General features: G+C 52.3%; 1 protein-coding gene and 1 long non-coding RNA gene across 4 annotated transcripts; one reads left to right on the top strand and one right to left on the bottom strand.

Moving 5' to 3' along the window:
- Positions 1-12,897: 12,897 nt before the first annotated feature.
- Positions 12,898-62,296, bottom strand: SLC9A1 (solute carrier family 9 member A1). 2 transcript variants are annotated; one of them, XM_037828042.1, is made up of 12 exons: positions 61,115-62,296; positions 26,207-26,667; positions 22,891-23,141; positions 21,650-21,867; positions 20,324-20,526; positions 18,691-18,780; positions 18,163-18,233; positions 17,904-18,077; positions 17,598-17,712; positions 17,248-17,349; positions 15,204-15,279; positions 12,898-14,704 (listed from the first exon to the last, which is right to left on the bottom strand). In XM_037828042.1, the coding sequence occupies exons 1-12, from the start codon at positions 61,464-61,466 to the stop codon at positions 14,367-14,369; spliced, it is 2,451 nt and encodes an 816-aa protein (XP_037683970.1). In that variant the 5' UTR covers positions 61,467-62,296; the 3' UTR covers positions 12,898-14,366. The 2 variants fall into 2 exon arrangements, with proteins under 2 accessions (XP_037683970.1, XP_037683971.1); XM_037828043.1 differs by having other exon boundaries at positions 15,204-15,276.
- On the top strand, positions 33,690-43,268 carry LOC119527712. 2 transcript variants are annotated; one of them, XR_005215454.1, is made up of 3 exons: positions 33,690-33,885; positions 36,481-36,636; positions 37,760-43,268. It is a non-coding gene; the product is annotated as an uncharacterized LOC119527712 (long non-coding RNA). The 2 variants fall into 2 exon arrangements; XR_005215453.1 differs by having other exon boundaries at positions 36,443-36,636.
- Positions 62,297-70,177: the final 7,881 nt, after the last annotated feature.

Genomic DNA, 70,177 nt, shown 5'->3' with positions numbered 1-70,177 from the left:
CATGGAGAGCAAGGGGAACAATGGGACGAGATGATAATCATAAAAGTAGCTGACACTTATCAAGAACTTTCCATGGGCCAGCTGCTGTTCTAAACACTTAGCATATTTCACCTTCATAAGAATACTTTCGGGTAAGTTTTGTTATTCCCATTTTATAGATGAGGAAACTGAGGCACAGGGAGTTTTACATAGCTTGTCCAAAGACACACAACTAATATTTGGAGGCCAGGATTCAGACCCAGACCTTCTGGCAGGCCTCTTGAGAGATCTTGGCCTTGTGCTCAGTGCAATGGGAGGCTGGAGAAAGGTTTTAAGCAGGGAGTGGCTGCTCTGATTTACCTTTTAATTCTCATAAAATCTCCGGGTGGTGGGGACGAGCCAGACACACTGGCAGGGCCTGTTCTCCAGACTCTATCCCTTGTTTCTAGACATCACCGCCCTGCAAACCTGGAGTCCCGGGTGACTGCTTGGGACCAGGATGGCTCAACCAGGGATGCTGGTTGGGGTGGGAGAGCACAGATCCCCAGCACCCTGTGGGCAAAAAAGCCCCAATAGCACCAAGTCACTGTGAGAATAGTTACATGGGTGGATAGAAAGATGAGTGGGATTGTGGGTGATATTTTTAAAATTTTGTATATCTGTGTTTTTTATATTTTCTCCAGTTGACCATGTACCATTTGTTATTTAAAAACCAATTTTATTACTTATAAAGAGAAAGAAGAAGGGCCACAGCTCAGCCCTCTGGCAGAGTTGACTTCTGCTGGCATAAGCTTTCACTGCAACAGTCAAAACAATAGCCAACATTTGGCCTCTCAACTACATACCTTATGCTGGGCTGCTTTCTGGAAATTGTTCCCAATTCTCCTGTGGGTGAAAGGCCCATCCTCCCTCCCTCTCTCCCTTCTTGTCTCCTTCCACAGTGCCAAGGGCCTCCATTCCTTGTGGAACACAATCCCTGGGGGTGGGGCAATGGGGGGACCAAGGGAGGGGATGTAACAGGGAGGTCAGGACAAAAGTGCCCAGCAGTTGTTTGAATCTTTAGAAGCCCAAACAAAAGCTCATTCCGCTTGCAAGAACCGTCAGTCTGGTCCAGCTCTGTGCTTCTTGGCTCCTGGGTGGTTCTTGTGGGTAGAGGGCTGGCTCTGTGAGGGCTGTAGACACCTAAGCATTGTGGCTAAGAAACTTTGTTCTGGGATCACACCGACCTGGGTTCAAATCCCAGCTCTGCCACTTACCAGCTGTGAGACCTCTGACAAGTACCTAACCTTTGTGAGCCTCGGTTTCCCCATCTATAAAAGGAAGATCTTGTCAATGGTCGGGGTCAGATGGCATAAAGCTCTTAGCATGATGCCCGGGCCACGGTATGCACTTCCTAAATGTTTGTTGTTATTGTTATTGTTCCACAAGTCTTTATTGAGCAGCTACTTTGTGCCTGGCACTGTGCCAAGAGCAGACTCCCCTGGAGATGCCAGAGTCCAGCTGTTGTACCTCCAGCCCCCAACACCTGCAGATGTAAGAGTTCAACAGAAGCTGGAAACCGGAGCTAGAAGTACCCTGAGGACATAAACCTTGAGAGTGTACAGAAAATGCAGGTAGGCCTTTGCATGTCCACAGGCCACAGGGTGGAATTTGAGCCCACCTTGTCTCAATCTCACTGGGGTGTGTTGGGCGTACCCATGGTGACAGCTGGCTTATAATCGTCAGGGTGGCATGCACCCCTTCTTCTTGGCTGGCAGAGGCTTGCTTTGTCAAGGTGTTGGAGGCAAAATGCCCAGACCCAGGGAGGGGGGTGGTGAATCGTGCCTGGGCTGGACTAAGTATGGTTTTCCATTCCCTTTTGCCAGTGAAGAACATGTTCAGAGTAACTCAGGGAATGAGCAGGAACTGCTAATCTCTCCATCTGTGTGGTTTAGGAGTGGTTGTTTTCTGGCAAATAAGGGATATCAGGGTCTACCTCACAAGTTGTTGGGAGAATTAAATTCATTGTTAGACATTAAAGTGCTTAAAACAGTACCAACATTCAGCAAATACGAAATCCCTGTAGCTGCTTTTTTCTTGAGTTTGTACCACTTTCTGCATGTGAGTTTCAGCTACTTTGGACATTGTCCCTGTACCTTAAATCACCATTCACAAGCAGTTAAAGGAATAACTACCCCACCCCCACCTCTGCACCCCATCTAGCTGCATGACTAAGTTCTGACCAATAGAATGTAAGTAGACATGGTATGTGCAATTTCCATGAATTTTCGTTAAAGGGAGGTATTGTGCCTTTCTCTCCCCCTTTTCTCTTTCCTGTGTGATGGCTGGATCTGGAGCAGCTATTTTGGGTCATGAGGCAAAGCTGAATGTGAATTGATTTTGAAGCAATAAGATAGAGTCTATGTTCCTAACGATTGTGGTATCACCATACAAGCCCTGGACTGCATTCCCAGACTTTTTCATGAGAGAGAAATATACTTCTCTCTTATTTCATCCCATTATGTTGAGTATCTGTCACTCGCAGCTGAAATGAATCCAAATGAATACAGGAGAAGAATCTGGATTTAGACGCAGTCTTGCCTCACCCTGGGGCACTCCATCAATGTTTGGCAGACTCCCTGAACCAGAATCGTGGGGTGGGGGACTTGTTTAAAATGCATAATCCAGGGCCCCACCCCAGCTCTGCTGAATTAGACTCTCCAGAGTTGAGGCCTAGGCAGTTGGATTTTAAGCAAGCTCACCACCCAGGAGGTTCTGAAGCCCACTCATGTTTGAACACTGCACTTTATTCTATTTTTCTTGTCACTCCTAAGAAAATCAGGAGTCCATTCTGATCCCTTGGGCAGGACTAAAAAGGACTAAAAGCAGGTGGAACCCAGGGACCTAACATAACTTTGGGAGGTAGAGTGAGCCTGTGGGCTGGGTCAAGACTGCAGGGCCTCAGGCAATTCATCTACCCCCCAGGCAGGTGCTGTGCAGCAAGAGGAGGCAGTTCTGTCTCTGGGGTTCCTGGGTGGTGTAGAGAGCCAGTGGCTTCCACATCCCAACCCCTCTACACAGCAAATGCTCCAAATCTTTCTGGAATCGTCTGAGGTCCTCCAATGTCTGTGGCAAATTGAGATGCCCTTATGGAGCCCAGGACAAGCCCCAGCAGGCAGATCTCAGCTCAGGAGCCAGAATTTTAGTGCAAAGCTGTGTCAGCTTCTGCAGTCCAGTCCTCTCCTTTTGAGAGAGACCTCATGCCATTGGTAGCTGGGGGGCCCTGGGGAGGTGGGAAGCCTGCCACGGGGCACCCAGGGACCACGTGACGAGAGTTGAGTGCTGCCCGAGGTTTGCCCAGTAGCATCTATCTTCAAGAGGGGAGGGCACACGTGGGAGGGGGCTGAGCTCAGGCCCACCTGAAGCCCAGGTGAGCTGCTGAGCAGGTAGCTCATCCCCCAAAGTCCCGTCTTGGGGTGTCCAGCTCCCTCTACGCAACCTCAGAGCCAGGTCCCTTGGACCAATTGACAGCAGATTAAAAACTCACATGTATGTCAAACAAAGAGCTTGGGTGATCACCAGCAGAAACCACGGTGAAGACTGGAACTCATGGCTAAAAGTATCAGCAGGTACCCGGGTCCCCTGTCCTTTTAGCATCCTGTGGAGAGGCAAGCTGGAGCCAAGGTGAGGCTGGATACACCATGGGGCAGAGAGGCCCTGCGCCCTCCATGCTCGCAATTTTCATAACCCTGCAGGAGAATGACCTTGGGAGCGGGATGGAATCTGGGGAATGAACATGTGTGCAGATGCTAAGCAGTCTGAACTGAAGTGTCAGCTGTTTAGGACAGTGCTGGCCTGGAAGCCTTGAGTACTTTCTCTCCCACCCTACCCCCACCCAATGGGAACTTGAATTCAGGCAGCAGCCCCTCCTTGGGGGAGGGGCAACCACTGGTCCCAGCTTGCTAGTTGCCAGGCAATGCAGGATGAGCCTCCGAGGTCAATTCTCAGGAGATTTTGAGCTCTCTCTGCAGCCTGCTAACAGATGGCTCTGCAAGCAGCCAACCCCAGCCCAGAATCAATTGCAGTGACACTGCTGCCCGTCTCTGGTGGTGACAGTGGAGGGAAACCCTTCCGGGGTCTTCCGCAGTTTGTTTTGTTGCCCGCTTTGCCTGGAAGGAGGGGTGGCCTGACATCTGGTTCTGTGGCAGTTTATGGACAGAGGGATGGTCATGCCAGGGGTCAGGGCCTGAGAAGGAGGGAGATTAGAAGCCCAGTGACAGGGAGGTGGGTGGGTGCTATGTGGCTGGAGTCAGGGGAATGAAACTTGTGTTTTGATGCTAAGCAGTCTGAACTGAATTGTCAGTTGTTAGGACAGTGCTGGCCTGGACGCCTAGGACCTATATGGGTCCTAGACTGTGCAAAAATGCTCATTCCAAGTGACTGTTCACCAAAGGGCACCTCTTGAAAGGAGGCTCTTAATAAGATGCTCACCTGAGGGTATCACCATTTTTCCTTCCTCTTGTGTTAGGACCTGAACAAAATTTGAGCTTTACCTTTGAAACTGCTAACTGCAATGAGACTTAAATTTTAGAACAAAAGGTATGGACCATTCATAGGGATTTTCTTGTCCTGTTATCCTGATCTAGGATATTGCTAAGCAACAGTTGGCTATTATTCCCTGGAGACAGAATTGCTCATAACTAAGCTGTGTCTCTTGCCTCGTTCGAGGCAGCTTCAGAGGTAACATCCCAGCATGACTTTATCTTTTTTGAGGCATGTTCGTCCCAATTGTCTATCAATACATGCCCATGGTAAACAAGTTGGAAATGCAGAAAAGAGAAGAAACCAAGTGTTCTGGTTTGCTAATCTGCCTTTTCGCAAAACACCACAAATGGATTGGCTTTTATAAAGGGGGTTTATTTGTTTCCAAAGTTACAGTCTTAAGGCAATAAAGTGTCCAAGGTAACACATCAGCAATCGGGTACCTTCACAGGAGGATGGCCAATGGTGTCCGGAAAACCTCTGTTAGCTGGGAAGGCACGTGGCTGGCGTCTGCTCCAAATTCTGGGTTCAAAATGGCTTTCTCCCAGGACGTTCCTCTCTAGGCTGCAGTTCCTCAAAAATGTCACTCTTAGTTGCACTTGGGGTATTTGTCCTCTCTTAGCTTCTCCAGAGCAAGAGTCTGCTTTCAACGGCCGTCTTCAAACTGTCTCTCATCTGCAGCTCCTGTGCTTTCTTCAAAGTGTCCCTCTTGGCTGTAGCTCCTCTTCAAAATGTCACTCACAGCTGCACTGAGTTCCCGCTGCCCGTCAGCTCATTTATATGACTCCACTGATCAAGGCCCACCCTGAATAGGTGGGGCCACACCTCCATGGAAATATCTCATCAGAGTTATCACCTACAGTTGGGTGGGGCGCTTGTCCACGCAAACAACCTAATCCAAATGTTCCAACTTAATCCCCACTAATATGTCTGCCCCGCAAGATTGCATCAAAGAATATGGCTTTTTCTGGGGGACATAATACATTCAAACCAGCACAGAGTGGCAAGCAGTATTTTGACCCATATGGATGTGGTGGAGATTGAACACCTGACTGTGGGCACCAAGTGACCCAGGTCACCCAAACAGTATGATATCTGATCATGACAGTTTGACACTGTCATGACACTGGGCAAGCATGGCAGCATTCTATCATTAAGTAGTATATATGAGGTCGAGTCTGAACAGGTCCAGAGGGCACAAGGAAATGCATGAGTGGGAGGCTCAAATTCCCGTGGAACCCCCTCTTATTGCTTTGCTGCTTCTCCTTGAACACACAGAGGAAAACGCCCAGGTGTGATTTTCCTATGGTCTGCCTGGTGCATTGGCACCAGTCACAGATGGACAGCTACTGCATCACAGCCCCACCCGGGGTGTCCCCGAAAGACAGTGAGGAAGGGATGTGCTTTCAGGGGCAGAACAGGCTGTATTCATTGTCCACTTTGCCTGGAAGGAGAGATGCTCTGATGTACAGCTCTACACTGACTCATGAGCCATGGCTAACAGAGTGTCCGGCTAGTCAGGGACTTATAAAGGATGATGACAAGGATGTGTGAGGGAGGGATGTATGACTGAGCTCCTTGAAATGGGCATATGTTGTAAGGAGAGTTTTAACTCACACCCATGTCCTGAGAGGGCATCCATTGTGAAGGAGTTTCTCAATAATCAGGTGGACAAAATCCATCCTGTAGATATCAATTTCTTTCCCCAGCTACCCTGGTTCTGACTCCATGGGCCCACATACACAGTGGCCGTGGTGGCAGGGAAAGGGGCTATGCATGGCGTAGTTTGCAGATATGTCTGCATCCTACTCTTTGGGAGCTGTGAATATGTTACATGATACATGGCAAAGGGTGAATTAAGGTAGCAGCAGGTGTAAGGAATTAAGTTTGCTAAACAGCAGAATTTAAATAGGGAGAGTAGCCTGGGTTATCCAGCTGGGTCCAATATAATCCTAAGGGTCTTTAAATGTGGAAAGGGGAAGCAGAAGAATGTGTCATTGTAATGTGAGAAGGATTTGACCAGCCATTGTTGGCTTTGAAGATGGAACGGGGCCACGGGCTGAGGAATGCAGGAAGCCTCTAGAAGCTTGAAGAAGCAAGAAAACAAATTCTCCCCTCAAGCCTCCAGAAAGGAACACAGCCCTGCTGACAGCTAGATTTTAGCTCAGTGATATCCGTTTTGGATTCCTGACCTCTAAAATGGTAAGATAATAAATGTGTTATAAATTTGTATTGTTTTAAGCCACTAGGTTTGTAGTGATTTGTTATAGCAGCCATAGAAAAATAATCCACAGGGGCTCAAGAATTTTCCCTCATCAGATCCGATCTGGAAACTGCCACTGCTGAGTGCCTGGTGCCAGCAGCAAAGACCATGCTGAGTTCCCTTTATGGCACCGTTCCCTAGGGGACTGGTTCTCAAAGGGTGGGCCAGGGACCCCTGGGAATCCCCAACACCCTTACAGGGGGTCTGTGAGATTAAAACTATTTTCATATTAATACTAAGACATTATGTGCCTTTTTCACTGTCATTCTCTCATGAGTGGAAAGTGGAGTCTTTCCAGAGGTTTCATGACAGGCATAAAACAGACTTAATATTGATGTGGGTTAAAATCTAGCTGTCTTCTCTTAAGTCAGACTTCAAAGAGAGTTGCAAAAATATAAAATAATGCCACTCTTCTCACAATTTTTGCTTTGAAAAATTTATTTTGATTGAAAATGTTATATTTATATTAACATGTAATGGGTTTATTATTTTTTAATAAATATTTTAAAACTTCATTTTAATTTTGAACCCAGTAAAATATTGATCGATAGACCCTACATAAGCAAAAACCCTTTGAAGTGCTCAATGATTTTTTTTCTCTTTTTAATTTTTATTGGGATTGTTCAGATACCATACAATTATCCAAAGATCCAAAGTGTACAATCAGTTGCCCCTGGTACCCTCATACAGCTGTGCATCCATCACCGCACTTAATTTTTGTTCAATTTTTAGAATCTTTTCATTACTCCAGACAAGAAATAAAGTGAAAGATGAAAAAAGAAAAAAAAAAAAAAGGAAAAGAAAAAGAAAAGGAAACTCGAATCCTCCCAACCAACCCCCCTCAACTGTTGACTCATAGTGTTGGTAAAGTACATTTGTTACTGTTTATGAAAGAATGTTGAAATGCTGCTAACTGTAGTATATAGTTTGCAATAGGTATATATTTCTTCCCTATATGCCCCTCTATTATTAACTTCTAGTTGTATTGTCATACATTTGTTCTGGTTCATGGAAGACTTTTCTAATATTTGTACAGTTAATTATGGACATTGCCCACCATAGGATTCAGTTTTATACATTCCCATCTTTTGACCTCCAACTTCCCTTCTGGTGACATATATGACTCTGAGCTTCCCCTTTCCACCTCATTCACGCATCATTCGGCACTGTCAGTTATTCTCACATCTTGCTACTGACACCCCTGTTCATTTCCAAACATTTAAGTTCATCCTAGTTGAACATTCTGCTCATACTAAGCAACCGCTCCCCATTCTTAAGCCTCGTCCTATATTTTGGTACCTTATATTTCATTTCTATGAGTTTACATATTATAATTAGTTCTTATCAATGAGACCCTGCAATATTTGTCCTTATGTGTCTGGCTTATTTCACTCAGTATATTGCCCTTGAGGTTTTGTTACCAACCCATTTTTTTTTTTAAGATGGTTTTGTTCACACACCATACATTCCATCCTAAGTAAACAATCGATGGTTCTCTGTATGGTCACATATTTATGTGTTCACCACCTTTACCGCTATCTATATAAGGGCATCTACATTTCTTCCACAAGGTGGGAGGGATAGTCGAAGAAGGTAGAGAGGCAAAAGAAAGAGGAAAAAAATTCACAGCCAGGAAGCAGCAAAAAGAAAAATAACCTTAAATCAAAGTAGAGTAAAGAGTCAGACAACACCACCAATGTCAAGTGTCTCACATGCCTCCCCTATCCCCCCCTCTTACCTGCATTTACCTTGGTATATCGCCTTTGTTACATTAAAGGAAGCATAATATAATGATTCTGTTAGTTACAGTTTCTAGTTTATGTTGATTGCATCACTCCCCTAGTGCCTCCCCATTCTTAACACCTTGCAAGGTTGACATTTGCTTGTTCTCCCTTGTAAAAGAACATATTTGTACATTTTATCCCAATTGTTGAACACTCTAGATTTCACCAAGTTACACAGTCCCATTCTTTATCTTTCCTCCTTTCTTCTGGTGTCTCACATGCTCCCAACCTTCCTCTCTCAACCGTATTCATAGTTATCTTTGTTCAGTGTACTTACATTGCTGTGCTACCATCTCCCAAAATTGTGCTCCAACCCATGCACTCCTGTCTTCTCCTATCACTCTGTAGTGCTCCCTTTAGTATTTCCTGTAGGGCGGGTGTCTTGTTCACAAAGTCTCTCTTTGTCTGTTGGAAAATATTTTCAGCTCTCCCTCATATTTGAAGGACAGCTTTGCTGGTTATAGGATTCTTGGTTGGCAGTTTTTCTCTTTCAGTATCTTAAATATATCACACCACTTCCTTCTTGCCTCCATGGTTTCTGCTGAGAGATCCGCACATAGTCTTATTAAGCTTCCTTTGTATGTGATGGATTGCTTTCCTCTTGCTGCTTTCAGGATTCTCTCTTTGACATTTGATAATCTGATCATTAAGTGTCTTGGCATAGGCCTGTTCAGATCTATACTGTTTGTAGTATGCTGCGCCTCTCGTCTCTGTAATTTTATGTCTTTCATAAGAGATGGGAAATTTTCATTGATTATTTCCTCTATTATTGCCTCTGCCCCTTTTCCCCTCTCTTCTCCTTCTGGGACACCAATGATACATACATTCTTGTACTTCGTTTCATCCTTAAGTTCCCAGAGTTATTGCTCATATTTTTTCATTCTTTTCTCCATCTGCTCCTTTGCGTGTAGGCTTTCAGGTGTTTTTTTCTTCAGTTCTTGAGTGTTTCTTCTACCTCTTGAGATCTGCTGTTGTATGTTTCCATTGTGTCTTTCATCTCTTGTGTTGTGCCTTTCATTTCCATAGATTCTACTAGTTATTTTTTTGAACTTTTGATTTCTGCCTTATGTATGCCCAGTGTTTTCTTTACAGCCTCTATCTCTTTTGCAAAATATTCTCTAAACTTTTTGAATTGATTTAGCATTAGTTGTTTAAATTCCTGTATCTCAGTTGAAGTGTACGTTTGTTCCTTTGACTGGGCCATAGCTTCATTTTTCTCAGTGTAGGTTGTAGTTTTCTGTTGTTTAGGCATCTGACCTCCTAGGCCACTCCAGTCAGGTTTTCCCAGACGAGAACAGGCTCAGGTCACAGAAGGAGGAAATATTCAGAATCTGGTTTCCCTGATAGTTTTTCTTAGAGGATTGATACACCTGTGCTTTTCTGCCTGGCAGGTGCACCTGTGAGCCTGTCACCTGCTGGTGTAAGAGGGTGTGGCCTGTGGCTCTCTTCCCCCAGGCTTTGGGGTCTGTTTCCAGAAAGGTAGGCAGTAGAGTTGGGCCCCTCCCTTTCTTCTTGGGAAGCTATGCCCCTCCAGAGAGGTCATCTGAATATCAATAAGTTCTTTGTTTCTCTGACTCTGCTGATCAAAGTGTTTTGATTTTAAAGTGGTTGAGGCTGTCTTTACTGCAAAGCGCTGCAGGCTGAAAATGGCTGAGGTTTTCTCCACAGAGAGAGAAAGGGACAGAAAAGCTCCCAGGTTCACCCGTCAGCCAGAGATAGCACCTGATCCTCTGGGCTCCCCGTCCTGAGACAGATATGTCCCCCAACTCTCCCAAGGTCAGTTGTCACCAAAAGCCTCTGTCTGCTTGTTGAGGATTTGCTGTCTGTATTGAGCAGTTAACATTAAAACCCCCTGTTGGAGCTGGGCTGAGAGAGGGCTGCTCTCTAGTACTGCGAGGCTTCCATGAGGGAGGGGCTCTCGGCTCTCAGCTCCCAGCCCCCAGCGCGGGTCCGCAGTTTTACTTACAGATTTTATGCTGTGATCTTGGGTATTCCTCCCAATTCAGGTTGGTGGATGATGAGTGGACAGTCATGTTTGTCTCCCCACAGTTATTCCAGGTTATTTACTAGTTTTTTGGTCATTTATGGATTGTTCCAGGGGGGACTAACAGTCTTCCACTCCTTTCTATGCCGCCATCTTAGCTCCTCCCTCAATAATTTTTAAGAGTGTAAATATAAAGGGCTCTGAAATAAAAACACTTTGAGAACCGCTGCCATAGGGGACCAGCTGGCCACCTACTGGCAGGTTGATTGCACTGGTCCCTTCCTTCATGAAGTGAGCAGTTATTTGTAGCCTCTTGGTATAAACCCATATCCCTGGTATGGATTTGCCTTTCCTGCCAGCGCCACCATTTCTGGCCGTCACAGAATGCCTTATTCACTGCGAGGCTGCCCCACGCATTGCCTGCCTATGACCAGTTCCTTTTCTGGTGCAGGACAGACAGCAGTGATTCTTACCCATGGAATGCACTGGTCTTATGGCACGCCCTGTCACCTAGAAGCAGCTGACTGGCTGGAAGAGCCCGTGGGAAGGCTCCTTACAGCTCCAGCTGGGAGACCACACCAGGCTGGGGTTGTTGATGATGGGATACAGCATATGCTTGAAATCAGTGGCCGGTATATGGTACCCCTCTGGCTCCACCAAATGCCCAAGGCCAGGGACCAGGGGCAGAGATGGGGTGTGGCTTCCCATTCTCTCAACTTGGTGTTGGGGGTAGTTTGGAGGTTTCTAGTGCCCCAGGAAGGAGTGCTTCCTCCAGGGAAAGATATGGATCCTTTAAATTCGAAGTACAGCCTGACTTCTGGCCGTTTGGGGCTCCTTCTTTTGCTAAACCAAAAGGCAGCAAGGGGTCAACTGTACCAGATGTGGATTACCAGATTGCTAATGTAGGCCTTGAGATCAGCTAGGGAAATGGGGGCAGTAGCCGTAGTTTTTTGTTTTTTGTTGTTGTTATTTGTCCCCTGGTGGTGACGACTGATGTTTCAAGCTAGACTCCAGGTGACTTACGGCTGAATTGCCACCACGCCACAAGGCTATGGCAGTTGAGATTTTGGGTCCCCTGTTGGGGATGTGAGTTTTTCATCCAAAGGACAAGAGTGGATGCCGAGGGGTGAAAGGAAGGGCTCTGCTGGACACCCTGTTTCTCCTCTAAATCCACTCTCACCCTGCTCCACCCACCCAAGGCTGATGGGTATGGACTTCCTCACCCAGGCTCCTTGGCCCTCTGGCTTCCAGTTGGGGTTGACCAAGGAGAGACACCACCAGGATCAAAGAAGTTGGAACATTTATGCCCCTGGCTCCCTGCCTAGCAGGGGCAGTGTCCTGCTACCAGTGGCTACAGCTTGCCCATAGTCAGGGTTCCCTCTTGCCCCTTCAGGTCTGGGGGTGTAATGGCTTCCTGCAGTTGTGAGCCCTACTGGGTTACATCCCTGCTCGGTCCCCTTAACTCTGCCCACCCCACTGTAAATAAGCCCTTAGCTGAAGGTTTTTGGTACTGCTTTGAGCGTGCTGTAAGTTTCCTGCTGGGATGTTGATTGATAGGGGAATGGACAGTGTGGTCCCTCCATATGGTCCTATTGGCACTGACCAGTTCAGATTTTGCAAGTCAAGCCAGCTCCGTGCACAGGCTCCTCTGTTCACAAGGGAGTGGGGGCCTACAAAGGCACTGCTTTAAAGGACAGCCAGGTTCCAGGGGTGTCACGGAGTGTCAAGCCCCACTGCCCTCTGGTGGTCAGCCGCAGGAAATGCAGCGCACCCCAGAGGTCCAACCATTATCCGGCTGAGCCGCTGGGCGCCCCAAACTGCACTGGGCCCTTTGCACACGAGCCTCTTTCACCCAGGGGTCGCTGCGCCCACTTCACACAAGCCCGCAGGCCTCAATGACTCTCCACTGTCCTTGGAATTAAACCAAAATCTTAGCTGCAGACCGCAAGGCCCTACCCTGCCTTTTCTCCCTCCCTCTCTGAGCTGGCCTCACCCACCCGTCTTGGCTTCCAGTCTGGACTCTTTCAGACTAGTTAACTTCGGCTCGCCTGGTTCACCACGTTCACCTGGTTAACCTCAGCTCCTCCTTTAGGCCCTCCTCCCCTGCTCCCATCGTTCACTGTGTGATATGTTAATTCTCCGTTTGATTAACGGAGCTCTCCCCTGCTAGGCCGGCAGCTCACCCGGGCAGGGGGCCCCTTGTTTTGCCCACCGCTGCATCTCAGGTGCCTGGCACACGGTAACAACCACTCCAGCAGCTGACATTTATTAAGTGTTTCTCTGTGCCAGGCACTAAGCTAAATACTTCAGACCCCCAGGCCACCCTCCTCCCCAAAGCCCCTGGCCCCCAGGAAGCAGCCCTTGACTCTATCAAAAATGCACATTGATTTATTAGAATATGAAAAAGATTCAGTTTCTTCTGTACAGGTGGCAGAGCGGCAGCAGCTGCAGTGGCTTGGTATGTAGTTGTCAATGTCACCCTTGCATGGTGACTCCTGCCCCAAACAGCACTTGCACAGAGAGGAGGGTGGACAGACGGGCCAAGCACCCACTGCCCAGTCCACTGGGAAGAGGGCAGTCTGACTATTGCACGATCCTGGGGAAGGGAGTGTCCTGGGGAGGAAGGACAGACACCAGCAGCCTGGGCCTGGCCATGGTGGGTGGGAGGCTGGGGGGGGATGTGTGCCAGTGAGCAAAGGCCTCTGGGGCCCACGAGTCCGCCCAACCCTCCACCCCCGGCCCAGGCCGGAGGCCCCGAGGGGAAGCTGACTGAAGTGTACACAGAGAGAGGGGTTCTAGGCCCACCCCAGGGGTGGGGGGAAGTAAGAATGAATAGGCTGGCAGGACCTGAAGGCCAGGCCCAAGAGCAAAGAAGGTGCTGGAAGGCCCAGCATCTCTCGGGTTAAAAGGACCATGGCTGGGGGGAGGGTCACTTCTAGAATCAGAGCCATTTGGGCTACAGCTGCGGGCCCAGGAGGCAGAGGACCAATGTAGGGAGAGGATGTAGGACAGACAGACATAGACGAGGAGTAGTTCCCTAGAGCAGAAGTGAGTTAGAGCTCTGCTAAGCCAGGAGTTTTCAAAATGTTTTAAAAACAGGAATGCCCTCTGTGCAAACAGAATCATAGATGGAAGCGTGGACAAACAAAACAGATAAAAAGGCAGGACTTTCCAGAACCCCGGCAGTCCCTGAAGGGTCCAGTGGTGCCCTAGAGCACAGTTCGGAAAGCTCTGTGTTGGCCACATCACTGTCCAACCAGAGCAGCTCAGGGCCGCCCTGGGCCCACAGCTCCGAGTGAGGATGGGGAGGACGACTGGCCAGGGTGACAGCGCTGGCAGGAGGAGGACAGGTCACCAGCCCGTCCCCCAGCCACACGCCTATTGCTTCCCCTGGTAATGGTGGGCCTGGCTTAGGCCAAGCGAGGCTTCAGCTCCTACCTTTCCTAGGGGGACCAAGGCTGAGCCAGAGGCTCTTTGGTTCAAAACCAAGATTGGTTTGAAAGAGGAGGGTGACAGAGTGGTGCTGGGGAGGGAGGGGACCACAAGGTTCTGGCCCCTGGGAGGCCAGAGTTGGGTACGGAAGAGAGCCTGGGCCGGGAAAGGGGCAGGGTCTGCCTCCCGGCCCAGCAGTTCTGCCAAGTGGACTGGGAAGGCAATCCTGGCGGGGGGAGGCTGCTTCCCAGGAGGCCAAGGGAAGCCGTGCTGCGGCGGGGGCTGTGGGCCCAGCTGCCATGCAGTGGGGGTGGGTCAGGGAGGGCGAGGGGAGCACCCCCAGCAGCCCCTGCTCCGGTGGGAGAGTCTGTGGTGGGGCGGGCATCACCCGCTGGCCCTGGCATTACTGCCCCTTGGGGATGAAAGGCTCTCCCTCCCCCGGCTCAGGGTTAGGGCCTGGGTCACTGAGGCAGCGCTGCATCCTCTGGGAGCCGGGGCTGTCGCTGGGCCCAGGGGTGAAGACATCGTCAGTGCCTGGGGATGGAGGCTCTTTGCTGCGCATCATAATGCCCCCATCATCATCCTCGTCCTCTTCGGCCATCCTCCCGGGGTCCCCGCTCAGCCCCAAGACATTGCCCTTCAGCTCCTCATTCACCAGGTCCACGGACTCAGGCGACTGCGGGGAGGCGGGGTCGATGGTGATGACAGGCAGGTCTGCCTTCGGCTCATAGGCCAGCGGGTCTGCAGAGTGACAGCAGGGCGCAGGCTGGGTCCCGCCCCCGAGCCCTGCCCAGCCTGTGCCCTCAGACGCGCCACCCACTCCCACGGAGCCCTCCCGTGAACGCAGCCATCCTGGCCTGCTTTTAGGATGACTCTTCCCACAAGGCCTGCTCTCCTTTCTCCTGCACGGGCTGCAGACCCTGGCAGTGTAGCCCCTCTTGGCCTCCCTGCCGGGCGGAGGCCCTGTCTGCATCCAGCTCCCCTCCCAGGCCTCACCCAACTGCGACAGAGCACCTCTGTCCCTGGGGATGACAGCAGGGCCCCTCTTCTGCTCCTCTTTGTGAACCCCTTATCCCCACCTGCTGTCAGAGAAGCTCATGGCTCGGGAGGAGGCCCTGAGGTGGCCAGGGAGGGAGAAGGCTGGGCTCCCCGCTGGATCCCTGAGGCTGGTTCCTGCTGGGGTCTCAGCCCCAGGAGAGCCCACCCCAAGGCCCCTCTCCAGTATCCCAGGCCACCTTACCTGAGCCGATGCGGGCCCGCGACATGGTGGGTGAGTCCAGCTTGTGGGCAGGCACGGTCAGGTAGTTGTTGATCTGCTAGAGAGAGAGCAGGCAGGGTGACAGGCGCGGGGTGGGTGCGGGCACCTAGGCAGGAGGGAGCCCACGGCCAGTGCCCTCCTTTGGATGGGATTTTCCACCTGGGCTTCTGCATCGAGCCCTCTGGGGTGCTTCCCACCTCCACACGTCCATTTCCTGTGCCTGCGCTCCTGGCACTGTGGGGTCCTGAGGCCCTGTCCCAGCCTCCTGACTCTTGTCAAGCCACATAGTCTCCCTGGGCAGCCTGGAATGTGCCCACAGCTGCCCTGCCTCACCCACGACGCTGCCCAAGTCTCTAGCTCTAGCCCACATCTGCCCCCGGGGGTCCAGAGCCATCAATCTCCTTATTTTCCCTCAAGACCTTCTGCTCCTCCCCTGCGTGCCCTGTGGCAGCCCCTGAGCTCACCCTCCCAACGGCCCCAGTCAGAAGCTCAGACAGGACCCCTGAGTCCTCTTCCCTCAGCCCCACCTCTAACTGCCGACCAAGTTTTGTTAGTTCCACCTAACTGGATTAGGTGCCCCCCCATCACTCCCTTGCTCAGAGCCCTTCATGGCTCCCCATGCCCTTAAGATAAAGTCCAAACCCTTGGCCCCTCAAAGCCTCCTTGGAACCTGAAGTCTCTGTGACTAGAATGGGCCATGTCCTGTGCCCGGGGACCTCCACACACGCTCTTTCTCCTGCGGGGACCCTCTCTGCCTCCACCCCCTTCAGCTGGGCTCTGACTAAGCTCACCCCGACCGCCCTCCGCTCCTGCATGCTCACGGCCCCCTGCCCCTTTCCTTCTTGGGCCCCTGCCTGAGTTCTGTAAGGGGAGGGACTGGGTTGATTCACTGCTGGGTCCCCAGAGGCCACCCTAGCACTTGGCACTTAAGAAGTGGCTAATACGGAGAGGAATCTAGACCCGGCATCGTGGGATGGAGAACATCTTCTTGACCAAAAGGGGGATGTAAAAGGAAATGAAATAAGCTTCAGTGACAGATTCCAAAAGGAGCCGAGAGGTCACTCTGGTGGGCACTCTTATGCACAATATAGACAACCCTTTTTAGGTTCTAATGAATTGGAATAGCTAGCAGTAAATATCTGAAATGATCAAACTACAACCCCGAACCCATGAATCCTGAAGACAACTGTATAAAAATGTAGCTTATGGGGGGTGACAATGATTGGGAAAGCCATATGGACCACACTCCCCTTTGTCTAGTTTATGGATGGATGAGTAGAAAAATGGGGGAAGAAAAAACAAAACAAAACAAAACAAAAACAAAAACAAAAAAAAGGGCACCCAGTGTTCTTTTTTACTTCAATTGCTCTTTTTCACTTTAATTTTTATTCTTATTATTTTTGTGTGTGCGGTAATGAAAATGTCAAAAATTAATTTTGGTGATGAATGCACAACTATAAAATGGTACTGTAAACAATTGAATGTACGCTTTGTTTTGTATGACTGCATGGTATAGCAATAAAACGAATTAAAAAAAGAAAAGAAGTGGCTAATAAATGTTTCCTGAATGCATGAATGAATGAACGAATGAATACAAGCACACTTGCTCTGTGGCTTTGGGCTGGTCCCTTTCCCCCAAGTCTTGGGCTCTTGACTAGAGAATGAGGGCTGGACAGGACACACGGACAGGCTCTTCTAGCACCAAGGCCTGAGGATACGAGGGGGCCCTGGCCCCTGTGCTGAGTGGGGAGGAGGTGGGGCAGGGCTCTGCAGCCTGCTCAAGTTCAGCCTCTACAACAAGTAGAGGAGGCCAGAAAAGCAGACACTGCAGTGGCCCTGTCTGTGGAGGGGCTTGCAGGTGGTGGTGGTGGGGTGGACAGGACTAGGCAGAGGAAGAACTCAGATTCCCAGACAAAGGCAAGAGTCAGCTCCCCTGAGCCTGGGGAGGGAGAGCGTTTCATCCCCAAGGGGCAGTAACGCCAGGGCCAGCGGGTGGTGCCCGCCCCACCACAGACTCTGGACACACCTTCTGCTCTAGTTGCCGGGCCTTCTGTCTCCGGAGCAGCATCTGGTTCCAGGCCTCCTCGTAGGGGTCGGCCACCAGTGTGTGTCTGTTGTAGGACCGCAGCTACGGGAGGAACAGGTGTCAGGACAGGGCTCAACACCTGGGCCTGGAGGGACTGGGAAGGCTCAGGGCACGTGTGTGGGGCAGGGCAGGGCAGTGTTTTGGAGGCTGGGGCCAGAGGCTCTGGAATGAGCGCAGAGGGGTATGTGCAGGAAAGAGCTGGTGCAGAGAGGGAGCAGGGGGTGCCTTCATTGCAGGGAGAAAGGAGCAGGTTCCAATGTGGGGAGCCAGGCTGGGGAGCAGGCCCTCACCCGCTGCCTGGTCTTTTGCAAGTTGTTCCTCAGGATTTTGCGGATCTCCTCCTCCTTGTCCTTGGACAGTGCTGGCAGGATGCGCTCGGCAGGCAGGGCCTTGGGGTGGATGTTCCTGGGACAACAGGGTGCCGGTTAGGTCCCCAAGAACATTCTTGCAACCTGTGGCACCTGCCAGGATGCAGTGCTGGGTGGGCAAGACTTGGGCCCTCAGGGTGGCTCTGCTGCTTCCCCCTGCCCCTTTCCTTCCAGGTGGCCTGCTCCAGATGGGGTAGAGGAGCTGCTGGGCTGGCCGCCGGCACTCACTGCATGGAGACGGTCGAGACGGCAGAGGGGATCTTGCCCATGCCACCACTTTCTACCAGCTCGATGGCCTGCTTCATCTCCATCTTGTGGTAGAAGGCGATGAGCTGAGGTTCCTTGGAGCGCTCGCCGGCGATCAGACACTTCTTCACATACTTCTTATTGAACCGGTTGAGCCTGGTGGGAGGGGGAGGGAAACGGCTGGGGCCAGGTCCTAGGAGACCCTTACCCTACCCGCCTGTCCACCAGGCCTGCCACCTACTTGTCCTTCCAGTGGTGGTGGCCATAGTGGCCACAGATGTCCTCGATGCCTGTCAGAAGGTGGTCCAGGAACTGAAACGGGCCCAGGGCCAGGTCAAGCCTCGCTATTGGGCTGCTTCCCCCACCAAAACCTCTGAGCAGCCCTGCCTCCCCCTTCCCCGGGATGGAGCTCTCTGCTCAGCCCAGCCTTGCAGTTCCAGGAGTAGCCAGGAGGTGGCGCCTGCACCCCACTCATTCTGAAATCCAATGGAAATTACGAGGCTCTCTGCCCCAGTTGTCAGCTGAGCTTCTAGAAGGAGGCAGAGACGGCCTAACACCCCCTCCTTGGGCTCCCAGCTGCTCACACCACATTTTCTCTATGGGTAAATCCTGGTGAAAGTAACCAAATCAGCCCTGAGGGGCTCAGGGACCACCCTGGCACTAGGATAAGGGAGGAGGGGGCTGACTGAGGGCATGGACGTGAGGTCTAGCTGCTCCCCAGCCCCGAGCCTTTTCCTGCACCCGAGGGCTCGGCCCTGGCTTCCAGTACCTGCGTGTGGATCTCCTCATTGATGGAGCGCTTCGTTTCCTGCTTTTTCTTCACAGCCAGCAGGTCCACCAGCGGCCGGATGGTCATGCCCTGGGGGCCAGGCGGGTGTCAGGCTCTCCAGCTCTCCTGCCCTGGAAGGGAGGCCCCAGAGTCTCCCCTTCCCATGGCCCTGAGGCTGGGATGCCCTCACTGCTCTGAAGTCCCCAGTCTCCTAGTACCAAAGGGTGCAAGAACTGCCTGCCCTTATCCCTGTGCTCATACAAAGGTGGGTCCTCAGGGCCTGCTTCTTCCAAGGCTTGACGGCCCATCCAGTCCAATGACCCCCACACCGGGCTGGGGCTCAGAGGGCTCAGAGGGCCCGGGTGAAAGCGCAGGCTCCACCACGGTCTCACTTTGCAATCCCCAGGGAAGTCAGGCCTGGGAAACAGGCAGCAGGAGAACAACCCTTTCCTGCCTCCCCCACGGGATCAGCAGCCAAGTGTACTGCAAGGGCTGTAAGACCCTTGGTGCTTCAAAACCCACAAGTAAGTCCATCACTGACTACAGATGAGGAAACTGAGGCTCAAAGAGGTTAAGGAACTTTCTAAGGTCCTAGAGAAGTGGCAGAGCCAGATAGTGGATTCAAAGCCAGGCAGGCTGGTTCGAGGGAGGTCACTGCTGCTGTCAGTCGAAACGGCTGGAAACCAGCAGCACACACAATTGAAAGTCAAGGTGATAAAATATTTTTAAAAATGGAAGAAGGAGAAGAGGACAAAAGAGACAGCCCCCTCTCTTTTGAAAGATGGAAAATAAGCCCAGCCCTATATTCTTTCTCTTGAGAAGACAAAGATGTTTCCCATCTAGGGTACTGAGAAGACTGGTGTCCAGGAAAGATGGAGGGGATGGTGGAGAAACAGAGGCCTAGACGGAGTGTTCCTTATTTTTCCAAGGTCACACAGAGTGAGGGTGGGTAGAACAATGGCCACTGTCCCAGGTTGTGCTTCCCTGGGGACTTCTGGGGGTGGGGGAAGGGCTCAGCTAGGCCTGGGCCCTTGAAATGCAAAGAAATCACAGACCGGAAGGCTGGAAGGATTCTTAGGGAGCATCTAGTCCTGTCCCCTCACTTCACAGATGGAGAACTGAGGCCTAGAGATGGGAGGGTCCTTCCTAGGGCCTCACACATAGCAGCAGAGCTGGGGTGGAAGCCAGGCGTCCTCCTGCCCAGCTCAGTGCCTTCTAGTCCCCCAAGCTGTGCTATAATTCCCATTTTACAGATGTAGAAACTGAGACTCCAAGATGTAAGACACTTGTCTAAGACCCTGCAATGTCAGTGGCAAGGGCAGAGCTTGGGCCTGCTGCCTCTTACCCACTTCTCTCAACACAACCCTGAGTTCCTACCGGGTCAGGCTGCATTTTGGTTACTTGATGTTCTTTCCTGTCATTTCACAATGATTCATCACAAGACTCACTTCCCAGCTGAGGAAACTGAGGCCCAGAAAGGGGGAGCAGCTTGCCCCAAGCCACACAGGAAGTTAGCGGTGGTTCCGGGACTAGAACCCACAGCCCCCTTTGGGGTCATGTGCTTTCCTCTCTTTCCCCCCATCCCAGAATCAGGGGCCCCGAGGCACGGGCCTGCTCCACCCCAGCCCAGCACCTGCACAAAGACGGTGAAGAAGATGACGGTGATGATGGCGGTGAGGAACAGGTCGCACATGGGGAAGTGCTTCTTGTCCAGGAGGTAGCCCAGGGAGAAGGCAATGGCCCCTCGCAGGCCCCCGTAAGCAATGATGAACTGGTCCTTGGGGGTCAGCTTCACGATGCGGAACTTGTTGATAAACCAGGTCAGGCCCAACACACCTGCCGGGAGGGGCAAGAGGAAGGGTCACCTGTCCTCAGCCCCTCCTGGATTCTGCACCAGGGGCTTCTCCAGCTGTCCAGGAAGCCGCCTCTGCACGCCCACCCAGCCCACTCATTCCCTGGGTCCCTCAGTCTGGGCTGCTCCAAGTCCCTCAATCCAAGAGCCGGGTGTATCCTCAAGGGGGTTCCCCAACCTGGATTTAATACTTGAGAGATTTCCCAGAAGCCTCCAGGGGCTGGAGGTGGGACACAAGCAGGGAAAAGAGATACAACTAGCTTGGTCATGGGTTGATACTGGTTCAACGTGATGGGTATATGGGGAACATGAGCTTCTTCTCTTTACTGTTCTATGTGTTTCCAATTTTCTGTGATAAAAAAGTTATTGAAAATGCGGAGTCCTGGGTCCAACTTTAATCCAGAACTAGAGTCTTGGAGGATGAGGCCCAGGAGCCAGGGGCTTTTGGTACTGTGATGCCCGGCCTGGCCTGGGCCCACAGCCCTAACCTTTGTGTACGTGGGAGGTAACTGAGACCAAGAGAGGGCAGGAGAGCCACAGAGCTGAGGGGTGTTGGCAGAGTGTAAGGGGAACCCAAGGATCCAGGCGGGTCCAGCCTTGGTGCACGGCCCACGTGCAGTCTCGGAGGGGCTTAAGTCGTCTGCCGCCAGCCGGTGCAGACAACACTCAGCTCAGAGGCTCCCAGCCTGGGCTCTGTGGGCCTCGTGTCCTGCTCAGAAAGCCAACAGGCACAGCGTCAGAGGGTCTCGAGGCCCCTTCCCTCCAACACACTATGATTCTGCCTCGCCAAGGACCACAGACTCCCCAAGAATATTGGCCTCTCCCCCCTCCAGGGCCCATCATGGGCCTCGGCAGCAAGGAGGAATTGGGGAGCCCCAGGAGCCAACCCCGGCCCCTCTGGCACACATGCTATGCACACAGACACAATGGCACATGCACACACAACACCACACACGTGGTGTGTACAGTCTCCCCGTCCCTCCACACGCGTGCACACACACGTACAGTCCCCTGGTCCCTCCACCTGCACATGGCCACACGCACACATGAATGCTCTGCATCCCACCCAGCCTCTCCACACACACCTCCCCCCGCCCAGGGCCTCACCCAGCACCCGGGCAATGAGGCAGAAGAGCAGGGTGCTGATGACAAAGGTCCAGTTCCAGTGGTGGGAGCCAGCCACGGTGGAAACGCCAAGGAAGATGAAGATGAGGGTCTCACTGACGCTGCTCCACATCTTCAGGAAGTACTTGATGGTTGTGTGGGACTTGTGGGAGATGTTGGCCTCCACGTAGGGGCGCATCACCACCCCTGAGGCGATGAGCCTGGGTTGGGGGGAGAGCAGGGATCAGAGCTCCACTGCAGGGGAGGGACAGTGGCATGGTGGGCAGGTGCCTGGCGACCCAGGGTCTCCTCTTACAGGAGGTACCCACCACGGCCTTCACACACCTGCTCTCGCTCAGGCCTCATCACGTGCCTCTAGGCACACGCATGTCCTTGCAGTGTTCAGATGAGGGATCTGAGACTTGGAGGAGTAAAGTCTCCTGCCCACTGTGCACTGCCAGGTCTACCCAACCCTAAAGCCCGTATCTTCTCTGGGAGGCCATGCTGCCTCCCCCGCCCAACAGAGTCCACTATACACATCCGTGGTCTCTTGAGTTTATGCCCCCCAAGTGTGTGGTGTTCCCCCAGTGCATGAGGGCCCCATGGCAGCTCTCTCCAAGGTCCAGCAGGGAGCTCTGTTCTGAGCTGCAGCCCAAGGCCTCCACTCCCGCTGCCCAGACTTCCACATGGCCCCTGCAGTCCCACCTGCGGGGAACACCTTTGCACCTCACTGTCCCTCTGGATCCGCCCCCCCACTTCAGTACCCTGCTGGGGCCTCAGGACCTCCACAACTCAGCCTGGTGAGACCTCCAGAAAGCCTCGAGCCTCCTTGCTGGGGGCTGCTGAGCGCAGGAGTGAATGTGAGCACCTGGTTCCAGCTACCCTCAAGTATGCCCTCAGAGACAAGTGAAGGCAAGAAGGAGCAGGGCTGAGGGCTTCCAGAGACAGCATCAGGTGCTGCCCTCGTGGTCTTTGACCTCACCCTAACACAGGTCACTCTCACCTCACCTGCCCCCAGCAGATGCTCAGGAGCCCACAAAGCCCAGCAGAAGGCTTTCTTCTGAGAAGCCTTCCCTGATGACCCTGGTCATTTAAATGGATACCAAGTGGGGTCCGGAGCCCACAGCTCATGTCTCACTGCTGGCGCTGGAGGCTGGGCCCTAGGCGCTCCCTCATGACCCCTGGAGCCTAGGGAATCCAAGTTGGTTCCCCTGCCCTTGCCGCCCGCAGAGCCTGGGACTCACGCCATGATGCCCGACAGGTGGAAGATCTCGGCTGACAGGTAGGCCATGTAGCTGTAGAGGAAGACGAAGAGCGGCTCGATGACGCGGATGTGTGCAGTGAAGCGGGAGGTGAAAGCTGCGATGATGCCGTAGACCACGCCCACAAAAACCCCGCCCAGCGCCACCACGAAGAAGCTCAGGAAGCCCAGGATGATGTCCACGATGCCCACATGGTCGTAGTTGGCAAACTCCTCGAAGAGGTGGTACAGGACCTGGGAAGGTGGGCAGGTGGGTCGGCGGGAGCGCGGGGCCCAGGTCCACCCAGGGTGAGCCCTTCCCTCCGGTGGCTGTGGCACCAAGGAAAGTCCAGGCGGTGGCAGAGATGCCCTGGTGCCAAGCCGATTGCTGAAAACCACTGGCCTAGGAACCAGAGGGTCTCAATTTGGACCTGGCAGCATGGGGGGCCGGCTAAGGGCACAAACTCTGAAGGCAAACTGCTTGGGGTAGAATCTGGCTCTGCCACTCACTGGCTGTGTACATGGAACAAATGACTTAGCCTCCTTGTGCCTCAGTTTCCCCACCTATGAAATGGGCCTAATAATAGTAGCAACTTCACAGGGGCTCATGAGGACTAAATTAGCTAATAAAGGCCAAGTGCTCAGAACGGCACCCGCTGCACTGCCCGTCTTGCTGTATGACCATGGGCAAATCACCTCCCTGTCTAGATTTCAGTCCCTCCTTCAGCACAAGGCAGGGAAAGCTCAGCACAAGATTTCTTAACCTTTGAAGCTCTCTGAAAAATAAACCTGGCCAGGCCATACTCCATTTGGACTCTCTGGGGGTGGGGCCTGGAAATCTCCATATAACCAGCTCCTCAGCAACTGCTGGTGAATGGCCAAGTTCAGGGGCTATGGAACTGGAGGTCTGTAAGGCCTCCCCATCCCTGGACTGGGAAACAAATGGCAATTGTGACACTATTACCGGATGTTTAAGTGGCACTTCATACCCCATAAAGCCTTCTGATGATCATTATCCCAGTCAACACAACAACCTCGTAAGGCAGGTGGGTGGCTGTGCCCTTGCTGAACTGAGGCTCAGGGTGGTGAAGCAATTTGCCGGAGGGCCCCCAGCCGGGGTGCAGGAGTGCTGGGGAACACTGGGCCCAGAACTTGTCCCCTGAGACAGCGGAGGGCTGGGGCCTCCCAGCAGGCTCAGCTTTGAAGTTCTGCCCCCTCCTAGGTGCTGTCCTAGACAGCCTGGTGACAGCCTGGAAACCAGCTGGGGGCTTTCTAGGCCTGAAGGGGTAGGGGGAGAAGAGGCTCTGAGATTCCATGGGAGGGAACCCTCCAAAGGCCCCCTCGTTCTGGGCAGCACCTGGAGGCGAGGAAAGTATAGCACGGGGGAGGTGACATGCTCTGGGGCAAAGTCCCGAAACCAAGAATTTGGGGGGGCAGCCTTCAGCTTTCCTGCCTGGGAAACATGTGCTCACACCTACACCCAGAGCTCCAGGGTGGGCCTGACTCAGGCCGGGCGGGAGGGGTGATGCTGAGCTCTGAGCCCTGCCCAGTCCTGGGGCTGCCTGGGCCACAGCCGTCAGGGAGCCAGCCTTGTTAGCAGGTGTGCTTGCTCTCAGCCGGGGCGACCTAAACTCACTCCCGGCCTGAGGGAGTCTATGGGGCTTCCTGGCCTGCCCTGTGGGCCAACAGGTAGGCGTGGAGGACAGGGCCCTCTTTTCATGCCTGGCACTTGTCACCAGAAAACTGCAGAGAGGCAGAGTGGCATAGTGGCTTTGAATTCCAGCTACATCACTTATCAGCTATTGTCACCTGGGGCAACTTACTTAACCTCTCAGTGCCTCAGTTTCCTCATCTGGAAAAACTGGGGATAACAAGAGTGCCGGCCTCGTGGGGTCACTGTGCGGGTTAGATGAGACAACACCCATGCAGATACAGTCAGCGCTAAGAAAACCACCAGCACTGCCACCTCCGTCAGCAGCCACAGCACGGGCCCAAAGCAGCCAGAGCGGGGTTACCCACTTGATGCAATCATGTCCCACTGCTCCCCAGAAGTGCCAACCTGAACCCTAAATACTCAGATCCAGCTGGGGAGGGTTTCCTGTTTGGCGCCTCTCATGGTACTTTCACAAACAAGAGTGTAACTCCTATGGGAACCTGGGAGGATGACAGGCTGGGCACTGTACTCCCTGTGTTATGATAGGGAAACTGAGGCTTCTGCAGTGACCTTGAGCAAATGCTGGTGCTAGAAGAGGCCAGGACCGAGGCCTGGCTGCTCCAACCTGGCTACCGCTCTCCCCAGCCCAAGGAGCTGGCGAGGGGGGGCAGGGAAGGAAGAGGAAGCTGAGGCTGTGAGCAGCTGAAAACCACCACCTGTCTGCACTTTGAGGTCCTGCTTCCTGAGGGTCTGGGGTGGGAGAGGATTGGGCAGGAGGGCTGTGTGAGCACGTGCGCACATGCACAGACTGGCCATGCATGCGTGCTCTTTTGCTTTCCTATGTGTGCAGCTGCTCACTGAGGGTTCCAGCTAGGAAGGGGTGGGGGTGTTTTCACAACATGATGTGTGTACATGCACATCTCTCTGCTTCCTGAGGAAACTGGCTGGGAGGAAGGGCATGTGCAGGCCTACGGTGTCTATCATGTGCAGACCCTGCAGTGGGGGTATCTGTCCTTGCTAGACCCTGGTAGGGAGGCACTAACAACTCTGCCACTCTGAAGCTGAGGAAGGTGAAACCCAGAGAGGTGCAGTCACTTGCCTAAGGTCACAGAGGGACCACCCCAGGTTGACCCATTTTACTTATCACCTCCTGGAGGCTTTGGGGGCAAGGCCCCTTTCCATAATCTCTGTTCCCAAACTCTGCACGAACCAACCTCTAATGTAAGACACAGCCAATATGAGAGCTGAAAGGCCCTGCAGAGATCAAATGCTCTATGAAGGGAAACTGAGGCACAGAGTGGATAAGTAATTTGCCCAAGATCCCATCACGTCGCACATCAGGGAGAGGGCACATGGGCTGGTAAGGCCAAGAGCTCAGCCAGAGCTGGGTTCAAATCTTGGTTCCATCACACTCTAGCAAGTTGTCTAACTTCTTTGAGCCTGTTTTCTTCTCTGTAAAATGGAAACTATAAGTGCCTCCTGGGGCTGTGGTGAGGACTAAATGAAACAATCCACACCAAGTGCTCAGCCTGTGCCTGGCCCTCAGTAAGCAGGGATGAACATTAGCTGGGTTTTCACCACGGTTATCGGATGGATGTGGGATGCACTCTGACTTGGATTTGGATCTGGGCCCTGAGTGTGTGTGGCCATGGTCCCATCTGCTCACCACGGTGACAGCGTCGTTGAGCAGAGACTCCCCGAAGACGAGGATGTGCAGCAGCTCATTGATGTGGATTTCCTCAAAGACGGCCAGCACGGCCACAGGGTCCACAGCTGAGATGATGCTGCCAAAGAGCAGGTTCTCCAGGAGGCCGATGTTGTTGATCTGCTCCCCGCCCACCAGGCACACGGCGTACATGAGGCCGCCCATGAAGAAGGCGTTCCACAGTGTGCCCACCACGGCGAAGATGAGGATGGTGCCCAGGTTCTCTGTGAACTGCCGCAGCGGCAGGAAGTAGCCCGCGTCCAGGATGATGGGCGGCAGCAGGAAGAGGAAGAAGATATCCGACTGCAGGAGTGGGGGCTTCTCACCCACGCCCTTGATCAGGCCCCCCACCAGCAGCCCCACCACGATCAGCAGGCAGCTCTCCGGGACTATGCTCGAGATGGTTGGGATCACGTGGAAACCTGCGGAGGGGAAGAGAACGGCAGGCTGTGGGCTGGCGGGGGAGCCAGGGGGACAGGGGACGAGGACGGCAGCTGGCCAGGGCTGCCAGGGTCAGGCTTGAAGGGCCACGTCATGCTGCTAACCCCGTGAGCCTCCGCTTCCTCGCCTAGGAAACGGAAGTCAAAAACCAAGTGAGGTGTTGTTAAAGCGCTTCTTTCCAAGGATAACCACGTGCTATCTCTCTGTCACTGTCATCAAACATCAGAAGGATGCAGCTCTGTATGACTCCAGAGGCAGAAATTATAAGTTGATGATCAATCCAGGCTCCAAGTACCCAAGGCTGAACCCATCATCTTTTCAGGCACAAGGTCAAGGAAGTGGATTTTAGCTCAAGGAGTAACAATCCAACAATTCTGCCCGAGGGAAGTAGTGAGTTCCCCACAATGGAGGTGCTGAAGCAGAAGGCAGCCTGGGGGAGCAGTGACATGGAGACGGAAGGAAGCACAGAAGAATGTCAGCGCAGGAAGGGACATGGGCACAGCACCGCCTGGGTCTGCAAACTTGCAGCACGCACGCAGCCATCTCCAATCCCAGACTCACAGCAGACCCCTGCGAAATAATCACGCCATGATTTCCTGCTGAGCCCAGAGAGCGGCACCAGATAGGCTTCAGTTTGGCATGAGTCAAAATCTTTTTGCTGCTTGTCTCTAGTCCAATCCTACCCACTTCAAACATGGGGCAACTGAGGCTCAGAAAGGGAAAGGGACTTGCCCAAGGTCAAGCAGCAAAATTAGAGGCAGAGCCAGGAGAGGACCCATGTCTGAACCCACAGCTACCAGCTAGCTCTGCGGTTCTGTAATTCAGGCTCTCCTCCCCTTCCTTCTAACCCCATCAAGGAGGGATGGGGGCTGCATGCCCCCATTCCTGAGACCTACCAACCGTCTTCCCAAGCTGTGTCCTGACCGGCAGCAGCAGGTCACGCAATGCTGAGGCCCACCTCGGGGCTCCAAACCCAGAGCTGGGGGGTAGCAAAATTCCCCTTCGGAGAAGTGCCTCCCTGAATGCCAGTTGGCCACAGGGCTCCAAGTTCCCTTGACGTTTTTGTTTTTGCTTGTTTTGGAGGTGGGGTGTAGGGGATGGAGAAGCCCTGGGCTGCCTGCTGGGTACCATTACCCCTGGGGTTGGCTTGGCCAAGACGGTATGAGCCCTTGTCAAGGTGAAAGGGCCCCCTCTCTCATCCCCTCCCCAGCCTGTAAATCCTGCAAGGGCAGATTCCATATCTGTTTATCATCTCTCCAGGGCTGGGGACACAATAGATACTTAAGTATCTGCTGATTTGAAAACGCACAGAGTTGGGCTGTTGCCCATGCGATTCCCAACAACTGGCCTGGCCAGGCCTCCCTTCTCCCTACCCCTGAGATCCCTGGGAAGAAGGAGGCACAGCCCTTCCCATGCCCAAAGCCCCTCCTACTCTCGGGTACTAATCTGGGTAGTGGTAGCTTAGCTACAAGTCACACTCAAACACCATCTAGGGTGGCTTAGCTACAAGCCACACTCAAACACACTCAAACACTATCCAGGGTAGTGGCATGCTCAAGGTTTCATAATCACACTGGGAAAAGGAATACTGCACCATCCATCAAAGTTTAGCATGTGTGTTAAATAGCACTTTCTATTAAATAAATCTGTTAAAAAAAAAAACAAACAACAACAAAAACCTCACTATCTAGGCCCAGAACTCCAGCACAGCGCCAAGTACCCAGAAGCCCCTCAAAACATGTTGAACAAAGGAACGACTCAACCTTGGCCAGGAGAGGACGTCAGAACCACCACGTCCATCCTCCTGACTTCAAAACAGACCTGACCAGAAACCGCCTCTTTGGCTGAAGCCCCCCAGCCTTTGCAGTGTCTACCAGTCACATGCAGCGTTGATGCAGCTCGCTGAAGTGCAAGGTCATGTGGAGTCCAAGTCTCTCTTGCTGTACAGGATCAAGTTCAAACTATAGTTATCTTCTTTGTCATCTGGTCTTCCCTCACGGCCCACTCTTCCCGTGGTCAACTCTTAACGTTTCAGCCTTGCCAAATTCCTTACAATTCCCCAATGAGCTGCATCCTCTTTTGCCTGCAGACCTCTGACCAGTCTAGCTCCTCTCTCTAGAACACTGTTCCCACTTCTCTACCTACACTGGGTGTGCTAACACCATCGCCTCCCGCAGGCCTTCTCCTCCAGGAAGCCTTCTCTGACCACCCTGCCTTCCCCCAGGTGAAGGCAGGAATCTTTCTTCAGGGCCTCCTTCTCTTCTAACTTTCAATCCACAGTCATCTCCTGGGTTTCTCCAAGGTCAGACCACCCAGACAGATGCAGTGAAGACAGGACCCCACACCTGAGGTTCACGCATGGGAGTTCAGGAGAAGCAGCGTCCCTGCAAGCACCGGCCAGAAACCAGCTTCCCAAGACCGGCCAGCAGTCCAGCTCTAGCTCCAACCAGCTGACCCTCCTGGACCCCCACACCCCAACCTAGACCTGGAGTCCAAAGAGACAGCCCAGGGCAGGTAGGTGACACCTTCCTCTCCACCTGGTGGTTTTGAGACGCCTCCCTCTATGCCATCAGTCCAATCCACAAAGCTTTCCTGGCCCCATAAATTGCCAGACACTGCCTGGGAGACTCAGAGATGAGTAAGATCCAGCTCCTGCCTGGGGAGGGGGTGGGGTGGGGAGCAAATGAAGAGTAGTAATATGAAGATATGTTATTCCTGAAGGACCACTATAAGCCAGCCACTGTGCTGGGAGTATGGCACACTCATTTCATTTAGTCTCACAACGGCCCTGGGGGACAGGTATTGTCCCTACTTTGCAGAAGAGAAAGCTGAGGCTCAACAAGATCCGGCAACTTCCCCCGAGTGCAAGGGAGGAGTCAACTGTGGCTTAGGTTGTCTCAAACCACTGGCAGAGAGGGCCAGTTCATCATCATCTCCAATACAGGTATTTTCTGAGCCAGGCCAATGCTGGGCACTGGGGACCTTGGGGTGAACCTGGCTCAGATGGTCTGTGAGGAGCTCCTGAGGACGGCCATGCTTTACCAGACCTGGGGACCCTCAGGCCCTGAGGCCTCCATCACTGGGTGAACAGACAGCCAGCGTTCCTATCTGACAGATGGAAAATTGGAGCTCCAAGGGGAGGCAGGACCTGCTCGAGCCACCCAGGGAACAAAGACTAAGCCAGGACTCAGTCCCCGGCCCTCTGACTCCTGGTGCAGTGCTCTCCCTTCTAAAGTTCCCATGTCTTCCTGTCTCTGGGCCTGCCTCTCGGGGAGCAGGGGGAGCTCCGGGCCCTGGTGGGCTCTCTGGGGCGAGGGAAGAGGAGGGGAGGGGCCAGGCCAGGCTGAGCAGGAAGGCCTAAGATCCACTGTTGGCTCCCTGCCCGCGGGTGGGCGGCACGTTACTGGAAAGCAGCTTCCCGAACTGGGGGCTGGAGGGGAGGGTGGATTCTGACATCACAAGGAGGCTCCTTCGGGCTGAGCAACTGAGGGAAAGGGGGAGTGGCCTGTGGCCTGTTCTGGCTTGTCCCTCACCCAAACCCTAACTCCACCCATCTTCCCCACCCTGGCATCCCTAGAGAGTCCCCTCAGAGCCCAGGGCACTTGCTGGCTCTGGGAGTGGTGAAAGGGGCAGGGAAGAGGGCTTGGGACCCTGTACCGTGACAAAGGCCCGGCACTGCAGTGAGATGCCAAAAAATGAGGCAAAACTTCCAGGGCCCAAACTTCGTGTCAGTGGGGCTGTCACCAAATGGAATCAGGGGTGGGGCAGAGACGTGAGGGCTGGAACAGATCTTGGAGAGCTTCAAACTTCTCCATTACATGGAGGGGAAACTGAGGCTAAAAGAGAGGCAGTGACCGGCCAGAGGTCCACCATGAGAGCCCAGGTCTCCAGGTTCCAGATCCAGAGGCCTTCCCCACGGGGCCTCCTCTGAGGGTATCCAGTCCTCCCTAAGTAAGGACTTGAGAAGGTGTGGAATTCAACATCTTCCAGTCACAGGGCAAACCCCTGACACAATCCAGGGCCGGCTCCCCTTTTAGGGGGAGAGGGTGGGGGCAGGGAGGTGTTTTTTATTCTAGCCAGTGTAGGTGGCAGTTGGAGAACAGGGGGTGTTAAGGGGAAACAGACAAGAGTGCATGTACACGTGCACACACACACACACATCCTGTGCAGCGTGTGGAGCAGACACTTCATCAAAATTGGAATGGAGGAGGGGGCTCCCAGGTCCTCTGCAGCTGCTCTGCTCTGTTCTTTGGTCATGAGAACATTTTATTTACACCTCCACTGCCCCATCTGCTAAGACCAGCGGGGTGGAGCAGACAAGGCTGTCCCACATCACCCTCGGTTGCCAGGGGAACCAGAGCCCGCTAATCTGTCTCCCCACATCTCTCCCTGGCCTGGGCACTCTGGGGAGTGCTGGGAAGAGGGGCCGCCTTGGCCCACCAGTGCCAGGTCACCGGGGAGCCAGGGCACACGGGGGGCTCTGCCGCTCTAGTTTCAGGCCTGAGGACAGCTCTGGGGCTGCAACTCGGTCAGGCCCCAAGGGATTCCCAGTTGCACAACGATTCCATTTCTTTAACTCCCTCTTCAACTGCCCCAGCAACCAGCCTCAACTACAGGATGAAAGGTAACCCCACCCCGAGTGCCCAGCATTCTACAGTCTACAGGCATGGGCTCTTGCACTTCGCTACTTTGTTCCTCACCACAGCTCTGGAAGGTCGCCATACTATCCCATTTTATAGACAAGGAAACTGAGGCACAGAAAGGCTAAGCAACTTGCAGTCACATAGTTGGTAACCAGCAGAACTGGGATTCGAACCAAGGCAGTCTGGCTCCAGGGTCTGTCTTCTTAGGTGCTTGTCACATTATTCCTTGTTTTATTCCTATTTTGTTTCTAAGGGGAAGTGTGTCCTGAGGAAATCCGGGACTGAAAAGGCCCAGGGCAGCTTCCTGAGTGCCAGAGGTAGGTATTTCTTTCCATGAGCTCCTCACCAGGGAGGTCTCACCACAGCTCCTCTTCTGCTCTGGTAGCCTAGTGAAATCCTTTCTCTCTTTTAAGCCCACCACCTCCAGGAAGCCCTCCCAAGTTAACTCAGTCAGGAAGGGTCAGTCTCCTCCATCAAACTCTTAGGACAGGAGGTGGGAATTATTCGCAGACTGCTCAGCCCTGCCCCACTGGGGCTGGAGGGGCAGGGCCCACGCCTGATTCTCTTCAATGTTGATTCTTTCCACCACTGATGTCAGCTGTGAGGAAGGGGGAGAAAGACAAACCAGACTAGAACAGACTCAGCCGCTGCCTCAGGGGGTTCTGACAGACCAACAGAGGAGACAAAGTCATGTGGCACTGGCCACGCACCCTGTGTTCCCATGGCCAGAAAACCGGGTGCCAGGCACGGCACAGCCACCGGTAGCTGGGTGACCTTGGTTACTTTACATCTCCAGCCCTCACTTTCCTTGTCTGTGTAAGAGGCTATTTCAGAGGGTTTTGGAGTACACGATAAGATAATAGAGGTAAAGAATGCCAAACAATGCTGTGCATTCAGTGTTAGTAAAAAGTGGTAACTACTATAACTGCTATTACTACTATGTTCTTTGAAACTTGAGTACGACACAAATCCCCCTACATTATCATGACCTGTTGTTGTAGACTTGTCCATCACTGGGCTATAAGCAACCCGAGGGTGGGAACTTTATTGTCACCCGGGTCTCCACTTTCCAGCACGAAGTAGGCAGCTACTGTTTGTGAACTGAGTTAAAAGTGCCTTGTTAGATGTGAAGTGTGGGCAAGAGGAGGGAGGTGGAGATGGCTCTGAGCTTTCAAGACTAGAAGGTGCCCCCATTTGAACTGGGCTTTGAAGGATCAATAAAAGTTTGCCAGATAGAGCTGCAGGAGAAAAGTCATTCGAGGCTCTGCATTCTCTAAAGGGCCTAGCACATTACCTTGCACACAGCAAAGGGACAAGTGGGTAATGATGAATGAAAACAAGGAGAGAAAAAGACAAATAGGAAGGCAGGCTGACTTCCCCAAAACTTTGCCAACATCCAAACACGCAGGCTGCTGTGAGATGGTGTATGTAAAGCACTTGGTATAGACTCCGTACATGTGTATTTGAGTCTTGGTTTCCTTGTCTACCTGGGGTGATGATATCACCCCTGGGGGAGCTGTAAGCATGCCCGAGAGAATTTACATAGAGCTTTTGGCCCATAGCAGCCACTCGATTGATGACAATTTTTTAAAAATAAGCCAGTAGTGCCCAGCCAGTAGGACCGTACTTGGCCGTGATGCACTTTAGGGTATCATCTCCAGCCCAAGGAAGAAGAAAAACATCTACTGGACATTTATAGTATATAATGCAAGGCCTGGTGTTGGGCGCGTTTCCACACCCCTTCTCATGTCATCCCGGGCCCCGATCACTGACAGGTGAGGAAACCAAATCTCAAAGAGCTGAAGTGACTGGCCCCAGACTACCTAGCTTGGAAGTGACAGAGTTGAAATTAGAACCGGGGTCTCCCAATCGCCAGTTCTTTGTGTCGTGCTGCTTCAATTAAAATGAAGCCTGTCAGGATCAACAGGAAGAGAACTGAAGCCTGCAATATGCCTCCCCCGCAAAAACAGCCATAAATAAATGTGTTCCCAGTACCTGGGAAGGAACCATTCCCAGGGGAGTCTGGCTCTTTTGATGCTTCCCCCTTTCATTTTTCCAAACAGCACCTCTATTTCTTGCTTGTTTCATTTCACATTTCAGGGTGGCTTAACATGGTGGGGAAACAGGTCCGACCCTCTGGCAACATCAGGTGTGGGTGGGAAAGCAGCTAGGAAGCTAGCTGGGAACACGGCAGCATGTGCTGGACCGCGAGAGGCATGGAAGAAAGAACACGGCCAGGAGGCTAAGGTCCAGGTTTGAGGCTTAGCTCTGTCCTTTAGTGACCTTGAGACTTTGGGCAAATCATTACACCACAAACAGAGCTCTGTCTCCTCGTGTGTAAACAAGTGAGGATCAAGGGACTAGACATGGAAGCACCTTGTACCTAGTGATGTGGCAGACAAACTTCAGGGATAATTGATAAAGGAGAATTAAGGACGGAAGTGCCACGGCAGGCCCGGGTGGCCAGGGATGTGTCAGAGTAATAACGCAGGTGATTCGGCCAGCAGCAACTGCCCTGAGTCCACCGTGAAGACCTAGCAGGAGAGGCTGTAGCAGGTATGCTGGGATCCAGGATTCCAGGGACAGGGGATCTGCCCAAGCTCAGGACTAGTCCTCAGCACTGGGCACAGGACCCCTTACAGTTATCACCCCCTTCTCTCCAGGCCCATCCCCTCTCGCTTCTCCCATCCCTGGCAACTCCTCTAGAAGCCAGAAGCCCCTATGCTCCACCTCTGCACAAGCAGAAGGAAACCCTTTGTCACCTGGAACCTCTACCCACCTTCCAAAATCCAGTACAGTTGTCACCTCCTCCGGGAAGCCCTCCCTGAACACTGTCAGAGCTGGGAGCTCCTCGCTGGCATCCCAGCACCCAACCCTGGGCCCGACGAAGGTGATGCTCAGGAAAAGCAGGTTAAGGGAATGATGGGAAGCTTCCTAAAGATGTGGGACTGAAGTTTGGGTCTCAGTCAGAGGGCACAGGACGCATGCAGGTGGGAGAACAGGTTGGGTGGGGGGAAGTGTATAAACAAATGAACAGCCAGGGAATCCCAAAAAGCCTTCCGAGGTCTCTGAAGCCTCCAACCTGCAGGAACTGAAGACTGTACAGTGAGGGATACTGCAGGCCTGGAGCAGGAGATCCCGGGAGGAACCGGGCTGAGGGTCCCCAGGCCTTCCTCCAAGGCCCCTGACCTGCAGGCCTGGCCCTGGATGCCTGTGTCCCGGCCTCGAGCCCTGCCTTCTCCCTGGGTCTCGGAAACCCATTTCGGTACCCCTACTGCCCCCCACCCCAGGCTGGGGTGGCACCTGGTGGCCAGCACAGCCTCTCCAGTCACCTAAGTGCTCCGTGAGCATTTGTTGAATGAATTTCACGCCGCAGACCTTCCCCACCCCCCGCCGGAAAGGCTTGGGATCAAGCGTCCCCATGCAGTGAGGCGGAGGATGACTCACGCAGGGACAGGGACAGGGACAGGCAGTAAACAGCCGTGCGTGTTGTCAAGAGACAGAAGCCAGCAGTGGCAACAGGGCCTGGCAAGGGAGAGGACCTGGGGGGTGGGGGCAGCTCGGGAGGCTGGTCTCACTGGGTGGGTGGGTGGGTGGGACCCACTGGACTCTCCAGGCTGAATGGGGTCCCTGGCAGGTGACATGTGATGCTTGCTGGCATTGCCAGATTATTTCAAAATGGAGACATATTGCTTTGGTTGATTTTAAAAGGAACCCATGGTTATAGAAAAAAAATCCAAACAGTATATAAGCACATTAGGTAGAAGAATAATCTCCCAATGACTCTCCCTTTTCCCTATGTTCACCAAACACCCCTCCCCCAACCTAAATATATACTATTAACAGTTTGATATAAATACTTCCAAACTTTTCTGCATCTATAATTTAAAAATCATGTTCAAATGGCATACCATCCATATATTCAATGGGGCAGAGATTGCATTGAACATATTACTGCAGCCTCTCATTTAATTCTCTCAACAACCCTAACACAGCAGGTACTATTATTGTGCCCACTTTAAAATAAGAGACCAGATGGTTGACCATTTGCCCTAAGGTCCCACATCACACAGCCAGGGCCACAGAGCAGTGTTCTGGCCCCAGGCTAACCCACCCCCTTCCACCTGCGTAGCAACCTCACTGCAGGTACGGCCTTGCCTGTGCCATATTGAACAATGCCCCTGTGAGCACTGGGTCGAGGATGGCTTCTCACCCTTGGAAGTCCTCCCCGAAGAGCCCCTGGCAGACCTGGCCTCTGGGGCTGACAGTGAAACCAGGACGCCTCCGCTTCTGGTTTTTCTGCACCTTCACCAGTCAGGAACCCCATGGTACCACTGGCATTAGAAAAATCTAAATCACTTCCCTTGTAAAAGGGGTCCTTCTCAGCTCCCTGCATTTCGGCCCTGGAGTGTGCAGGGGGTGAGGACACAGAATGCTTGAGTTGGAAAAGAACCTGGGGATAGTCTGGTTTGAAGCACCTTCCCCTTCCTCTCCTGGTGGCCGAGGTGTGGGGCTCCCCAGCTCAGCTCTCCCTCCCCCAGGCCCAGCCCCATCCCTGGCCCTGCCCAGGACTCAGGAGCTCCAAGTGCCAGTGGGCCCTACACGTGGGGTGTGTGGGTGGAGACAGGGGGAGAAACAAGAGGCTTGCAAAGAGAGGTTCGTTTCCAGAAACTTGAGAGCCATGGGAAAGCTAGATTTTTCTTTTCTCTTCCTTTTGGTGAGGGTACGGTATAGTTTGCAAAATGCAAATTTGGGAGAAAACTGAAATTGAATACACCAAATACCTGTGTTCCTAGTACTCCTTCCAATTGAAAGCATAAAAATGTATTACATCCATTATACATAACTTGAACTTGCTGGTACTTTTGTTGTACTTGGGTATAGAGAGGTGGAGTAGAGCAAGATGGTGGTAAAAAAGCAAAACAAAGAGAAATTCTACAATTCTCAGGACAACCACCCTGCAATAAGTGAGTCATGGTGTCCCATTTTCAGCAGCTCCGGGGAAGGTGGGGCTGCGAAGGGAGAGTGGGACTGAGGTGGCCCTGGCTGGGGGTGGGATGGGGGCGGAGGGGCAGCAGCTCCGGCGGGCAACCAGGCCCCTCTCTCCTCCCAGGTCAGTCGGCTTTATGGAGTCTATTATGTGCTTCACAGCACCTGGGGTCGTGACGAAGAAGGCGTATGAGTCACCCCTCAACTTGGGCATTTTGGTGACCTCCCAGAATAGCCAGAAAGATGCCAACGGGAGAGACTGACTCTTGGAGCAAAGAGCTCAAAGTGGGCCACTGAAGAAGGGGTCTTCCCAGAGAGGTGGGTGTGGGATGACCCTTCGACCGGCATGTCTGGGTGCACGTGGGGTGGATCTGCAGAGAGGAAAGGGCTTGGGAGCAGGAGATCCTCAGGAGCTGCACTCGCATTTCCCACCCCCAAGACTGCTCCTACAATGGTCCCCATCTCCCCAGCATCACCCCGTCGCTTGGGCCCCAAAGCCTGGACTCATCCTGACTCCTTTTTGGCTCTCACACCCCACATCCAATCCATTGGCAAACCTTGTTGGTGCGACCTAAATAACTGCAGACTCTGACACTTCCCACCACCTCCACTGCGACCGTCCCTCCACGCTGCCGTGAGCATTCACCTGGACCCTGCCATGGCAGCCCGGTTGGTCTCTGGTCTCCCCAGTCCCTTCATGTACCGGCCAAGAGTGGACCCTTGCAAAAGGTAAGGCGTCCTTTTAAAAGGAAGGTCACACTCAGATCTCTGCTCTGTCCCCTCAAGCCATTCTGGCTCCTTGCTTTCCCTTGAGTACCCAGTAGGACTGTGCTCAGGGGTCTTCGCATTTGCCCGAAACACTCGTCACCACCTGGATGGATGGCGTAGTCCCTCCCTTCTTTAGTTCCCTGCTCAGATGTCACCTCCTCAGAGGGGCCCTCCCCAATCCTGTCTATTTGCTTGCCTGGCTTTATCTTTCTTCAGACCCTCCCACGTCAATTCCTGATACTCCAAATGTCCCACTGATGGTTTTCCCACCAGAATGTAAGCTCCACGAGGGCAGGCTCTGTTGCGATCAATGTTGTATCCCTAGTATGCAGAGTTGGCCTGGTACACAGTAAGATCCCAACTGCTACCGGCTGAATGATCACCTCTTGACCTAAGGAGGGTACTGTGAGGCTCATATGAGACCACTGATATGAAAACGCTGAGCAAACTGCGAGACCCTGCTGCTTCTCGTCCCCTGGAGAGCCATGCCCCCTGCGAGGGGCCGCTCCCCCATCACCCCCTCCCAGCAGCTCTCCTGAAGTACCCCCAGGGCAGAAACCAGCCGGTCTCGGCTCTGTGGTCCTGCAGAGCCTGGAACACACGATACCCTGTTCAGAGTCAGATACCACGACATGGTTGATTGATTGTTTTTCATGTGCTGCTCTCCCCTCAGATCACAACTTTCTCGAAGGCAGCGACCCTGTCCTAGTCATCTCTGACTTTCCAGGACCCAGTCCAGAGCCTGGCACAGGAAAGAATCAAGGCCTGCTTGCTGGGCCTGGGTGACAACTTGAGGGCAGGATTCTTGCCTGATCCAACTTAATCTCCAGTGTTCAGTACTACTCTCAGGTGTGCTAAACCCCTGCTGAAGGCGGCCGCAGCCTTGAAGGAAGGGTTGGAGTCAGAGGGGCACCAGGAAGGCCTTCCAGGCAAGCAGCAGCATCTGGAAAGGCAGGAAAGGGGGGCACGCACGGTGTAGACAGAGGATTTCTACTGGAAGCAAGTGACAGTGAAGGCTGGAAGGAATTACTTAGATGGTCATAAAGCACTACAACCCTGGGTAGTGGACAACAGATGAAGAAAGAGCAATTCAGAGACGTCCAGAGACTTGCCTAAGATCACATATGTAGCAGCAGAGCCCAGGACCACTCATAAACCCAGGACTGCTGACTTCCAGTTCAGGGCCCACCCAGGGCCAGATGCTGAAAGGCCCTGAATATCCTGGAGGGGGGACTGCAAATCAACTTGGTAAAACCCTGTGTAGCCACAAGAGAGCTGTACCTGGGGGTGGGAGGGGGGTGATGTAAAGGTCCTGCCTGCACCCACCTCAGGCAGAAAGTCAAGGGAGACGGCACTGGCCACCTGGGCTCAGCACCCTGGGAGGGGCACACTGACCACTGCACAGCTACTGGGTCTGGGCTCCGGACCAGCTGTCACCTCCTGCATGATTCCAGCAGGATGGGTGGGCTACCCCACTCCCAAAAGCTTCAAGAGAGCAGAAAGCTACATTTGGAGAGAGGAAGGACCTGAGCCAAGCCCAAGGTGGGGAACAGGAGACCTGGGTTCTAGTCTAAGGCCTGTCACCAACTCACTTCAACAAGCCCTTGCCTTTCCTCGGCCTCAGTTTCCCCATCTGCGGAGGCTCAGTGTGAACCTTACCAGCTCTGATATCTCATTGACAAGCTCTGCTGCTGGACAAAGCCAGTTGCTGTAATACTCTCCGTCTCTGTCAATGCCAAGGGCAGCATCTGGGCCTACAATAGTCTTCATGCCGGAGCAAAATTCCACGAGGCAGTGCGGGGCTGCGTAAAGAGCCCTGGTTTGCTAACGAAGGTGCTGGCTCTCCCAGTCCTAAACCATAACTTCGCTGTGACCTTTGGCAAATCACAGCACCGAGCCTCCGTTTCTTCCTCTCTAACATGTGGACAAGCAACACCCGAGGCCTGGGGTTGCTGCGAGGAAGAGGTGCGAAGAAAGGTAAAAAAAAAAACAAAAGAAAACCCAGAAGAAAACAAAAACAAGAAAACACCTTGCAGCTGCAGAACAAGGGCATGGCAGGGATAATGTATGACAACTCTGCTTTCAAGGAAGGAACAAGGCGGGCAGGTAACAGCATCTTGGATGGAGGGGTGGGATGGCAAAGGGCCTCTCTGCTCTGCCCCCCAGGGCTGGGTGCACCTTGTGGCCTTGTGTGGCTGCTGCCCTGACTTGGGTTCTGCGAGGGCACAGAGGAAGTGACGCCAGAGGGGCTGGCCCACTCTGGGGTCCCCGGTGAGAGGAAGACCCACCGGTCAGGAAGCAGCTTCCCTGGAGACCTAGGCAGAGGGCTGGGGCCTGGGCTCGAGGGAGGGCTGGGTGGCCCCACATGCAAGCTGGGAGACCTTAAAGAAGATGGCTGGGAATGGAGACAGTTTGGAAGAATGAGCAGGACTGTCACTCAAGGATCTCTGTCCAAAGTTTCCACCCAAACTCAGCCACGAGTCAGAGGAGGCAGGAGAGCCTGGTGGTTAAGAGAGCGAAGGCTGGAGAACCAGGCAGCCTGGCTTCCCAGCTCTGCCACCTGCTGCCAGGTCTCCTTGGCACGTACTTAACCTCTGAGTCTCAGATTCTTCATCTGAAAAGTGAGGCTCATAATCATTTCCATCCTGAAGGGCTGTTCTGAGCATCTGATAAGATTACGTCTCTCAAGGTGTAGCAAAGGGCTGCTGAGGAAAGTGCTCTGCAAAGGGCACTGTTCCAGCTCGGTACCTTCCTGGCCCCAGGCCCACAGAGGGTCTGCTGGCAGCACAGCACAGCCGCCACAGCAGCAGCAAGAGATGGGGAGAGCCAGGCCCCTCAGGGGCGGAGCTCGGCACCCTGTCCCCGTCATCATCACTGGTTGCAGGCCGAGCCTGGCTGGCAGGACTCTCCAGAGGCACTGAGGAAGGTCGAAGGAGGCAGAGCCCTCTGGGGACCCCCCTGAATCTGCCTCTTGTCACCTGAAAATCAGGGATAATAGTCACCCCCTTCCTTACAGGGTACCTGAGTACAGGTCACAAGAGTTGTGGGTGTGGCTGGCTTTGGAAAAGCTGAAAAGAGCCTGTGGAGGTAGGGTCCTTGAAACTCATAGCAGCAGGGTCCCTGAGGCAGGCATGGGGGGTAGGGGAGAGGGCAGGGAGACCAGAGACCCCCTAAGCAGGTCCCTGAGGCTCCCTCTCCAGGGGATGTCCTGAAAGTCTCCCCAACGCTTCCCCTAAAAATCGAACCAGCTGGCTGAGCACAGTGAAGGTGGGGGACACAGAAGGCACGCTTGGAGGGCCACTCTCCCTGCCTCTTCCCCCGCCCCACGCTGGGAACAGTTTGTCACCTCAGGCCTCTGGGAGCCAGGAGATATACTGAGTGGATGGAAGAGCTGAGCATGCTCAGAAGAGGCTGCCCTTTAGAGGACACTGCAGAGAAAAGATGAGGACAAGGCCGGCTGCAAGCCCTGGTCCCGGTGCCAGGAAGGCCCAGAACTCAAGGAACAACGAAGGGAGGCCAGGCCTCTCCTGGGGGAGAACAGGGGCCACAGAGCCACAGGGCTCGTCAAGACCATGCCGACCAACCTCTCCATTGCACAGATGCAGAGAATGAAGCCCAGAGAGGGGCAGGGACTTGGGTGGAGTCACGCAGCAAGTTGTAGAAGAGCCAGAACACACACCCAGGACAGTTTACCCCAAAGCCAGTCCTTGCTAGGTCCACGGTGCCATCACACCACTTTTTTTTTTTTTTTTTTAGCTACCTTTTATTGAGCATTTCACACTGATGCTTGGTATACCTACCTGTGTGATTCTCCTAACCACCCTGGGACATGGGCATCACCACCTTCCTTCTACAATGGAGGAAACTGAGACACACAGCCTGGTCTCTCTGACTTCACTGCCCTGGCCCCAACCACGCTGCCCCCAGCTCTGAGCCCTGCCTTTCAGTCCTGCTGCCGGGCCAAATGGGGAGTGCTGGGGGCAGGGACCCTTGCTGTGTGACCCCTGATGAGCCACTCACCCACTCAATTTCTGGGACCCTCTCAGGCCCCCAGCAGCCCAGTATGCTGGGGTTCTGTGTGTGCTCTGCACTGGTACCCCAGTGAAGAAGATCGGAACTCCTCTAGCAGCACCTCTCAAGTCTAGGTCTGGCCCGGGGACCCCTGCTTAGTGACTGTCTACACTGCCTTGGGGGACACTATGCAGCCCTCCCACCACACACTGCTACAGGGAAGGAGAATTAGCACCAAGCCCCAGGCTTTCTCAATGAGACAGACACTATTATTTCCATTTCCAGAAGAGAAACAGGCTCAGAGCTTAAAAAGCTTGCCCAGGGGTCGCACAGCCAGTAAGCAACAAAACTCGTATTTGATCCCAGGACTGCCTGAGCCCAGAGCCCAAGCTCTGCCCTCATGCCAGGCCGATTGATAGGGAACGGCCTGGTAACTGCTTCGTGCAGAAGCTCCCATCCTCAGGGTGCAGGCCCTGGAGTCCAGCTCAGATGTGGCTGTGGAGTGACAGCCTGGCTGGGGGCCAAGTGCCCATCAGTGGTGAGCAGGGCTTGGAGGTGCAGGGTCCCAGGCAGGCTAAGGTTGCCTACCAGCCTGCTTGCCAGCCAGCCCACACCATAAAAGTAACTGTGCCATGCCCAGGGAGGAGATAAGGAAGCCTTTGTCAGTGCCAGCTTTCTCCTGGCCCTGTGCTGGCTGCTGGGCTGGGCAGGGCACATCATGTGATCCTGCACATGGCCCAGAGGGGCGGGGTGCACAGGCTGCCCTGCAGCAAGGGAGATGCCGGTGGCAGCCGGAACTGGGCAAGGAACTGGGCAGGACACAGAGGGCCCGGAACTCAAGCCAGAGTCCTGGATTCTAATCAGCTCCATTTCCCAGCCTCCTTGTGAGATGGGGATGTTAATACAAATGATAGCCAGCACTTATCAAGGGCTTCTTCCCCCTCCTAAGTGCCCATTGAGGGAGGTAATATCATACCCATATCACAGATGAGGAAACTGAGGCTCAGAGAGGCTAGTTACTTGCCCAAGGCTGGCAAGTGGCAGGGCCAAGCAGGATTCAAGCCCAGGAGGCTGACTCTAGACCTATAGGTATTTATCCTCCAGGCCATTTCTCTACTGGGTTCCTGTCTGAACCACAGAACAGAGAAAATGATCTGGATAACTATTTTCTCAGTTCTCCCAAGGATGGACCTCACTGGAACTGTCTTGGAACGTCCAAAGAAGACTGGGCCTCAGCATGGTAACGACTATCGTCGTTGCTATCACTGGAATGCAAAGAGCGTCATTCCTGGAGGCGTGTCCTCCTGCTGCCCTAACTCTTCCAGTCCCTGAGACCCTGGGCCTTGGGTTTCCTCACCTGTATAAGAAAGGGAAGGGACCAGGTAACCACAAATGGCTCCTCCACTCTGGCTTCCAGGATTCAAGGTCGCCTGATCCACTTTCTTCTGTATGCGACCTGGGTAAATTAGTTAACCTCTCTAGATCTCGGGGTCCTCGTTTGTAAAATGGGGATACCTCCCCCCACCTCACCAGGTCAGGTCAGGACCACCGGGGTGATGAAGGCAGAGGGCCCAGCCTGGTGCCTGTACAAGGCAAGTGCCCGAGGATGAGGTAGCTCTGCCTTCTAATCTTTGTGCTGGACTTTTCGTGACGTCACCATTCACTGCCACTAGAAAGTGTGTCCTGCTGCACCCTCTCCCTGAAAGCAGATATCAGGGCTTAGAGCCCCTCCCCACCCCCCAAACCCCCCACACCCCACCTGGGCTAATAAGGCACCTGCTGCCAGACAGGCCCTGCCCAGCTCCCTGATATCACTGCCACGGGAGCTTTCATAATGAGCTACAGTTCCAAGGGGCCATTTCTGCCACTGCGTACCTGGTATTGCAGGTGGTAGGTAAACACTGGGGAGAGTGGGGCTCACCTGAGCCGGAACATACAAATCTTATCGTGCCAAATCCTTCTTGGAGAGGGAAGGGTGAGTGAGGCAAAGGCCCCAGCCCATGCCAGCCAGATTCTTGACCTCAGCCTGGTTCCTAACCACGCAGCCCAGTGGGGTCCCCTTTCCAGCCTCTGGAATTCTGTAGACTAGAAGTCTAAGAGACCAGTGAAATCTAAGCCTTTGTCTTCCTAAGAAGACAGGGATCAGGGGACCAAGCCTAAGTTCTTCGCGGGGGTGGGGTGGGGGTGGGGGTGCCCAGTGGGGTGAGGAACTGCCTGAAGCCCAGCTTTGGGGGTACAATTGGGGCAGGGAGGGCACCTTGGCCTAGACTGGGGCGGCATCTCCTCCCATCCCAGCCCCTACTGCCCTTCCCACCTTCCTGCTTCCAGGCTCTCCTAGACCAGACAACAGTGGGCACGGCTCACTGCCTGGCAGTTGTAGTCACCCACTGGTCTCGGCCAGGGACTAGTGGGGGAAATTGGAGGCTTTGAAATTGTCTAAAGTGTCCTATAAATAGGAAGTTGGTTGATCAGAGCTAAGGTTGGACAAAGAGAGTGGGAGCCCTCAGGGGAAGTTGGGAAGTGGCAGTGCAGACTCCCGGGAGTCAGAAAGCCTTGGTTAAGTTCTGGCTCCATGGTCTTCTCTGGCTGCAGTTTCCCCAGGTGTAAGATGCGGGCCGGTCTCCTCTAGCTCTGAGAGCCTACAAATTTACATAATAAATAGCGCGCGGGCGTGCGCGCACACACACACACGCAGAGCACTTTCCATTTTGCTTTGTACTTTCCTGCATATTTTCTCATTTAAACCCCATGACATCCCTCTAAGGTGGGTATGGGTTCTCCTATACTAAAGTTGAGAAAACCAAAGCTCCAAGCACTTAAGGCCAAGAACACACCCAGCCTGGGAGTCTGAGCCAGGACTCACACTCAGGGCTTCGGAAGCCAATCCTGGGTTCTACATGGAGAAACCCCAGAGAGCGGCCCCACCAGTGGGCTCACTCCAGCTGGTCCCTCTCGAAGCTGCTCCCTCAGTGCAGATATGGGGATTCTTTTAAAAGATTATATTTAATGCAAAAAGTTGCAAAGAGTTTGAACAGCATGATTGTTTTTATAAAACTACTTTTATTTTTTAAAAGATTCACACAAATGTAGAGAAAAGTCCAGGAAGACACAATGAACTGTTAAGAGCACCCGGCTCTAAGGAGCAGAGGGGTGAGAGGGATATAACTTGTGTAGTTTTCTGTACGTGTTTATGCAGTGTTTGAATTTCTTTTTTCCTTCTTCCCTTTTTTGAACCAAAAAAAAAAAAAAAAATCCAGGGGGAAGTTTTCTGAGCACCTGCTCTGAGTCAAAACTTGGCATTAGACACTTTACTGTAAAAGGTTATTCACTGAATTGTCACGGAAAGCCTACAGAGCACAAGAATGATCACAGCAACGTTATTTATAATTGTCAAAAACAGGAACCAACTCAAATGTCCATCAGCAGGAGAATCAACCAACTGTGATGAATGCATACATAGCAATACCACAAAGCAATGAAAGAGAACAAACCTCTGGAATGTGCAACATGAGAGAGAAATTTATCTCATGAGAGAGAAATCTCTCAGATATGTTGAGTGAAAGAAGTCAGACACAAAAGATTCCATTTATGTCAAGTTCACGGAAGGTAAAATCATCAATGATACAGAAGTCAGAATAGGGGCTACCTGGGTGGAGAGGGGTCTCGGAGAGGAGAGGGGTACCTACAGACTAAAAAGGACACAAGAGGTCCTTGGGGGGGGGTGCCTTGATCTGGGTGGCTGTTGACATGGATGTAAACATTTATAAATAATCAAGTGCACACTTAAGATCAGGACACATGTGCAAGTTATTCCTCAATGACATAAAGGGAGGGAGGGCATTTAAAGAAACGAATCTCCCAGGGCAGGTAACCAGCCTCAGGTGACAGGGCCAGGAAGGCGAGGTGCTGGGAGTCAAAGGCAGGCTTGCTGGATTCTGGTGATCTTCAGCACAGGCTATGCCGACCCCTGGCCTTCCTTCCCAAAGGATGCCTTGACTCTCCGCCTATGGAGCCATCTGGGCTCCAAGGGTGCAGATGTGGGGAGCCACTGGCTCCTCACTGGCTGCTGTGGTCTAGCCGCTGCTCACTCTCAGGGAGCCTGGCTCACCAGAAGCCACAGCGCACCCAGAGTGGCTATTTAACGGGGCGAGGCAGACAGGTGTGGAGGCCACAATTAAAGCTTTGGGCCTGCTGGGAGCTGGGCCAGGAGAGGGTGCCCAATGCAAACCCACCACCTGGACAGGCTGGCCCACAGTGCCCATCAATCACAGTGTTTTGGGGGTGGAAGGGCTGGCTCCTCGGGGCCCAGGGATAAGCCTGGCAGCAGCGCTGGGCCTGGGGCTTGGCTCGATGCCGGCCTGGTGCCCTGGCCACTGGGGCCCACTGCCTCACACTTTCCTGCTAGGCGTCTGGCCGCTGTTGACCCAGAAAGGCCAGACCTACCAGTCAGCCTTACTCCCTCCCCACTGGGGAACCACAGTCAGAGGAGCTTTGAGGGGCTCAGCTCCCCCAGAGCCACCCACACCCTGCCTTAAATTTCCAGCCCTGCCCAGGCTTCCCTCCCTTCATGCTCCACAGGGAGCCACCCCCTGCTGCTTGGCATGGACCCTCTTCTCCAGCTACATCCTTTCCTCCCTCCCCCCAACTCCTACACAATCCTGGTCCCAAACCTTTTCCTGCCGTTTCCCATCTGATCAGTTTCTTAGGAAGCTTAATTATCCATGGAGGGTGGAGGTGGAAAATTCCCAGGAACAAGAACACTAGGAAAAAAAACTTCTCTAGTCCCTTCTACACCTGCCAGCAGAACCTGCCTCCTAAACTGGCCAGTCATAGTCATGCCTCTCCCCAAAACCTCCACAGCCCCCGCTGCCCAAAGCAAAGAGCCTGTGCTCCTCTGCACTGAAGCGGAGGCCTCCTTAAGCTGTCCCACCTGGGTTTCGGCTCTGTCGTCACTACATTCTACGGGGCAGCACCAGAACCGGGACCCGGCTGCTGCCAGGCCAAACGCCCCTCACCTCCTGTGTCACTGTGGCCTGCCCTGTATTTTAGCTGATGGCAAGCCTATCTCCCACACAAAACTGTCAGAGCCTTGGAGGTGGGAACACCTCCTACCCAGCTGGGTCTCACGTGTAGAGGTGCTCAGGGACAGGCGGGGAAGCCACTCCAGCTCTGCAGAAGGAACAATGTGGGAAAGAAGGATCACGTACATCCTCCCAGAGGAGCCCAGAACTAGGAGTCAGGAGACCTGAGCTCAGCCCAAGCTTTGCCACCTCCTGCTGTGGCCATTGGGCAAGTCATTTCCTCTCTGGGCTTCTGCTTCCTCTTCTGTAAGATGAGGGGGCTGGGCTGGACTCCATCATTGTTCACCAAACTTGCCCAAGCCCAGTCTGCTGGGCGCCCTCCTTAGCATTCTCACTGCACCTTCTCAACCACGCTGCAGGGGAAGGGCCAGGAGTCAAGTCCACGGTTTTAGATTCCGAAACTCCTAATCTTTCCAGCTTGCCCTGAACTCTTCACTCTGTCTCCAGGATCTGCTTCTTGGCCTGCCTTTCCCGGGTCTGGTGACAGCAACGCAGGCCACCACCAAGAGGGCTTAGCCGGGAACAGACTTGTCCGGGCTGGGCACGCCATGGTGCCATGCTCCCCACATGATGGGTCTGGTGACTGCCTGGCTGCAGGCACTGAGGCTGGGGTGGGGAGGGCAGATGGAAGGAAGGAGTCCAGCAGAACCAGGAGCCCCACCCAGCTCCTCCTGCATGGCTCCCTATTTGCTCCTCCCTCACAGCGGCTCTCCGAGGCCAGAGCTTCTGCCCCCTTCTGGCCTGGCCAGAGGGGTGCCTGCTTGGAAGCTTGGCTCTCATTGCTCTCAGAGACCCAGGCTGAGTGGCTGGTGGCCAGGGACCTGCTTTGCTTGGTCCACTCTGCGATCAGGTCAGGGCGAGAGCGGAATCTCCAGCTCTGACTCTCCCACGGCTCTGCACATTCTCCAGGCCAGACCAGGCCACCCTCTACTCAGAACCCTTCAGTGGTAGCACTCTGCACCCAGGGCAAACTCCATGCCATTGTGAGCTGGCCCTACCTTCCACCATGCTGTCGTCCCACTTCAGAGTCCTCAAACAAGCGCTCCTTAGGTCCCCTAGTCTCTGAAAGGCTGGCTCCTTCTTGTCGTCCAGTCTCAGCTCAGGTGTCCTCTCCTAAGAGAGGCCCTTGCTGACCACCCAAGACAGCCCCGTCTCTCTCCTTGCTGCCTGGCATTATGCGTCCACTGGGCAATGCCCCCCACTGGCGTGTGATGCCCGCTCTCAGGGACGCCTCTGTCTTGTTTATGGCTTTGTCCTTGGCACCCAGAATAGTGTCCAGCATGGGGGTGGGAGTGGGCTGTGAATGCCACATGTCAGACTGGGCGGTCGGGGAGGCCTCCCTGAAGAGAAGACATTTGATCCAAGGCCTGAGTGGGGAGAGTGGCAGGCCTGTGAGGGTCCACAGGCTTTCCCAGCTGGGGGAAAGCAAGCGCTGCGGATCTCTGGAGGAGCCTGGCGAGGATGGTGTTAGAGGAGCACAGGGAAGCTGGCGTGACTGGAGCACGAGAAGGAGCAGCAGGTCACGAAGTCCAGAGAGGTGTAGCCCAAACCCCTCTTGGACTTTATCCAAGATCATCAGGAAGCAACTGAAAAGTTTTAAGCAGGGAAACAATGTGCTGTGGTTTAAATTTTTAAAAGACCCCTGTGGCTGCTCTGTGGAGGACGATTTCAGGGAGCTGGGAGTGGTTCCGGAAGGCCACTGGAGACACCCGGGTCACGAGGCTAGTGGCTTGGACAAGGAGAAGTGGAAATGGAGAGACGTAGACAAAGTATTCAATACTTGCCGTGCTTTCCACCAGCCTGAGAACCCTGCCAAGTCTGGACCCCTCTGGCTGGAGTTCTAGATGCTCAGGAAACTAGCCCTCGAACCCCTATCCAGTCTTTTCTCTCACTGAGCCCCAGCCCAGATGTCCCGCTGCAGCTGGCTGGGCCTCCTTCCAGATGCTGCCCCACACCTGCTGCACCGGTCCTCTTATGGGGGGCTCTCAGGGAGGCGCCTGCACCAAGACCTCTGCCCACTCACCCCTACCACATTTTGCCCTTCCCTGAAGTCCTTCCATGCTGAGAGACAGTAGCGCAGTAAACGAGCACGTAATTGTTGCCTGTTTTACTTTCCTGAGGTGAACTGTAAGCTGGAAAAAGGCAGATACCATGACTCACCCCATTTGGGGCTGTCATGAGAATCAGACAGTGATGCGCCGAGGCCACCCGCCTTCTCTGGAGGCCAGGCAGGTGGGTGAGGTGTGTGTAGAGGGTGGAGACAGGCATGATGGGTTTCAGAACCCACAGTCAGTGGTTCTGCATTTTCTGTGGCTTTGCATTATTCACCTCTTTGTGCCTTTCTCTGGTTCTCCACTCCAGGTGAGCTGAGCAAACTTCTGCTTTACCTTCAGCACCCAGCTCAAATAGCACCTTCTCCTGCAGCTCTCCCAGCCCCACCCCCACAGCTCCATGGGCACCTCCTGTGGCACTTCACAGTACATCACAAGTGCCAGCTTACATGTCTCCCTCCCACCCGATGGCAGACGGTGAGGCTGGGATTCTATTTATTCACCTTTCCATCTTTCGGCACAGCATTTATCAGGCACAAATCAAAGTTGGCTGAGGGTGTGTCTCCCCCTCTCCCAACTGAAAACCAAACCTAGACGCTCTCGTTTCCACCCCTTCCCCCAGGGCTCGACTCCACCCTCATCTCCCCAACGAAGCCTTCCCCAGTGGCAGCAGACCGTAAAGGGCTTTCTGTAACACAGCAGGGATGGTGGCTACCCCTGCGACTGAGTGCTCTCGGGGCTTTACAGGCATTATTTGATTGGGGAAACTGAGGCTCAAACAAGGTGATGCAGCTAGGAAGTGGCAGAACCTTCTGCCCTTAACATTGGCACAGCACACCTGATGCCTTATTGTGATTGGGCCTATTTTAAAGCCATCATCTGTGATGCAAAATTTAGTGCTTTTATAGCTACACATCAAGTTGTTATACAAAGCTGTGCTTTGCTCATTAAATTTTTCAGGCAGTAAGTCTTGCAACTCCAGCTAGATCGTGAAACGACTTCATGTAGGAGAAAAAGTACAGGACTTAGAATGAGAAGTTCTGGGTAGTTGATTCAGCTGTGCCACATATGGGCCATATACTCTAGACAAGTCACCTAACTTCTCTGGGCCTCAGTTTCCTCATTTGTTAAAAAAAGAAAAAAAGGAATAACAATACTATTCAGTCATAAAAGTTCTGATAATGCTACAACACGGATGAGCCTAGAAGACATTATGCTAAGCAAAATAAGCCCCAGACACAAAAGTACAAATATTGCATGATTCCACTTATTTTTGAAATATCTAGGATAAGCAAAATTTGTAGAGAAAGAAAGTAGATTACAGGCTTACTAGAGGCTGCGAGGTGGGAGTCAGGGTGGGGAATGGGAGTTATAGCTTAAAGGCTAAAGAGTTTCTGTTTTGAATGATAAAGAAGTTTTAGTAATAGAAGGTGATGATGGTAGCACAACATTGTAAAATAATTAATGCCACAGAATTGTACACTTAAAAATGGTTAAAATGGCAAAATTTATGATACACATATATGTGTGTGTGCGTGTGTGTTAACACACACACACATAAAACCAGAAAAGAATAAAAAAGGGAATAACAGCATCTCCTCCAAAAAGGTTTCCCCATGGCATGCTGGAAAGTGCTCTACCCACCTTAGGGATGCACTCACCAAAAAGATAAATATTATTTATCTATAGCCACCTCAACCCAGTGCCTAATTAACACAGTACTGGACACAGCACAGGATGTCAACACCCAGTTGCTGGGAGATTCAGAGAGAACAAGCCAGCGTTTCTCCTCCTGCCCTTAGAGGAGAGCGGCACCTCCTGAGCACTCCCATTTCAAATGTGTTCCATATATGCCATACTCTATGCTACACACCCAAAACGCGTGTTCTCCCAGGATGCTCCTGACCCCATGTACTGGATGAGCACGTTGAGACTCAGAGGCTAAGTGATCTGCCCAAAGTTGCGGAGCTGAGATTTGAACCCAGGTCTGTCGGGCTGCAAAGCCTGTGTTTCCAACCACCACGCTTGTGAGCATGTTTCCAAAGGCAACTGCTCTTGGTGGCCCTGAAAGCAGGTGCTCCAGAAGCAGGACACTCTTCTGCAACCCTAAGGCCATCCCCCAAGTAGAAAGCTTCTGGTTGTGCCCATGGAAACCTGTGTCTGTACCTTCATTCAAGCAGGTACATCTAGATCCTACCTTTCTTCTAAATCCTACCTATCCTTCAAGGCAGAGCTCCACAGACACCTCCACTAGTCCTCTCCTGATCCTCCTAGTTGGGAAGGCCTCTCTCCCTTCTCTAATCTCTCAGAGAATTCCACTTGCACCTCGAATAACACCCACTTCCTAGTGCCTAACTGCTCTGCGTCTGTACCTCATTTCTCAGTGCAGTCTCTGAGCTCAAGACAAGCAGCTCTCATGGCTCCATGTACCTTCCACCAGCCAGGCAGGCCGGGCTCAGTCAGGGACGGGTGGGGTGCCTGCTCCCCATCCCCACGCCGGCTGTAACCCGTGTCAGGCCAGGTGAGCCGGCCCTGCCTCCCACTGGCGTCCTGCCCAGCTGCTACAGCATCCAGATTCCTGTGGGCCCTGGCCCAGAACCCAGGAGATAGGATCTCCTTCCCTGGTTTGACGGTGAAGATGCTATAAAAAGCACAGTACCCGGGCTCAGCATTGGCTGGTGATGGACTACAAAGGCCTGAGGAATGTGAGAGATGAGGGCGAAGGCTCAGGGCAGGCTCACGGCCCCGAGCCCTGTGCTTGGTCTCCCGCAAGGGCCAGTGTGGCCAAGGCCCAAAGGTGTCCCTGCCAGGAACAGCTCCCGGATAGATATCCCAGCAGGCAGCTGCCTTTCCTTAGGTTTAAAGGGCCCGCTGGAAAAAGCGAGATTTGACAATGCTTACAAACCAACATCCAGGCCAGAGACCACAGACCCTGCTCCCGCTTGGTCCAGGCTCCTCCTGTCTAGAGACACCTGCGTCAGTTAACAGAGCAGGACAGGGCCGGGCGAGTCCCCTGGTCTCTCTGTGCCTCAATGGAAAATGAGGGGACTGGTTCAAACCATCTCCATTGCACCTTTGGGCTGGAGGGCACAGGCTCTGATGAGGTTCTTTCCACCTCTAACGTTCTAGAGTTAGAATCATGTCCTACACGTTCACTCCCAGGGGCAGGGGCAGAGCAGGAGAACGTGGCCCCTCGGCCCGGGAAGCAGCAGAGGCCAACGTGGACTCCCAGCACTGTGCTGGCGACGCCTGTGCACCTTCCTGCAGAGGCTCTCCCTGTGTTTGCTGCCTCAGAGTGTGTTTGCCTCCCCTAATGGCGCCTCAGAGGTGCGTCTGGGCCCTGGCCACTTTGGGAAAAAGAGCAGGAGGCCTGAGTCACCTCCTGGGCTGTGAGCTGGGCTCGCCATGGAAACACGGCAGACCCCGGGGGCAGAGGAACCCAGTACCTTCCCTGCCTGCATGGTGCAGACAAAACCTTTGACTCCCAATCCAAAAAAGCCTTTCTCTATTTTAAGGCACCGTTTTCCCTTCTCTTCCCCCAGGACACATCTTACTCATTTGGCCTGGGCTCATCCCCCCTTGCCTAGGTCTTCCGCAGCCCCTCAGCAAACCCCATCCTCCCAGGCAAAAGGGCCACTTCATCCAAGGATTCCTCCCAAACCAGTTAGTCCTTCATGGAGGGTCCCTTACTCCAATTCCCACAGGACAAAAGGCAGAAACTAACTTTTGAGGTTCAAAGTCCTCTTTCATAATCCATGGCTACTACAAGCCTCCTCCCCCTTATAAAAGCAAACATATATAAATGTCTGCAGACTATGTGGGGGGGTCCACAGTCCCCTGAACGCCATCATAGACTCGGGAAGAGTCTCTACCCTAGGATCATAGAAACCTAGATCCTTGACGAACAGCAGGTCGCCCGGTCCACGATTCCACTCAAGCCAGAATCCCTCTGTCCATGTGCCCCACAAAGACACGTTTAAATCCCAACCCCGACCCGACCCTGTGAATGTGAACTCACTCGTAAGTGGTATCTTTGAAAATCCTACTAAAATGTGGCCAAACTGAATCAGGATAGGCCTTAATCCAACATGACTAAAGTCCTTAAAAGCAAAGGAAATTTGGACATAGTAGGAGTGAAGAGGAGAGAGAAGGAGACAGATCTCCATGTGACACAGGACTGCTGGTAAGCACCACCAGAACCCTACCACCTTTGGAGAAAGATACCTTGATTTTTGGCTTCTAGCCTCAAAACAGTGAGACAGTCAATCCCTGTTGTTTAAGCCAACCAGCATGTGCTATTTGTTACAGCAGCCCTGGAAAACTAAAACACCCTCCTTACAGCAACATCTCCTGATGTTCCTCTTCTCCACCTCTCAAAACCACCTCCTACAGGAAGCCTTCCCTCATCTCCTCTTCTCTGATACCCCACAGCATTCCTGCCTGAGCCACACAATTTCTCACCTGCGCTTCTCCCCTTGAATGTCATCTCACTTTCCCAGCAAGACGCATGCCCTTTGTGGAGCCAGTTCTTCAACTCCTTAACCTGAGCTAGGGAAGACTACGAGCCTATACTAGAGAATCTGTGCTTTGAGGCCAGGGCTTGATGACAGCACTGGCCCACCCCCAAAGAACGGGGCTGTGGAGTGCCCCTTCCAAGGGCTGCAAAGTCTGCCCAGGCCACAACAGGGGCTTCCCTGGGATGGCTGCCTTTCCCACCAGAAAGACCCAGACAGCCTTTCAACAACGAGATCGACAGGTGGGGAACAGACAGGGAGGCAAAATGACTTACCACAGGTCAACATGCAAGAAAGAGGCAGAACCAGGACTGGTCCCCGCCTAGAGCCCTTTCCCTTTAAGAAATGGCTTTATTAAAACTAAATCTTCCCTCGCATGCACTCATACACCCGTATGTGCAAAAGGAGTTTCTGAAAAGATGCACAAGAAAGTTGACAGTGGTATCCTGTGAGAAGGGCAACGGTGGGGCAGACCGAGAAGGAGGAGGGCACTTTTACTCTTCACCTTAATATCCATTCGGCACTGCTGGGCTTTATTTTTGTTTTGCTTTTTTACCATGAACATGTTGTATTTATTTGTATTATAAAAATAAATCTGCTGCAGAAAAAGGAGATTCTAGCCCATGCCCACCCCTGGCACACACATGAAAACAAAGAGAAGACATAAGTAAACCTGTACAGGTATGACTATAATGTAACAAGCTTGCCTTCTTGCATGCTTTATGGCCACCAGTCTCATTCAGTCACAGACATAGGCTGTTTATGGCTTAAGGAATCTTCCCTGGAAAGGCTTAATTCAATTAGGGCCCTGGGCAACTCCCTGAGGAAGCTCTGGTACCTCTCTTTACTTATACACATCAAGGGCAAACCAAGCAGACCCATACCTTCCCAGAACCAGGGATGGAGGGACAGGGCCATGGCAGCACCACTTAAAGGTGGGTTGATTCCTAAAGCATCACTCTGTGAGTGTCACTTTTGAGGGCGTCACATGCAGGCTGCCACTGACCATCCTCGCCAACCTTTGCTCTCCCTCCTCCCTGAGGAGCCAAACTGGTTTCTTGTCTGCTCCAACTGCTCCACCCTATCTCTACACAGAAGTCAGCCACATGTTTATTCATTCACTCATCCCCCACATATTTATGGCTCCCTTTACCCTATGCCAGGCACAGAGGCCAGGAAAGTAAAGGCCCTGCCCTCACGAGACTTACATTTCCATGGAAATTGCACACTAAGAATATCTCCCTCCTTCCTGCCTCCTTATCTAACTCCTCTCCATCCCTCAAGCTCAAGTTACCTCCTCTGAGACACCTTCCCTAACCAGCCCAGCTCGCTCCCTCTGAACTCGACCTCTGCCAGGCATCCACCCAGCCACAACATGGACACTTTCTCCTGAGCAGACTGGAAGCTCTTTAAGAGCAGGGCCTGGGTTTCACTCTTCCTAGCTCTCCATGGGCCATGCACGCAATGCCTGCTGGCGATTTCAGCTGATCTGCCTCTTCAACCCTGACTCCAGCAGATGAATTTATTGGCTGCCCTCGGTCCTGGCTGGCCACCGCAAAGACGCAGGCTTCATGAGCTCCGCCTGGGATGCATCAAGCGCTATGCAAGTGTTAGCTACTTATTATTTCGGTGAGCATGTGGGCTCTGCCTTATACACGGCTGTGACGTCACCCCTCCACCCTCCGTGGCATGGTCTGAAATGGGCTCAGCACTGTGGAAGGGCCAGTCTGGGCTTAGGGGTAAATGTTCTGCATGGGATTGGGAAAGGGGCCTGGGAAGGAACAGAACTTCTCATTCCGAAGTCACAGCAGCTTAAGGACATACCTTTGCAGGAAACAGCTTGTTGGGATAATTTGGGGAACTCCAGATTCCCAACAAGTCAATATTAGAACTCAAGGCTCAGAACTGGCCCAAGAGACCCGAAAACTGGATTGGCATGTTGGATGAGCTTTAGGGGGAAGTCAGCATGATCCCAGGGAAGGGGGGGCAGCCCACCGATCCAGGACCAATCCAAAATTTAGTTCAGTTAAATTTAGATTAGCCCATAAGATTAAAAATATCCACATATCATCACGGGCTGCCTTAAAGTATCAGTTGATGTTTATCGGCATCTAAAGAGATGGTTTGGCCGGGTGCAGTGTGTGCAGACAACCTTGGGGAGACATGTCTGACTCAGACATTTGCAGGGGGAGTGAGTGCTGGAAAACGAGGCCCACACAGGCGATGGATGACTCAGGGATAACCCAGGCCCTCGGTTTGCTGAGCCAGCCTCCCTCCCCTCCTCTCCCCCTCAGATGGAAAGGGGGCAAGTGGGGGGTGGCTAGAGGGGGAGGGAAGGAGGCGGGCCAGCTAGCTGTGTACAGGCTGGCATTCCCAGAGGGAGCCTGAAGCCCCTTCAGCTCCAGTTCCCTGTCCCTCTGGTGTTTCGGAATGCAGTCTGGAAAGGGTTGTTTGCTTTACAGTGGGACCTGGAGTTGGGGTGGGTCACAGTTATTTCCCCAAACCCAAGAAGTTCAAAATAATTATGGGAAAAATAAAATTGCTGAACTGAAAGGAGCCTTGGAGTCAGGGCAGTGTGATGCAAAGAACATGGACTCCAAAGTCAGACAGATCTAGGCTTAAATCCCAGTATTTTCTAGCTGTGCAAGAAGTACCTGACAAGGCCTTTGGAATAGATGCTTAGTAAGTGGCAGCTAATATAATTAACTGCAGATTAGGAAGCAGGGGTTGTACCTTGTCTAAGACCACACAGTGAGGCAGAAAAGAGCTAAGACCAGATCCCAGGTCTCTTAAATTGCCCCCAGCCCCCTATCCTGAGTGTTTGCCATTGTAATTTGCTTCCTTGCCTCTTCTTTCTTCTCCCACAGGGCCTACAACACTCTGAGGGAAAGGCAAAGCCCTCCATTTCAGACTCCACAGACTCCAGGGCTGGGAGCAGCCCTCACACTCCTCCTTCAGGCAGATACAGGTGTGTTCCAGGAGTTGCTCAGTGCTCAGAGCTGAGGCAGCCAGGGCTGAGCCACCTGGGCCCCAGGCCCCAGACTGCCCCACTCCTTCAGGAATCCTTCCTGGCAACCCCCCAGATGGCCATCACGGACATACCTGCTTACTGTCCTCAGTGCACCTCTGGTTCTCTCGTTCCCCTTGAGCCTCACAATAACCCAGCTTAGGGCATGGCATTAGAAGTCCGGGGATTGTAGCCTTTGCCTCATAGTTGTTAAGTGACCTCAGGTCACAATCTGAGACTCAGTTTCCTGTGATGTAAAATGGGTATGTCAATACCACCTGCTATCCTAACCCAGAGAACCATAGAGAAGATCAAAACTAAATACCATACATGCAAGTACTTTGGAAACAACAAATTAAGGTACTAATGAGAATTACCACTAAACTCTGCTCACCTTGCAGAGCTAAAGAAACTTGTGCCACCTGCTTCCAACATAGCGGCTGCCTCTCTGGGGATCTTGCTGGCCCCAAGGATAACCCAAAGCAACCCAGCACCCTTCCTGCTCCAAAGCAGGCAATCACAGTCACAAGGCCAGCCACCTGGGCTTGCTAAAGAAAACCACCTCCAACTGACACTCCCCAGCCCGAGCAGCTTCTGACCATAAGGAGAAGCAGGCTCTGGTCAGACAGGCAGATAAACGGCAGGGCAGGGTCACTACCATGGAACTAGGGAGAGGAGCATTTTGACTGTGGGATGTGGGGACTCACAGTGACAGAGGATGGGCCCAAATCAGGCACAGAACACCTTCAGCTTTCCATGGACAGGAAGAAGGCTTCCATGATTGACATCAGTCCGGCCCCTAGAGGGAATCCTAAAATTCCAAGAGCAGGTGCAGCCAAACATGTCTGCTCTGTGCAAGCTGGGCACCTACCCAGTGCGGAGCCTTGTGCATCTGCTGAGGGGTACCCAAGAGGCAGGAGATGCAGCTGCACCCCTCTGGGAGGCTATGCCAAGACTCGAACAGAAAATAAATAGCAATTCAGAATCACAGAAGACAACCTCTCTGAGTTGTTTCCTCATCTGTGAGACAGAGATAGTCTTTATCTCATGGAATTTCAGTAGGGATTAAGTGAGATTACTTTTATAAAGTGCCTGACACTAATATCCACAGATATTCAATAAATGGTAATTAATTATTAAAATATACATACATCCAACAGAAGAAATGTCAAAGGGCAGGCTGGGCCAAATGCCAAAGTTGTGGAAAAACAGTAAGGGAAAAGGGTTCAGGGGAGAAAGTGAAAGCAGCTGCTGTGGGCTGGAGTGGGCTGTGAAGACTGCATAAAAGGGGAGGAATCCAAAGTGGGCCCTGGCTGCTCCAGTGAACTGGGAACCACATGAGTCTTCGAAGGTCGAGACAGCATCTTCACCTTACTGGGGAGGCGCTGGGTCCAGAGAAAAGAGGTGCCTTGTCCAAGGTCAATGGGTGCCAAGAGACAGTGCTAGGGGTCTCCTATGAAAGCTCTCCTTTATGCCAGGGCTGGATGGGACGGGCCTGGGTGGAAATGAGAGGCCAGGCATGCCTTGTCCATCACGGCATCTTGCAAGCAGTAGGTGCCTGGTTGAAGTAATTCCTGGCAATATGACCAACATTGGCCTTTTACGTACCCTGGCACTTCTGGAGACATGCCTACCTTAAGACTTCCTCCCAGTCCCCAGGTGACCTCCCTTCCCACTGTCCTGCAGTCACTCAGCTGTTTTCCCAAAGTGAAAAAGGTCACCTTTCTTTCTAGAGTCCCGTCTGGGCTCCCTGGGGCAGTTTCAAGGTGACCTTCAGGCTGTTCCTCTCTCTCCTGTCGAGAAGTGGGAGAGGCAAGTTCTGGTCTTAATTTTACAGGAAACCAGTTGCTGGGTCTGATATTCTAACATGTGAAGTGGGCAATAATGACCCCCTTTCCCCTTCTCATAGGAGAAAATGGCAGGGTACTCCTTGCAAAAACCAAAACCAAAATCGAAAAAAAAAAAAAAAAAAAAAAAAGCTGTAAGACATTAAGGAACAAAGGAAGCTTTTTTTGGTCTCTGGTTAGGAGAAGATGAACACCTGCTTTGTGGGCTCCCCGTCTCCGCCAGGAGTTCCGGGTCAGGAATATTGGAAAACAAATCCAGGGGATGCCAGCGGTGAGCTGGGTTACAATGAGGTTCTCCCTTGGAACAGGCACTGTACTGGGAGTCAGGTGAACTGGGAACAAAGCAGAATTCATGCGGGGTCCAAAATCACAGTGTGGCGCGAGATGGGGCACAGCCCTAACCTGAAGGCTCAGGTAAGTCTCACAGATCTCCCAACGTTCTGACCCCTCCCTCACGATGCTAGCCCACCCCTCCTCCCAAAAAAAGAAAAAGGCAAGAATCCCTGTCAGAGAAATACAAGCCCAGAGAAGGGAAGTGATTTGTCTAAGGTCTCCCTCTGAACTAGTGAGAAGAGAACCCAGAAGCATCTGCTCTAGAACCTTAGCTCTAACCCCACCCCGCCCCCACCTGTTCCTGACAAAGTATCTGCCTTGTATGGGTAATATTAGGTGCTTTTGGATAGAAAGAACTGCACACAGCCCTTCTTTATTCTTAAAGGAGGGTTACCTTGCCATCAATGACAGAATGAGGGCCCCAAAACAGCTCCTACCCACAACTGGGGCGTTGCGAGGATAGGCAAGACCTCCAAATTCCTAGGCTCCTGGGTATCTGACTGTGCAGAGGTAGCACGGCCTCAGCCCCCACCGCCCACCCCCAGAGGCAATTGGTGCCATCTCTCCACCACCACCACCACCTCCATCCCCACCCCCCAGACCAGTCCTGGAGGCAGCTTAAGTGAAAGAAAGAACTAACTCAGTGGGCTACACCCCCCACCCTGAAACCCTAAGGAAGGACTCCCAGGGGCAGCAGCCTGGGGTTAAAAGGTTTGTAACACTCCGGGTTCAGAGGAAACCTGTGCGAAGCTGAAGTAGGGATGCTTTTGTCTTAGGTGTCTAAAATGCTACAGGGGCACTGAGCATTTCCTGTATTTGAAGCACTGTACGAAGTCAGCTGTACATGCATCAATTTATGTCATCATCACATTAGCAACCCTGTAGCTAGATACTAATATTTCCCCCATTTTACATATGAGGAAACCGAGGCTCAGAGAGGTGAGATGGCAGTGATGGAACCCGTATCTAATCTCAATTCTACCCTGCAAAGGAGAAGGAAAAATAGGCTTTCACTTTTGCCATCTGAACAGGGACCGATGAGCTCTTCTGGCCACCCTTCACTCTCTTCCCCAGGATGGCCAGATGCTATTGCACTTCTGTTTTCAGAGGCAGAAAAATGCCTTTCCAAGCCACAGGCACAGACTTTTGGAACTGCAAAGGTCCTAAGAGATCGTATCGAACCTGTTCATTCTGCAATGGGAAAACTGAGGCCCAACGCTGAGTGACTTGCCAGGGTTACCCGAGCCAGTGGAACGGCAGAAACGCCAAACCAGCAAGGGCCACGAAGATCAACTGACAGGTGAAGAGCGTGACTGGCCCAAGGTCACGGTGAGGTGGCATGAGCAGCCAGCCTTCCAGATATCTAGACTACTACCCTTGCCACAGCTGCATCTCTGCCATCCAGCAGCCCAGGGTCCTGGGCTCAGCACTCTGGTGGTGAGGAAGCAGGCCAGGCCGATTCAGATTAGAGATATCATCAGGCTGCAGGACAACTCCTGAGTGGGGTCTTTGGGGTATGCCATCATCTCACCACCACATGCTGAGACCCGCAGTGTGTGTGCCAGGCTCCAATGCCCTTAACACAATGCCAGGTGTATGCTGGGAGGTGAGGGAATTGGAGAAAAGAGGACAGTTTATAGCCAGCACTTGTGAGATCTCTTCCTGGGCTCACACAGGCAAATGACACATCACAGTCACTCTTAAGTTCTTTACAACAAATTAAGACTCACAGTCTCAACTGGTATGGCCAAATTTAGAGATTCCTGACCACTTCACAGGTGGGAGAGACCAGTCGACAAAGGCCCCAGCTTGTTCAAGGTCATGTAATTGTGTCCGAAGCAGTACACATGGCTTCCTCTGCCCAGTCCTTGACCGTTCCAGGAAGCACGGCTGCCATCAGGGAGTAGGTACTGGTGGCCCAGCTCCGTGCTCAGCCCTGCCGCTGTGACTGGCTCAGCACCAAAGCCCCGCACCAGGAAGCCGGCACCTGGATCTGTCAAGAGTCAGCGAGAGCCCTGGGAACCAGAGCCCTCCCGCAGCACATCCCAGAGCCTGCCTAGCAGAGGCACTCAGCTCAGTTCCTGCATGTCCTTGGGAACGCTGCATGGCTGCCTGCCAAGAGTCATAAACACCCCAAACCCAACCTCAGGCAAAGAGGGGAGTGCAGAGTCCCAGGTCCCCGGGCCTTCCACAGCTAGCTGGGGGCCGAAAAAAGCAATAGCAACATTCAAAGCCACCCTGGACATCACATTCAGGGACCTCTGGGCTACAGGGTCAGCCCCATCAATTGCCCAACAGGACAGGATGCCTGGGTCTGGCAGAGAGACCACCCGTCTGGGAGGGAACAACTTTTCTGTTTCTTTCCCCCAACAAGAACATTTCAAAGTCTCTTTGGACCAGAACACCCTAGCCCCTCTACCTGTACCTTTCCTACTTAGATGGGCAGAAGGCCAATGTGGCTGGCGGGCTCAGATGGCACCCTGAGACACAGCCAGGTGCTAACCTGGAGGTGAGCTGGGTCCAGACCAAGCTGCAACCTCTTCCACTACCCCCCCCCCCCCAAAACAGGTCTCAGAAATTTCCAGGGCCCCTGTCCCATAAACTATATAAGGCATGGCATTCCTGGGCCGGAAACTGACTCAGGGACTCCTAAACCAGCCTGGACAGGCAAACCTGACAGATAACATTCTGGGGATAAAGTAGGTGAGAATCTGAGGATCCCTCACGTTCCACTCCACTCATAGTGTCCAGCACCCAGGTCTCCTCCTATATGGGCCACCCTACCACAAAGTGTCTAATTGCACCGGTTGGTGTTGACAAAGCAGAACGTGCCACTTGCTGGAAGGCACTCTTCTGTGTCTCACCCACAGCTGGGTTCCTGGCTCCCGAGGGGTCTGGCCCAGCCAGGGGAGACTTGTCAGGCCTGGAAGCCTTGCTGAAGGCACCTAGTATCAGAGGGTCCCATCGTCTCGTCCTGCCTGCTCTCGCCCCCACGATGCTGGCTCCACTCTTAGGAGGCCTCAGAACCCCAGAAGCCACAGAGTTCAAGTTTGAGAAGGACCAAGATGGCAGGATGAAGGCCACCTGTGCTCCAGGAATAGTCCAGACCCGTATTCCTGGGCAGCCCCAGAATGTAAGCCAGTCGGGTGGTGGCAGAGGTGGCGTCAGAGCCAACTGGACTTACCTATCTTCATGAGGCAGGCCAGCAGGATCCAGAGGGAGATCTCGAATGGTATGCGCACGTGTGGGTAGTCGATACCCAGGACTGGAAAGGCCTTTCGTGGCTTCATGCTGTGTTCAGTGATGGAATGGTTAACGGGGCGGCTCTCCGGGGTGACCTCCGGGGGGGCGGTGGTGACATCCCCAATCGAGCGCTCCCGGGGCGGCTCGGAGCCCCGGATGGTGCTGGCAGTAGGGCTGGGCTGCAGGCCGTGGCTCCTGAGAACGGGTAGCAGCCCCACCAAGGCCACCGCCACGAGCAACGAAGGGAAGATCCGTGGCGGAGAGAGGCCACTGAGGCCACACCACAGAGGCATCGTCCTGCTCCCTGGGCCCAGTGGGCCTCCACTCTTAGCAAAGGGAGAGTAAGACCTGGGACATGGGTACCAAGGGGACCACTGGCTGGAAGAGAGCCCGGAAGAGTCCCTAGTAAAAGTTCATGTTTTAGAGAGGTATTTTTGTGGAAGCAGTCCTCTGGAGTGGAAGGAGGATGGGGGGGTTGCAATAGGTGGGAACCCCAAGTTTTGAGATCAGGATCTGGAACTCCAAAGTGGAGAAGAGGGACAAGGACCCAGGAAGGACCGCAGGAGGAGACAAAAGGTCTGGAACCTCAGGCCTGGAAAAGGAGGGGGAGGGGAGGAGTCTGAGCCCCGGGGACCGGAGTGGGTGGACCCCAGGCAAGTGAAAGGAAGAAGGAAGGCTGCGACCTTTGGCTGAGGAAAGTGACTGAGGAGCTGGGACTCTAGGCTAAGCAAAAGGGTAGGGAGCCCAGGCTAAAGGAAGGGGACCAAGGAGGGTGGGACCCAGGCCAGGAAAGCGGAGAGAGGAGGCTGGTAGCCCGGGTAGTGCGAAGAAGAAGTGAAGCCGGAAAGCGGCCGGGAGCTTCCCCACCCAGAACCGGGCCGGGGTCGAGGCGCGTCGGGCTGAGATTCCGGGGAAACGGAGGGAGGCGGAAGGCGGAGGTAGGCAGCCCGGCGGAAGGGCGCCTCGGCGCGGGCTGGGGGCGGCTGGCGGTGGGCCGGCGACAATACGCCCCTCCTGGCGGCCCCGGCACGTCGCTGCGCTCCGCCCCGGCCCAGCGGCTGGTCTTCCGCGTCCAGGTCCAGTCCCAGTTCCAGCCCCCGCCGCAACCCAGCCCCAGTCCTGGCGGCAGCAGACTGATTCCGCGCTGAGCCCGGCGCTGCCTCTTATAGCCACCAGCGAGCTGCGGCGCCGAAGGCTAGAGAGACCTGTCAGCGCCCGCGCAGCACAGCGGCCCCTTTCGCCCAGGGGGAAGAGGAAGAAGAGTCAAGTGGCAAGAAAAGTAAAGGAACTTTCTATTTAAAAAGCGCTTTCAGTTGAAACCGACTGTGTTTTAAAACTTCAACTAACATATGAGACCAAGGGAAGAGATATCTATTTGGTACAGGATCTAAATTTTCTAAACGGTACAACTTTGTAGTCAATTTGTTCAAACACGATAATTGCACGGAACTTTGAATAGGAAGTGAGATACGGTAGGTTAGTATAGGCTGGAGTGAAATAGTGACACATCCCAGAGTAATTTAGGCAGATAATAAAAAATATATTTACAGCCTCCCCCTCCCCAGCCCCGAGGATCTGGGGGAAGGTGCGGATGTGTTGGACTTCCTCACCTGAACTGGTGTTGATGTTGTCACAAACATTGGGACTGGTGGTTTGATGTGCTGAGCCCTCGATCATGGGACGTGCCCTTATGAAGCTCGTTACTGCAAAGGAGAGGCTAAACTTGCATAAAATTGTGCCTAAGAGTCTCCCCCTGAGTACCCCTTTGTTGCTCAGATGTGGCCCTCTCTCTCTCTAACTGAGCCATCTTGACAGGTGAACTCGCTGCCCTTCCCCCTACATGGCACCCGACCCCCAGGGGTGTAAATCTCCCTTGAAATGCAGAATATGACTCCCGGGGATGAATGTGGACCTGGCATCATGGGACTGAAAGTATCTTATTGACCAAAAGGGGGATGCAAAATGAGACGAAATAGTTTCAGTGGCTGAGAGATTTCAAATGGAGTCGAGAGGTCACTGTGGTGGACATTCTTATGTACTATATAGATAACATCTCTTAGGTTTTAATGTATTGGAATAGCTAGAAGTAAATACCTGAAACTACCAAACTCCAACCCAGCAGCCTGGACTCCTGAAGACAATTATATAATAATGTAGATTACAAGGGGTGACAGTGTGATTGTGAAGTCCTTGTGGATCACACCCCCTTTATCTAGTGTATGGATGAGTAGAAAAATGGGGATAAAAACTAAAGGACAAATGGGGTGGGATGGGGGGATGATTTGGGTGTTCTTTTTTCACTTTCATTTTTTATTCTTGTTCTGGTTCTTTCTGATGTAAGGAAAATGTTCAGAGATAGATTGTGATGATGAACGCATAACTATGTTATCATACTGTGGACAATGGATTGTATACCATGGATGATTGTATGGTGTGTGAATGTATTTCAATAAAACTGAATTTAATTTAAAAAAAAAAAAAGCACTTTCACCTTCACGTCCGCAGTGTCATGAAGGCTTATCAATAATCCTGTGAAGGATATATTATTATCTTTTGTATTTGGTTACCATGTGTCCTTGAGCAAGTGTGTAAACTGTTCCACAGCTTTCTCATCTGTAAAGTGGAGATAGTGGAGGTAGGATACTGCGATGGCTAAGTGAGATAATTCACATAAAGTATCTAGAATGGAGCCTGGCACATCAAACCATTATTATGAGAAAACTGAGACAACGAGTGTTCCTTAGCTAGGATGTAAGTAGTGGAGTGAGATTGGTTGGAATTGGTAAGGTCTTGAGAGGTCATGGTGGTACTTGAAAATCAGTGGAGAGCTTTTTTAAAGTGCCATTGCTGGGGACCCACCTTTAGAGATTTGGATTAAGTTGCTTAAGGGGAGTGCTCAGGCATGGGCGTGTTTTCAAAAGCTTCTCGGCAATTCTAATGTACAGATTACACGTGAGAGATGTAAGAACTACTGAACTATTGAAATTACTGAAATGCAGAAGAGTAAATCGAGGCCAAGAAGTCAACGTGACTAGCTCAAAGTCACAAGTGATTTCACAAGGGCTTGGTTCAGTTTGACCAGCATTTACTGGGTATCTTGTGGTGAGGCCTTGTGCTAGGCCCTGCCAACACAGAGATGAATGACATGGTTTTTGCCCTCAGTTTACAAAGTGCCCAGTTTCCTAACTCCCCATTGGATATTCTTCCCAGTTCTCTAGACCGTCAGAAAGCAGAAGGCAAACTGTACTCTTAGGAGGTTGCTCCTACCATCTTCTGTGGTTCTGGATTTCAATCCTGGGCCTTTCCAGTCCTGTAAGGTGACAGGATACAGTGGAAAGAATATTGGATTCCGAGTTGGATTAAGCTGGGTTCAAATCATAAGTTACCGGCTGCCAACTGGATAATCTTGGACAAGTCATATCACCTCTTTGAGGCAATTTCCTCATCCTTAAAACAGGGATGACGATACCAACGGTATCTAAGTCAAATAGAATTCTAGTGACAACTAAGATAATGTGTATATGAAGGCACTCCATAAATCCAAAGTGCTAGGCACATCTAAGTTTCTGTTATCTTTAGATACTCATCTTACTAAGCACCTTCTTTGTGTCATTTTCCAAGTACTGGGCATACAGCTGTGAACAAGACATACAGGTCCCTGCTTTCATAGAACTGATGTTCCACTGGAGGAAGAGAGATAATAAATTAAAGAAATAGATAAGATAAATTAACATATTGATAAGCATTAAGAAGCAAATAAATAGGGTAATGCATACTTATTATACCAAAAGGCAGTGGTTAAAAGAATGTTCATAGCAGTGGTACTCATAATGGCCAAAACTGAAAATAACCCAAATACCCAACAACTATAGTAAATAAATTGAGGTGTATTCATCTAATGGAGTACTATACAGCCACAAAAAATGGATGTGCTATTGCTACACAACAACATGGATGACTCTCAGAAACATAAAGTTGAGTGAAAGACACTAAATGCAAAAGTCTACTGTGTGATTGCATGTATATAAAGTACAAAATTAGGGGAAATTATGATGTTAGATGTAAAGATAATGATTGCCTTTGGGGAGGGAGGAGGAAGCTAGCGATTGGGAAGTGGCACAAAGGAAGGGGACAGACAATGAAGGCTTCTGGGGTGTTGCTAATGTTCTACAAAGATTACAGAGATGTAGTTGTTTTGTGATAACTCTGAACGCCTGTGTGTGTACTTTTCTCTAGGTTTGCTACCCTGACACAAAAAGGGTATATTTAAATAATAGTTCATAAATAGAGTAATGTGATCGTGACTGAGGGTGGCAACATTGAACCGAGTTCTCCTGACACAGGCTCAGCTACCTGGAAGATGATGGAAGAGCCTGGAAGGGCCTTCAGAGAAGACCAGGGTCCCTGTGTCACCTGGGAACGGATGAAAGGAGATCAGCTATAATGCAAGTAACCAAAGAGGGGAATGGCATTTAGAGCAAGGACCAGAGTAATGACAATAAGGCCCTGCAATTGTTAAGCCTTTTAGAGTTTACAAACAAGTCCCCCAAGTATATCAATGATCCAAGTCCCAGAGCATAGTGAGTGCTCAATAAATAGTAACTATTATTCTCATTCCCATTTTACAGATGAAAAAACCACAGATCAGAGACATGAAGCAATTTGCCCAAGGTCACACAGCCCAAGGCAGCAGATCCAGGACTTAAGTCAGGTTTCTGATGTCTGAGTCCAATGTTCTTTCAAAACACCAACAAGCTTAGCACAGAAAAAGGAAGAGAGGGAAAGGGTGTGGCCAGGATACAGACTTTCCACAGGTGCCAAGGGGCAGAACTCCAAGACCCATAGTCCCTTCCAGTCTTGAAGACAGCGTTCACTGGTACTTACTGATCTGTGACTCACTGCTCCTCAATGAGTCTTTTTTGTGCCAGCCTGGAGGTAACAGATCCCATGAGAACCAGGAAATGTCTCCACAGCCTGGAGAAGGTTATGACAACCTGACAACACCAGGAAAGAGCCCTTGGGAGAAACCACCTAGGGCCACCTTTGGCCAAGGCCCAGCCCAGGGGACATCGTGTAGCATAATTGTTGTAAGTACAGGGGCTGCCTAACATGGAGAGCCAGACTGTCTGGATTCAAATCCCAATGCCACCACTTACTAGTTAACAAGCCCCTGGATAAATCAGTCAGTCTCCCTGTTCCTTGGTTTCTTCCTCTATAATGCGGGGGCAACAATAGTGCCAACCTCCAGGGGCTGTTAGAATGACATTAGGTAATGTACATAAAGCACCGTGAGCAGTACCCAGCAATCAGCATGCACATTTACCATCATCATCTTTATTCACATGCACCAAGGCCCTGAAAGGTAAACTTTGACCTTAGGACCTCGTGAGGTTACACATTGAGTCACAGGGACATGTTGGCAAGCTAGAAAGAAGAACCTCACATCTGTGAGACTGGTCCCATCGTCAAACTGCACCCCCTGTAGTGTGCTATGAATGAAAAATTGAAAATAAATTATATGACTGAGTATTTGTATGTGTTAAAAGCCTTATCTTCTTAAAGGTAATCAGTTAAAATATACTGCAATATTTTCACTCTGTTTTAGCAAGTCCTCATTTTTTTAACCATTCCAGGTCCATGCCACTCTTGACTGGGAGAGGCCATGTCTCTGCAGACCCTCCCCCCTGCAGATCTCAGACCACCTCAGGGTGCCCGGACCCTGGTGGCATCTCCAGGTGCTTAGCCATGTCTGTTCCCCCCTACCCCTCACTGAATCCTTTGACTGAAAGCGTTGGGAATTTTAGGGAATTGCTGTAGCTGTGACAAGGACAGATGCATGGCAGGTGACACACGGTGGAAGAGGATCCTCTTGGCCACTTCTTAGCTGGGCATCAAGGGTAAGTCACATCTTGTTTCTGCCCCTCAGATTGTTCATGTGTGTAAAAGGTGGGTGGTTTCATAATAGCTGTCTTGTGAGCCATTATTAAATGGCCAGTGTATGTCAAGCACGGTTCCTGGCACATAGTTGGCGCTCAGTAACTGAAGTTGTTTCCTTCTTTCCTTTGTCATAGTATCGTGGCGCACAAGGATATGGGCCCCTTCACTCACGCCACTCCAACCACACTGACTCCTTGCTGTTTCTCAAACCACTGCCAGGCGTGCATCTGCTTCTGGACCTTAGCACTTGCTGTTCCCACTGCCTGGAACACTATTCCCCAGATTCAGCTTAACTCGATCCCTTCTATCCATCAAGCTTTTCCACACATCTCCCTTCCCAACATGGCCTACTGTGTGGGCCTACTGTGTGAAATCCTATCTCATAGTGAAGCTTTCCCTGCCCAGCCATCACCACTACAACCCAGCTCCAGCCCCTTAGCCCATTCCCCTTTTTGCTTTTTCTACAGCACTTGCCCCCTCACATACTGTATAATTTACCTGTTTATTATATTTATTGTGTCTGCTGTGTCCCCTCTAGCACGTGAGTTCCAGGTGGTCAGGGGTCATGTCTGTCTTGTCCACTTCTCTAGCACCTAGAACAACGCCCAGTGCATAGCAGGCACTCAACAAATATTTATTGAAGGAATGAATAACAGGATGTATTATTTGCAGATGAGGAAGCCCAGGTGCCAAGAGGAGAGTTGCCTGTCTGAGGCCACATAGCTGGGAAAAAGAGGAGCCAGGTTTGAAACCAGATCTGTCTGACCCTGAAGTCCAAACTTTCCCCACTTTCCCGGGCTGACAGCCACCAAGGAAAGCACGTGCACCTGGACGACTAGAAGAGAGTTTGGAGGATGGTGAGGAGTTACAATTTCGGGTTCAGTGAGTTGCTTTTAAGTTCATAATTCACCCAATAAACATTTAGTGCACACCTATTATGTGCAAGTCTGTGTGCTTCCTGGAGTGAGAATCAGTGCTGAATCTGATAAACGCCCATCAGCAAACTTGATTCTCGTATTCAATTTGCCCTACTGGATGTCCCACAGGCACCTCCATTTTCACAGGTGCAAAACTCAGCTCACTATCTTCTCCTAAACTTGCTCTCCTGGGGGAGGGAGGTGCCCATTTTCAAATGCAGATTTCTTGGCCCAGGTGGAGAGGTTAGCGTTTAGTAGGCCTAATGGGAAAGGCCCAGAAATTTGCATTTTTATTGGGTGCCACTGGCTTTGGAAGGTGCTGACCTGGACTTTCAAGTAACCTTTTAATTGCCCCAAGTCCAGTCTGCCCTTCAGACAGCTTTCAGGGAGAACTTTCGGGACCAGGGTGGTCTCCTGTTTAGACAGATGCATCCTTCATCCCAGGCATGACACTCAAGGTTCTTCACACATTCTGGCCCACAAACTTTTTTCTCCCAATTTGCTTATAAGAAATTTTAAACATATAAAATAATATAACAAACACCCAGGTTTTAAACTCCCAAAATTCATGGCTGCTACAGTTTGTTATATTTGCTTTCAGTTTTTTGTTGTTGTTGCTTTCAATGGTTTTTACAATATCTGTTCTATTTTGTCAAATATTAAAGTCCTTTGAACCATCAGTGGCATTCACTTCTCTACCTCCACCCCCAGACAACCTCTCTCATGGTCTACCAGACAACCTCTATCATGAGTGTAATATATTATTTTTACACTTTAACACACCTCTTTTCATCCACGTGCCCCTCCAGCTACTGCCAAAAACTTGAAAGAGTTGTCTATACTGGCTGCATCCCAACTCCCATTCTCTTGAATCCAGTCAAACTATGTTTTCACCCTTTTATTCTCCACCGAAACTGCTCTTGTCATTGTGACCAATGACCTCCATGCTAAGCAACCAAATGGTTTTTTCTTTGTTCTCATCTTCCGTCCCCTCTCAGCAGCCTCGGATACATTTGATCCTTTGCTCCTTCTGGAAACACTTTCTTCAATCAGTTTTTGAGAACCACGTTTTCCTGGTTTTCCTCCCCCCTCACTGACTGCTCCTTCTCCTGTTCTGAATCCCCGTCCTGGCCACAACCTCCAAAATTTGGGGGCCCCAGGGCTCTGTTCCTGCCTCTTCACTGCTCTGTCTACTTTCATTTCTCAGGTGACCTTATCCTTTCTCATGGTTTCAAATACCATCTGTATGCAGATGACTCACAGATTTTTATCTCCAACCTAGTCCTCTGCTCTCCTGCACCATTCTGAACCCCTGACTTCTCCACCTGGTTGTCCAGCAGATATCTCAAACTCAGCATGTTCAAAACTGAACTCCAGGCCTGCCTCACCCCCTCCCCAAACCTGTTTCTCCCACTGTCTTCCCCATTCAGCAAATAGCCACTCTATCCTCCACCCCCAGACTCGACTCCTCTCTTTCATACCAATCCTCGGCAAGTACTGCCCATTTGACTGTCAAAATATATGCAGAATCCAGCCACTGCTCACCACTTCCCTGCTCCCACTCTGGTCTAAGCCTCCAGCATTTCTTGCCCAGCCTGTTAAAATAGCCTCCTGGCTTGTTGTCTCCCTCTTCCTTCCACCCTTGCATCTCAACAGTCTCCTCTTAACAAAGCAGCCATAAGGATCCCGTAAAAGCCTAAGTCAGATGCTGTCAGCCCCTGCTCAGACCCTCCAAGGTCCTTATTATGACCCACAAGGCCCTCCCCAATCCAGTGCCATCTCCTTGGCCTGCTCTCTGACCCTTGCCCCCTTACTCCTTCTGCTTTACCTGCGCCTCCCCCCACCCTGGCCCCTTTGCAATTTATTCCTCAAACGCTCCAGGTTTACTCCCGCCTCAGAGCCTTTCACCCTACTGTTCCCCATACCTGGAGTGCTGTTGTCCCCAGAGAGCTGCTTTCAAGTAACCTTTAATTGCCCCAAGTCCAGTCTGCCCTTCACACAGCTTTCAGGGAGAACTTTTGGGACCAGGGTTGTCTCCTGTTTAGACAGATGCGTCCCTCATCCCAGGCATGATGCTCAAGGTCCTCCTTCACTTCCTTGGAGTCATTGCTCGAATGTTCTCTCTCCGACAGGCCTTTCCTCACCAAACT

Source organism: Choloepus didactylus, chromosome 2 (genome assembly GCF_015220235.1).
Source record: "Choloepus didactylus isolate mChoDid1 chromosome 2, mChoDid1.pri, whole genome shotgun sequence".
NCBI classification, from domain to species: domain Eukaryota; kingdom Metazoa; phylum Chordata; class Mammalia; order Pilosa; family Megalonychidae; genus Choloepus; species Choloepus didactylus.
The sequence above is the reverse complement of the archived record's forward strand: the minus strand, read 5'-3'. Positions and strand labels throughout refer to the sequence as shown.

Bases quoted from the DNA above. Each gene is read 5' to 3' on its own strand.
- SLC9A1 (XM_037828042.1), bottom strand. From the start codon at position 61,466: ATGCCTCTGTGGTGTGGCCTCAGTGGCCTCTCTCCGCCACGGATCTTC. The intron at 21,868-22,890 runs GTGAGTCCCAGG...CCCCCAACCCAG, and splicing joins CACCTGTCGGGCATCATGGC to GCTCATCGCCTCAGGGGTGG. The intron at 18,781-20,323 runs GTGCTGGGCTGG...CCTGGCCCCCAG, and splicing joins TCTTCACCGTCTTTGTGCAG to GGCATGACCATCCGGCCGCT.